The sequence below is a fragment of the Amblyomma mixtum genome, chromosome 6 (genome assembly GCF_055824585.1).
Source record: "Amblyomma mixtum isolate Tamu chromosome 6, ASM5582458v1, whole genome shotgun sequence".
Taxonomy (NCBI): domain Eukaryota; kingdom Metazoa; phylum Arthropoda; class Arachnida; order Ixodida; family Ixodidae; genus Amblyomma; species Amblyomma mixtum.
This window is the reverse complement of record NC_143017.1, coordinates 43,378,169-43,449,434: the sequence shown is the minus strand read 5'-3', so window position 1 is coordinate 43,449,434 and position 71,266 is coordinate 43,378,169. Positions and strand designations below refer to the sequence as shown.

The 71,266-nt window shown below is 46.6% G+C and overlaps 1 protein-coding gene, 2 long non-coding RNA genes and 1 pseudogene across 5 annotated transcripts; 1 reads left to right on the top strand and 3 right to left on the bottom strand.

Moving 5' to 3' along the window:
• Positions 1-11,980: 11,980 nt before the first annotated feature.
• LOC149338846 (uncharacterized) lies at positions 11,981-13,278 on the bottom strand. 2 transcript variants are annotated; one of them, XR_016283767.1, is made up of 4 exons: positions 13,198-13,278; positions 12,935-13,085; positions 12,653-12,818; positions 11,981-12,282 (listed from the first exon to the last, which is right to left on the bottom strand). It is a non-coding gene; the product is annotated as an uncharacterized LOC149338846 (long non-coding RNA). The 2 variants fall into 2 exon arrangements; XR_016283766.1 differs by having other exon boundaries at positions 12,935-13,249.
• A 9,369-nt stretch (positions 13,279-22,647) lies between these two features.
• On the top strand, positions 22,648-26,757 carry LOC149338845 (uncharacterized). The gene is made up of 3 exons (XR_016283460.1): positions 22,648-23,051; positions 26,410-26,459; positions 26,552-26,757. It is a non-coding gene; the product is annotated as an uncharacterized LOC149338845 (long non-coding RNA).
• Positions 25,859-32,809, bottom strand: LOC149338844 (uncharacterized). 2 transcript variants are annotated; one of them, XM_089547800.1, is made up of 12 exons: positions 31,262-32,043; positions 31,090-31,179; positions 30,831-31,007; positions 30,499-30,658; positions 29,965-30,334; positions 29,721-29,885; positions 29,085-29,271; positions 28,740-28,982; positions 27,485-27,656; positions 26,759-26,907; positions 26,481-26,679; positions 25,859-25,987 (listed from the first exon to the last, which is right to left on the bottom strand). In XM_089547800.1, exons 1-11 carry the CDS (start codon positions 31,422-31,424, stop codon positions 26,513-26,515), a joined length of 2,043 nt encoding a protein of 680 aa, XP_089403926.1. In that variant the 5' UTR covers positions 31,425-32,043; the 3' UTR covers positions 25,859-25,987; positions 26,481-26,512. The 2 variants fall into 2 exon arrangements, with proteins under 2 accessions (XP_089403926.1, XP_089403927.1); XM_089547801.1 differs by lacking the exon at positions 25,859-25,987 and adding an exon at positions 32,164-32,809 and having other exon boundaries at positions 26,237-26,679; positions 29,965-30,330; positions 30,495-30,658; positions 31,262-31,343.
• On the bottom strand, positions 32,638-44,933 carry LOC149338843 (uncharacterized; annotated as a pseudogene).
• Between the last annotated feature and the right edge of the window lie 26,333 nt (positions 44,934-71,266).

Here is a 71,266-nt window from a genome sequence, read left to right as displayed (position 1 = left end):
AAGAAGCCGTGAAGCATCTAAAGAAAGTCCGCGGTACCCTTCGGGTTTCCCAGGCCATACATGCTGCTTGCAAATCTTACCCGGTGTCTATACTCATTCACTGGGCACAAGCTCGCACAGATGTCCACAGCATCGCACCTGACATGACATCTCGTGCCACTGACATTCCACAAACTCCACCTGCCTCTTTGCCACCAGATCCACTTCTGACACATCTAACATCTTCAGCCTCCCTCAGGCAGCGTACACGTGCTCTTATTCCCCCGTGTACCTACCCCCTTCCCCCCAACCTATCACGGGTGGAGGAGGTCTCTCTGAGGCGGCTGCGTGTCGGAGTGGCCCTTACGCCTGCAGTTCGCAACCAGTGGCAAAGTGCCAAGATTCCTGCGCCGCAAAAATGCCCTCACTGCGAAGCACCCGCTTCCGACACCAATGTCCACCACCTTCTGTGGACATGTCCAGGAACTTCACTGGTGCGCGCTCGAGTTCTTCACGAGGCACGCCTGTCTGCCAACAATGACTCTAATTTGCACGTGTGGATAACGAAAAACATTTACGCCCGAAGCTTATGTGACTTTTTACACGCAACCGGGCTCCATCCGTTTTTGTAACATATTCTACCGTTAGTCACTAACACCACGTTTTATGCCGCGCGGCACACTCAGCGCCACAAATAAATAAATAAATAAGTCACTAGTGATCCTGGTCGCGTGGCCATGTTCGACATTAAGACTTTCTCTCTCTCTCTCTGTGCCCAGGCAGGTTGCTTATCAAACGAGTTTGTTTTAGAAGCTCTGTTCGGATGCCACTTCGGTAAACTCACACGACCATGTCACGAGCCGACGCTCGAGCATAGCCCACTCATTTTACACTCACCCACCGCCGCCCTCGAGCCACTTCCGCCCACCTTCATTCTGCGGATAAAGTCCTTTTGAGTGTTTGAAGCTTTGACTGAGGGTAAAAATATTCTTCAGAGTAAAACCACCAAACTAATCATTTTTAACTGTTTTCGCCTAATTATGACCTCAGATCCCAGCTCAGTTTACATAGATTGCGGAAGCGGAGCTCGGATCCGGTCTTAGAACCAAGCGGCTGCGACATCAATTACAGCTGTGGAGTTGGACCGAATATATTGACTGGACAAACATAAACCAGAAAAAACAATTGGTTACATATTTGTTATTTAGAATCATTTAAAAAGTCTTTCAAATTACTGGTTTTAAAGAGTGTTTTAGCGCAGCGTATTTGGGTGAAAGCACAGCGCCTCTTTTATCAGAAAATTATTCTCGTTCATGTTATTTTATAGTAGCGTGCAGCAGCTCTTATTCCATGCAATTTGAGTGAGGCCGATTCGTATTTTTGCCGCCAGCTGCCGGCCTTGGATGGCCTGTGTAGTTCTGGTGATCTCGAGACTTGGTTGCATGCAGCTGTTCGCCTTTTTTAAGCGCGAAAGTTAGGTGCTTCGTACCTTTTTGTCGTCCTGCTGCGATCTCGACGGCTACGTGTGAGCGCTCGTTTTTCGCTATATCGGGCACAATTGCAGTCGTAGGTTCTGCCGCTGCTGCCTTCAAAAAGTAGGTGCGCTCAGCACGCAAAGAGCTGATGTTCCGTTGGAAACTGTCAAAGCGCAACCTGCTCCGCTGGCCTAAGACTGCGACGGTAGGGTATTACTATCACTTTGGTATGCCGCTGTCATCGGGTGCATGTAAAAACCAGAACGATGTATTTTACCGCCTGCGTGGGAGGTTTCAGATGCGACTTTCATTTCATTTGATTTGAGGGAAATGGATCTTAATACAGGAATGTCTCGCCGTAGTATTTCATGTCAATTTCGACCGTATATATTTGGGATTCCATTTACTGTTGTCACCGACCAGGCCAGTCTGACATGGCTGATGACATCCAAAAATTCAAGCGGCCGCCTCACGCGAAGGAGCTTGCTTCTCCAGGAGTTCGTCAGCCTCAAACATTGGCCAGGTATCAAGAACTCGTACGCAGACGCTCTCTATTGCCTCCTACATGATGCAAATGATACCACCTCTTGCTGCGAAGATATGCGGCTTTTCATTGCGGACGAACAGAAGGAAAGGAAGATTTAAGACGAGGACCACTTCTTAAAGCCAATTATCGACCATCTTAGAAACCCGGAAGAGCCGGTTCAGAGAACAATCCATCGGACAGCCAGAGCCTTGAGCCCACAAGAAGGGGTACTATTCAGAAGAGCCAAAGGTTTCAAGGAAGACAGACTTGCCCTAGCAGTTCCAAAAACACTGCTCCAAGAAATTCTGGCATCCTGTCACTACAACATAACGGCAGGGCACGTAGACATGAAGATAACTCTGTAGAAAATCAGCCAGCGCTACTTTAGGCCAAAAATGTTCGCCGACATAACGGCATACGTCCTGCCCTGCCCAGACTGCCAAACACGTAAGACCCCGGCCATCGACTAAACCATCCGGCCTGTTGGAGCCCATACCGCCTGCTCGGCGCCCTTTTCAGTGGCTTGGGATGGATTTCTTGGGCCCCCCTAACGCAGTCCTCAGGATGACACCGACATGTGATTGTAGTGATTGACTAACACACTAAGTGGGTGGAAACTGTCGCCGTCCCGGCAGCAACAGGTGCGAATTCCGCGAAGGCAATCCTGGAAACAGTGGTTCTACAGCACGGAGCGCCGGAGCAAGTAATCACAGATCGAGGACAACATTTTGCGGCTGATATTATGGAACGGCTGTTCCGTCTCACTCACGCGAACCACCCTTACACTGCGACGTATCAGCCTTAAACAAACGGCCTTCGCGAGCACTTTAACCGGACACTCGCCGAGATGATCAGTCAATACATCTTGTCCGTTCACCACGTCTGGGATCAGTTCCTCCCCTTCGTGACGTTCGCGTACGACTCATCCATTTAAGAGACGATCGACTGGTTATTCTCCCCCTTCTTTTTTTCCTGTATGGTCATGAGCCAACATTGCCGACTGATGCAGCCCTAGGGGTTGTCCCTGAGGATACGACGGGTCCGACAAACGAGGAGACAGCGCGCCGATGGAATAACGCGAGAGACCTGGTGCTAGAGCAAGAACGAAGGGTACAAGAGGCAAATAAGCAGCGGTACGATCAAACACACTGCACGCAGCCACTGACAGCTGGTCATCTCGTCTATGTACGTATGCCTACATCAAAGCGAGGCCGCACGTCTAAATTCCTGCACCCCTACCATGGTCCCTTCCGCCTCGTGAGACAAACCGCGGAAAATGATAAGGGGAAGTACAGAATTGCCGCGGACGACGCGACGCCGTCACATTAATCGGATCAAGCCCCACGTTGAACGCGACGACAGCCCAGCCAACTCCGAAGAGCGCGCCACCGCTGGTACAGAGGATTCAACGGAGCCTATCCAGAAGCAAGCACAGATGAGCTCCCATCCAATGACAGTGACGATGACAAATTCTTCGATGCAACGGACATGGTCCCATGCGACAACGCTAAAACTGCCAGTGAAAGGACCTCTCGCCTTATAGTGCCTCCGCGACGTGACGACTTTGTCTACTATTAAGCGACGTGCGTGTGTGTGCAAATTTGTGTGTGAAGTGACATACGTTCGTGTGTGAAGTGCCTTACGTGCGTGTGTGAGTGCGTGAAAAATTCGCGAGAAAGCAAACCGCGGGAGCAGGAACCACAACAACATTTCGTGACATCATGTTAACTGGAACCATCACATTGTGTGCGCGTTCGTGCTCCACGAAGGAAGAGTCGACTTCGGCCTCACCCTGAAGCGCACAGCATAGAGGAAGAAAAAGTTTTTTTTCTCCTCCATGGCCCACAGCGAACTTGCGCGCGCAGCGGCTGATCGCGAGTGAGACTGCGCCACTGCACGCTGTGGAACTTAGCAAAGAAAATGAAAGAATTGCAAAGACTACTGCCATATGTAGAGTATACAGGGTGTTTCACGTAACTTGAACCAATGATTTTAAAAAGCGGTAAACCGCGGCTCGCTGAAACCAACGATACATTGTTCGCCATCATGTGGCGCTCCTCAGAATATTTTTTTAATTGCGCTAATTAGTTAATTAACTAAGATGAATTATGCACATTTTCAAATATTTATTTTAGTGCCAAGAGCGTTACGTTACGTTGTAAAGCCGGTTTATAAACAACCGATGCACTTTATTGCAGCATCGTATCTCCTACGGGGTCCTTTTTCCCGGCACCTAAAGAAAGCCCGCGAAATATGAAAAAATGCCACGTGACTACGCTCGTGCCCTACCATATTGCAGCTCTGTCAACGGCGCTTCGAGCAAACGGGAGCGTGCGCACTGACCGTGGCGAAGTGAACGGCCGCCGCGCCGCAGCGGAAAGTGCTGACGCACTACAAGCCGCTGCTAAGAGCGGCGGCCGTTCACTTCGCCACGGTCCGCCGGCATGCTCGGTTTGCTCGAAACGCCGTTGACAGAGCTGCAATATGGTAGCGCACGATTGATTGTAAAACATTTTATTCGCCGGAAAGAGCTTGGTAAGTGGTCACGTTAAGTGGTCGAGAGTACGCAGCCCTCGACGACTTTGTCAGCCCACTCCACCGCCAAAACTTGCGTTCTGGGGTTAGAGCTAGCCAGCACGGTCTCCCACCGCTCGAGAGAAGGAGCAGTAACTAGATCACCCGGAGGTGGCTCTATTTTGCAGTGCCACAGGATGTGATCGTAGGTGGCTCGTTGGCCACAGTGTTTACAATTTGGGTTGTAAAGATCTGGATAAATGTGCGCGAGGAGTGATGGGGTGCGTATCGATCTCGTCTGTAGACGACGCCACGTAACCTCTTGTTCTTTAGTCAGGCTTTTGTCCGGTGGGGGGGAAATTCTCCTCTCTAGTTTAAAATGATTGGTGAGATCATGATATGTGATCATGGAGTCCTTCGTGAAATTCATTGAGCCAGACTCATGCACTGCCCGGTCGACGAAACCTCGGGCTTTATTGTGGACTGCCTCGTTCCCCGGATTCCCCGAATGGGCTGGGACCCATATCAATTCGGAATAATTTGGTGAGAATTTGGTTGCGTTAAGGATTCTAAGGGAGGTGTTTGTAATTCGCCCTTTTGCGAAATTATTGATACCCATTTTGGAATCGCTGAGGATGATGCTCTCTTGGGTATGCGCTAGGGCGAGGGCTATAGCCGCCTTTTCTGCCGTTTCAGAGGATTTCGTTTTGATTGTTGCCGAGACGATGTGGTCACCATTCTCGTTCACCGCCACAATTGCAAAGGTATTGGTATGTTTGTATTCTGCCGCTTCTACATAAAGTGTTCCAGCGCACTGTCTGTATTTATTATGTAAGACTTTGACTCGTGCTTGTCTTCTACCCTCATGGTTTAAGGGGTGCATGTTTTTGGGGAGTGGTTTGATTAGTAGGGCCGTCCTATAGTCGCGGGGTAAGTCTACTTGAGCATCTTTATTCGTAGGTTGAAAGTTAATTCCGAGCCTGGTAAGAATACTCCTGACAGTTCTGGAATTGGCTAATCTCGCTGTTTGAGCACGAGCGTAGTCACGTGGTATTTTTTCATATTCCACAAGCTTTCTTTAGGTGCCGGAAAAAAGGACCCCGTAGGAGATACGATGCTGCAATAAACTGCATCGGTTGTTTATAAACCGGCTTTACAACGTAACGTAACGCTCTTGGCACTAAAATAAATATTTCAAAATATGCATAATTCATCTTAGTTAATTAACTAATTAGCGCAATTTAAAAAAATGTTCTGAGGAGCGCCACATGATCGCGAACAATGTATCGTTGGTTTCAGCGAGCTGCGGTTTACTGCTTTTTTAAAATCCTTGGTTCAAGTTACGTGAAACACCCTGTATTGCAGCGTTGTGTATTACCTTATCCCTGCAATTAGCGTTATTTTTGTGTCAAGAACCTGTGAGTATGAGGACAGTCAGAAATTAATTGTACCGGGGAGAGAATGTAGTGCAGTAGCCCCACCTTTACTCTTGATGTCACTTTTTCATAAACTTTATCATCATCCATCACTTCATAACGACTTTTTTTCTTTGCCTACTTCGATTTTTGACCGCCGCGATCATCCCTTTAAAGTTAGACGTTTCACGTGCAGAACATTTATCTATGCGCATTCATTCTTACCACGCACAATATCTGACTGGAACACTCTGCCTTCACATATCGCAACCACCACTGATCCTGATAAATATTTTAAACTTATATCTTCAATAACTACTGCTTAACTTTTCGCATACATTGTTATTTTATTTGTTCATGGCTTCCTTTTTTGCAGGGTTTGTGACTAAAAAGATTCATTGTATTAGTGTTCTGTTTGTATAATTTTAATAATGCAGTAATCTTCGTTCTTTGCCGCGCTGCCATTCTTTTGATTCTTTTGCTTACTTATATGTCATGCAAAGTGTCTTATTTGTGCTTTTGATTGATTCTTTTGCTTACTTATTTCATCCAGTGTGTCTTATTTGTGCTTTTGTTGTTTGTTTTATATTTGTGGTTTTTCTTTTATTCTGTTCAATTGCCTGTGCCCCCCCCCCCCTATGTAATACCCTCTCGAGGGCCTTTAGGGGTATTCTGTATAAATATAAATAAATAAATAAAATAAAGAACGCGAACAGTCTGCGATGAGCATGGCGCTGAGGTCCAACAGGGAAGCTACGGCCGGTCACCTTTCACTCCCGTGGTGCAATCTGGCGGGTATAAAAGGGCAGTTGAAAGCGATAGGAGGCAGTAGTGTAGGCTGTGTAGCAGTAGTCCCCCGAGCAATAACAAGAAAGTGTCAGCCCTGCCACTCTCTTCCCTAGCTCGCCGCGGGCTGTCGATGTCAGCGTTGCGGTACTGGTCACCACCGGAAGCCCTCACTGATCCGATGGTTCCCAGCCGAGGCAGTGTAGTTACCCCACGCTCGGACCCGAGGACTTAGCGTTGCGGCACTGATTGCATACCAGAGCCCTAGCTCGTTACTTCCACCACTTCCGATCACTCCCTCTAATTGTTCGCGGCAGCGTCCCGCTGCACCAGTTGTTCGTCCCTCCTCTGTCGGACCCTCAAGCAGTAGTTCGTCTCTTAACAAGAGAAACCCCTGGTCTATTCCCTGGTCTGCATAAGCAACCCGACGCAGTCAAGGATGCTCAAGTTACTCGCGACAGTAGTGTAGCTTTCGCTACAAAAAAAAAAACGTTCGAGGGCAGTGGGGTTTGGAGTAATGCGAAAGCATTGACGCCTCTTCGCCGCCTCTACTTGGGCCTCTTTGCCTCTAGTTGCTCCTCTTTGCCTCTGTGTCGATTGTGGCGTCGCGTCTGACAATCGAATCACATAATTCACCTTAAAACACAGTTAATGCACCTTACTCTATAGTTAATTTGCATTTAATTCACAACTTAATTCACCTAAATCACACTTTTGACCGAATTAATCCATTCATTTCACACTTAATTTAATTCGAATTGGTTCATTTAGTTCACACTTAATTCACAATTAATTGACCTCAATTCACTTTAATGCACCTTAATTCATCTTCATTTACTGCTGCTGTTTCTATAATTTGTAATTATTGATTAGATTTCGGTTAAATCCAAGGTGCCCACCGTTTCACCTCGGTTTTCGTTTCGAACATTCAAATTTCGCGCCGCGAGTTGGCTCTGGCTCTGCCCACTTTTCCCCGCACGTAAGCCAATCACGCGGTACATCACATGGTGTGTCACGTGGCACCGCACTTGCGGCGATTCAAATTTTTGCGCCACTCCTGGCCCGACCACGCCCACTTTTGGACACTTTTTTTTAGGGGTGTGCGAATATTCGAAATTTTCGAATATATTTCGAATATTTTATTTTTAGTATTCGAATTCGATTCGAAATCCAAGTATTCGTGTTGTTTCGAATATTCGACCCGACGCGAATAATCGTATCTAGCCGAATATTAAGGCGAAAGCCTTTAATGCCTCATCGTTGTAAGCAGCAGTTGTCGACAGAAAATGTCACGCTTTTCAATTGGTCGAAACGACCGTGACGTCACAGTGCGCGAATTTCAAACGGGGCCAATTGTACTTTGCCTAGTAACCATGCAACCAATTGAAGGGATCGTATAGTGATGCTCCAAGTAAGTGGGACTGAGCTTAGTTAATTGCTTAATTACCCATTTAGCCTAATTAACTTTTCTAGTCAGGCCATATAAATAAAAAAACGGACTAGGAAATTGGTCGAGCTCGGGAATCGAACCCCGGTCTTCGGAGTGCGAGACGAGCATGCTATCCACTCCGCCATGCCAGTTCGATGGTTTGGAATGAACAAAGGCGCGTCTAGTGAATACGGTGTCTTCGCTCACTCCCATCCTCCTCCCTTCCCTTCCGGAGAGGTTTAGGTGTTCACCGAGATATGAGAGACAGATACATTTCCTTTCCTCAAAAACCAATTTACCCGACGAGCGAGGCGTAGAACCGAATGGGCAATGGCGTTCTATGGACTCCCTGACAGCGTTGCAAGATGCTGTCGCGTTCCATGCACTGTTAGAGGCGAAGCTTAACATCTCAACCACACATCAGTGACCACAATTTAGGTAAAACAAGTGCCCCCTGAATTTTGACGGGTGTTCAACGAGATATGTGAGACAGTTACTGCGTAATTTCCTTTCCTCAAATACAATTTTCATTTCCTTCATTACGGGCCCTATTTGTCTTCTTTCACTCCCACTTCCTCCCTTCCTCTACGGTGCGGTTCAGGTGTCCACCGAGATGACAGAAAATTACAGGGCTATTTCCTTTCCTCAAAAAGCGTAGCGTTCAAAGGGCAAGGCATCGCGCCGAAAGGGTGGTGGCGTTACGTGGACTCCCTGGTAGCGCTACAACACGCTGTCGCGTTCCACGCCTAAAGGCGAAGCTTAAGCGTCATTAATTAGCAGTTAATTAGTATTCAGACATTAATCAGTAATTAACCATTAAGTAGTGATTTGTCATCAATTAGTAATTAGTACTCAATTATATGTGACGCCACCAGTGCCACAGAAGCAGCGAAAGTGGTTCGGAAAACGCTTTCACCTCTACGCACTTTAGACAGTCAAAGTGCCCCCGGAATTTTCATTGTGAGCACTGGCGTTCATTTCGATCCGCGAGCCCTATCGACAGATACATAACAACATGGCGCGACACGCAAGGAAAATTCTTTCTTCCTCCAAGGGCCATGCTGTAGCTGACTGCGCTGGTGAGCTTTTTTGTGGCTATACCTGCGAAGCTGGTATAGTCAGAGCTGTGCACGAAGTACCTCGCAATACGTGCCATGTCAGGGCCAAGTGAGAGGGCATTTTCTGTGGCTGGAGGAGTCGTTTCAGTTAGAAGGGAACTACTTCTGCCTGACCATGTGGTACAGCTGGTTTTCCTTCACGACAACCTTTTACTTCATCCCAGCAACGCGCTTTTGTGCTGATGGCAAGCTAGCCTTAATCAATGCTGTGTACTAGCCATCTTCTCTGATATTTCCACTCTTCTAAGAATAATGTTCGAGACTTTGAAACTTTTTGTGCAGCCACACACACCTTTTGTAATCATTTAATCATCGATAGTTGAACTGTGATGTTCTTGGGTGCCCAAATAAATGTTTTGTGGTGATTAAATGCGTCTGTCCTTGATTATTCGATATTCGATTCGATATTCGGAACTAAGTATTCGTATTCGATTCGTATTCGAAAAATTTGATATTCGCACACCTCTACTTTTTTTAGCTCTAATTAATTAGCTAATGATCCGATCGTCACCAAAATGTTTGCGCCGCATCCTCATATCGTCCTCCTTCGATTGTAACCACCTTTGAGACGATATTTCTGCATAGTTTCCCACAATCGCTGCGGACACGGTTTATATGACAGAAAGCCACCGACATAGCCTAGTAATGCTTTCGCATTAAAAAGAAGGCTAATTTCCATGGAGGAAAAAAATCTAGGAGAGAGGGCGCTCAGCCTCTGCAAGCCATCCTCCTCTGACGCCGCTGCCGAGGGCCCTTTTGCGCACTGACTCTTGGGAAATAGGCCTTCCACAGTTACCAGACTGCCAACCAGGGGTGATTTTTAGTGAACGTCCGTGCTCCGACGCATACAGCTAATAGAGCTGCGATGTAGCGCAGAAGCGCAGCGTTGCAGCTTTGGCGGAAAGCGTACCGAGCTCGAGGTTGTCTCAAGGCTCCGCGCCTCAACACTTGTGTTCTTGAGTTTTTGGGTGCACTGTAGAAAACTGCAGGTAAACTTTTCATCAAAGGGTTCGGCCGCGACTTCGTTACTGTTCAACTGTGGTTCATAAAGAGAATGGAGAGGAATTGTTTTCGTCGTTATACACACATACGGAGCGTTTATTTCAGCGCGTGCTATAAGCGGAGAACTCGAGAGTAGGCGAAGAAAACGAGCCTCTAAAAAAGGGCGCAGTGGCTACCAGAGCGCTCAAGGAGGACGGACGTGTTTAACGAGCGCTCCGGCGCGCTGCGCAAGATTCTATTTCTCGGACAGGCGCACTTCGGACCGCCCATGGGCCCGCCATTCTCTGCTATTCTCGAGGCACAAGTCGCGCCGAATACGCTCGCGCACATGCGTTGTTCCGACGTGAAAGGCAGCAGTGAAGTATTTCTCTCGCTGTCGAGAGAGAGTGCAGGCGGCTTTACGTCTGTCCCTGCGCGAGGTCTCCCGGCCACTGCGCACAATCACTTACAAAAAGAAGTATATGTACTACATAACCCCGCGCACGTAGCGTCCTGTCTCGGACTATTCGCGAGCGCGGCACACTGCAGCACTAGCGGCCGGGGTAGCCACCATAGCCGGGATGGGGCGCCGGCCGCGTATACCGTCCGAGGTAGCACCCTCGGAGCGTTCGTGTCACGCGTGCACTGCATGGCGAAGAGCAAGCGGGAAGTCATGTCCGCCTGCTCGATGAACGCACATCGAGGCTCACCATTGTTCTGTCACGGATGCGCGCACTGCCGCGCTGCCCCAGGAGCGCTTCGAGACTGTCCGGGATGATTCCCAGCGCCCTGTAGGCAGCGAGCATCTCGCGACGCGGCACTGCAGAACCGGCACAGCGAAGGAGCATGTGCTCCAATATCTCCACAGCGCCGCAGTCAGCGCACGTGTCGCTCGGGGATGGTGGCCGCTGCGGCGAGCGAGCAGTTTGTGCTTACCACGGAGCCGTCAGTGAACACAAGCAGATGATCTCAAAAGAAAACATTCGTCAGAAGTCTGTCTGGTTGGGAAATTTAATGTTTGGAGAAGGTAAGTGACGCCAACCAAGTAAAATACAGGGGAAAAAAAGACGACGTTTCGGGACCGGCTCGGCCCCTTCTTCACGGTGTGACTACGGGCGAGCGCAGCTTGGCGCCCCTGTGTGGAGGACCTGCGGGTCAGTGGCCGCAGCCCATGGACGTAGGATGAGGGGAGAGTCCCCAGGGAACGATTAACATTCTCTCGGGTTTGCTGAATGCGCGACAGAGCGAAACCGAAATCCGGCTAAGTGCTACCGCTGCCTTCCCACGAAACACAAGAAGCGCTAATAGACGTCTAAAAAAAAGTCTCGAAAAAAAAGCTTGACATCTAGAAGAAGTTTCATCTAAGCAGTTTTTTAGACTTAGACGTTTACTAGCCCTCTATTAGCTCTGCTAACGCTACGCTTGTATACGGCTAGAAAACTTCTGAGGTAGAACTTTTCTAGAATTTTTTTAGACGTTCCTTTTTTTTCCGAAATGGGTGCCTGTAATATCTTACGCATTTCAAGAATGATTTTTAGTGCTGCCTTTAAACCCTCTAAAGCTTTAAAAATGTTATAGTTCATTTTCCTGGTATACACCACTCAAAAATGAACTCAAAGCTGATTTGCAATGGCCCGAACAATGAGCCCACATTACAAGGGATGTATGGCTGTAGTAATGAGCCATAAATGCATGTGCTAGCACACTTTTCAGTCACTGTGTTACTCTTCATTGAATCCAGGGCATACACCCACACAAAAAAAGAAAGGGACCAGGAAATTAATGTTAGAAGCCACGGAGGAGGTAGCTTCACTGGTTTGGCTGACATTACAACGGTAAGCACTTGGATGGTGGGAAAGTGTCGAACAGCAACCAATTGTTAAATCAAAAATTCATTCGGCCCCAGGCCTTGTTCACAACGGATGCGTTGATGATCAAGTTGCTGTGATGTGGACGCCAGTGAAGAGCTCGCTAGGTGTTCCAAGCATCGCTTTTCTTGCAAGGAGGATGCCAACTAGACGGTAACAAGGGGAAGTCAAATCCAGCTCTGTTCAGCAGCCTGCAGAAGTGAAAAATATTAGAGTAACCAAAAGCACAGTCAGTCAGGTGCATGTAGAATGGCCAATGAGGAGTCGGAAACAAATTAGACCAGGAAATGGCAAGGAATGACAGCACAGGCAATAAAATAAGCTAACCAAAAACATATATGCATATGATGTTATTGCAAGCGGCATTTCAGCAGAGTGCTACGGCTCACCATAAACTCCAGAAGTCAATCACTGGGGAGGCCTTTAACAGAAGCAAAATTCAAACAGCGTGCATGGACACTGAAAGCCAAGCAGTCAATAGCAAGTGCACTGCCTTACTGTAATGCACACTGTAATCACAGAACCTTCTAAGCTGCATCTTGCAAACAGGCTTTCTCTTACCTACAAGATTAGGCTGAATCAAAAGTGGTTGATGGTTGACATCTTGCACCGTCGCACGAAAACATAGCAGAGATGCTGCTGTCCTGGTAATACCTGTATCACTTCAGTATACACCAGAGATGGGTTAAATCTTGGACCTTTCCTTGACAGCCACACAGGGGCACATCTGAAAGATAAGACAAATAAAAGTGCGTGTGTATAAGGTTCCTAACACTGCATTGCCAAACAAGCCCTCTCTAATCTGTACGATGAAGCTCAAACAGCGGGCAAGAGATCACTTACACCACTGCACAAGAAGCATTTGTCCAGATTCCCACCTCAGAACTGAAACAATCTCCAGGCCAAGTCTTCTGAACAACCAAGTACAAGGTGCTGCGATTAATTTGCGTGAAACTAGACCAGGTCCTTGCTTCTCCTGCCAACAGTTGGGGTTCTAAAGGACAAACAAATAATGGGGCTTGTGGAATGAACATTAGCAAACAGCCTAGACCTATACAAGAAATCATGAAGTGAAAGAAAAGGTGACAGCTGCAAAGCGTGCTTACCAAAACTTGAGAAGTTGAGCAGGCAAGGAGGTCCTCTGAAAACCACTGCTGAACAGCCTGTACCCAAAACTAAATGCACACACTGAAGCAAGGACAACGCTGCAGCTGTGCACGGCGCAATGGTTTTCCAAAAAATAAAAGCTGCCATGCCTGCAAAGAGCCGTAGTACTTCACTGCACTGTCAAACAGCCTGCACACATACAGAGCAGCACCACTGAGTAAACTACCTTTGCGCCGGGGCTCTCAATCGTAATTAAATAAAAGCTTGACGCAGTTAAGATAACCAAAAACTGAAGGCACAGCGCACGAAGGACAGGACAGGTCCTTCGTGCGCTCTGCCTTCAGTTTTAACAACGTACCGACTAGCCCAAACAAATACCTTAGTGAAGATAACCAAAGCCTTTTTAACGCGAGTTTCACTGACGGCAATCACAGCAAGGAGAATTGGAGCACACAGGTGGCGAGATGAGAGTCCTTGGCAAGAATAAAACCCTGCCAGAATGCAACAGAGCACAGACTTTATTCAATGTCTAGGAAAAAATTGGCGCCTTATCAACGTAGTACGCTTAAACAAAGCTGGTTGGTTTGAAGCTTTGTCACGTTCACCTTGTCACCGCCTTGGTAAAGAAAGCAACTCGCATGCGAGAGCAGCCTAGCTGTATCCACTTAACAAAAGCTCAAATAGCACTTTGGTATGTAAAGCACTGGCTGATACTGTTTTCTAATTTGTAAACCAAAGGAGTGACACACTAGCCGACCGTTCAATCAGGCGCGTTAGAGGCTTAGCTAAAGCAAGGCCGACACTTTCACCACAGAAAAGAAATGGAAGGTTACTTACTTTTGCGGAAAACAAGGCTCACATCTCAGAGCAACACTGGTAGTAAACGATACCGCAGAAAAAAGGGGAAACTGCGAACTGCAGCGGCGTGAAGTGCGAACCAGCGCGGAAAAAAGTGCGCAGCGAAACGTACAAGGTACGCAGCATCCACTTCGCGCGCGTATATCGCTAGCGCTAGCCTCTGCAACGCTAAATGGCCAAATGAAGTACTAAATTTCTAAACGTAAAAATAAACAAATCATCAAAGAACCAAAAACAAATTGAATCTAATACTTTCATGTAAAACTAAACACTTGCAGCTTGCACTAAGATTTCTTTCTGCATGAAACGGTTAAAACCACTTTGGCAAACTAGCCTGCATCGCCAGCATCGCCACGTGCGGAGCGACACCAAGCAGCAAGCTGCGGCGTGACTCAAGAAAGATTGCCTCCACGAAAAGATAGCGTGCGGGTGATCTGCGCGATAAACCGCGCGAGCGAGTTCGGCGAAGGCGGCGGGAAGGCGGCGAAGGCAGCGTGCGCTGCGCCTGTCAATCCGCATGCTGCCGCCAGCTAGCCGAGGCGTAACAGAGGCGTTCGCAACATGAAGCAAATTTTTTCACTCCCGTAACTACCGTCGGCTTTCAGGGCCATTGTTACCTAAATCCAGCCTTACGAGTGGCGGGTTAGCTGCACTCGATGTGGAACGTGATTCGGGCTTCGTAGGAGAAAACGCGCTTTCTGTGTTCGAATACAAAGAGCGGTCTTTGCACCGGCGCGCCTGCTCTTCGAAACGTCAAGCAGGAGAGCCATCTAATTTATGTGCCGTGATTTACAGCATGTTTAATCCACGGTGGCAACTCTCTGCTGATTGCTGGCGCATCTCCTTGACGTGGTCTCAAGTTCCACGTTAGAAACAAGTCTAGAAAACATCTGACTACAGATGTTTCACAGAAGTTTCACAGCAAACGTCTGACTGCTGACTGCCAGAGACGTCGCAGAGGAAACTTCTTCTTGTCGACATCTATGAGACGTTTGAACGCAGCGCAAGACGTTTGTAGTCATTTGAAGCTGTTCCGAGACGTTCGTAAGACGTTTTGTGTTTCGTGGGTTGTCACGTGAGGGCGTTTTTCCCTTGATGCTTTCCACTACATTTTTTATGACAAGGCTTCAAGGTTGTGACGTCATGCTCCCTCCTTGTTTTTTTCTTCCTCCATGCTAATTTCTCACCGGAGAAACGAGAGGTTCAGAGATGGCGCCACGGGCACTATTGCTGCGAAGTCTTTCGGTTCACCGTCGCCGCAGACGATGGTCATTTCTGAACATTTCTGACCGAATCACTACGCCACCTAAATGTAGTATAAAACAAAAGTGACTATCAAATGGAACCTTTGTGCGAAATTTGAGCCCGAACCCTTCTTACACCGTGGCCCGAACAAACTTGCGGTTAGGCCGAGGGAATTTTTTTTTCTATTTTCTCTGATTGACGCAACAGTCAGTAAGAGTATAAAAAACAATTGTTATCGGGTGCCGTTTCAAAATCTGCACACATGTATTTACTGATGCACGCATCAATACACAAATACACTTCACGAAGTCAATAGACCACAACGCATTCCATTTTTGTCCATTTCGAACCAACGAGCCTTCGTAGCATGTTCTGCGCATGCTCGCCTCGCAATCTAAAAGACCTTCGTTAGACTCCCCGTTTCTCCACAAGTTTTGTGTTTGGAGGTTCTCGTACGACATACTACACCAACACCAGCTTTTCTGCGACACGATGCCCCATAACACCGTCGCGTTAATAGATCTATGACTTGGGATCAGAGCGCGCGGGTACAGTGAAGCGCGGGTACGTGCACCACAAGAAAAAGCACAACGTTGGCGACGCTAGCGCAACGAGCGCAACGGGGCTGCACTTAGTACTTGTTGTGTTTAGCAATGTCCTGTCGTCTGCTACAGTGTCGTTCCATTAAGATGCAAATGACTCTTCTGTTTGAAACTTATTTCCCGAAGACTCCCCATGCAGTTGACAGCAACGTTACTAGAACCAAGGGGCCAGCATTGTCGTGGAAAGAGGCCAGAGAACGACGAAAACACGAAATGCCAAGCAAAAGGCAGAAACCGAAACTGAAAAACCGTGCAAGTGTTTGATTTCATGCACTGCCAAACACTGGCTTCAAGGACAAGCCCGCTTACTTTTGGTGTAAAAACATTTCTTTTGTATGCTTCTAGCATCGCTCCTGGTAACTGGTGGCTTCAATTCCGAGCGCTCGACGCGCCGCCCATCCCTCTAGCGGAGATCAGTGCTATCAAGTTCCAAAGCCGAAGCCATCCGTAGCCGCGCCATTTTTTGACACAAGTTTTGACTGGAGTTGCAGCACGTGCTTGGCCCGCTGTTGCGTTTGTTTGAACCACGATCTAGGTCGTGGTTTGAACGCCTTTGCCAGCTCTCCATTTCCTGTTGCGCAGTGGAGGCGTTGACATGGCATGCCAATTCGCTGTAGAAATTTCGCGGGTGCTTCTTTGATTTCGTCAAGGACGTGGGGACCATGTGCGCCATGGAGGACTCAGCATGCACGGATGTCAACAGAGCATTTGCCGACAACGCCGTGGAATGGGACGGTAAGTAGGTGTTGATGCGTTCTATGCACTACGTAGTCGAGTTCATGACCCTATTGACGGTAGCTTTAAAGCCGGGGAATTCCACTCGGAGGAACCGGCAAGTGGCGTAGTTATTTCCTGGCGGAAGAGTAACCGCCACTTGTTATGATAGTAGGATACAGAATATGCTGCAGCCGAGTTAATTCACTGCGCTGTCATAGCGACCTGTGCGGCAGTGCGTTTTTTTGGATGTGGTTTGGTGTGCCGGAGGGCGTTTTGGCTCTGTGTATAAGTATATAGGAGGTATTCACTGAGGCCACGCTACCAGGCGGCGCGAGCGTCTTCGCGGCAAGCGCGCCATGTTTGCGGTCGTTTCAGGCCAGCTCGCGCAGTGTCACGGTGCGCCGTGAGGTACCCGGTCTGAACTGTTAGTGATCCGGAACATATTTGTACGTTGTTGAATACGTCAGCGACCACTTATCTTTGTGGAGCGCGTATTGTGCACGAAGTTTGCAGCAGAATTCTTCTGCACCGTGATATAACCGAGGTGCCTCAACTCAGCAGCAAAACTGGCTGGCTGCGCTGCACGCAAGAATGTACACCCTACCACTTTTTTAACCTGAACGCGCGAGCGTCGACTGCCCGGCGCTGCGGCGCCGGAAGAAGGAGGAGAGGAGGAAGTGAGCGAGGGCAGCGGCACGCCCACAATTCGTGCTGCTGGACTAAAGGTCGTCTGCTAGGCTATTCTGATTAGTGCGAAGCAACCCCCTGCCCATCATCGGCATCGGCACCCCAAGAAACGGAGAGCAATTGTTTTTAACCGCTGCCTATAGCGTGGGTGATTCTGAAAAGAGCATACGTTTGGAGAAAGCCTAGCATTCCCAAGAAACCAGTTGCAATCGTTACATACAAAAAACTGACTGAAGGGGATCCTCGCTAGAGCCGCGTTAATTTCGCTAAAGCAAACGCTCTCGAGGCGCTACCGGCAAATGCAGCCAGGGCCTGGAGTCTAGCATGGAACGCTACACGCTTCCACCAGCCCGGAGCCACAAACACACATCAGATAGCACACGAAACAAAATCGCAGAACTGTGCCACAAAACTTGCTTCGCAGGGGTTGCTTCGCACGAAGCAGAACAGCCAAGCAGACGAGCTAGCTACAGCGGCATGATCAGCGCGCATGCTCGTTCCCTCTCCCTATTTCCGCTATGCTTCGCCTCGGCACCGCTGCACTGGGCAGTCGACGCTCGCGCGTTCAGGTTAAAAAAGTGGGAGGGTGTACACGACTTGCAGCTTTTAATATCAGTTGATAACTGTCAGCTAGTCATGCAGGGCACATGGTGGATAAACAGCACGATTAATTGCCGAAATTCCAAAACTGCCGCCGCAGAAATTGTTAATTCTAGCGCCTGTAGTCCGCGAACTGCTGACGCTTCTCAGACGGTCTTTCAGCAGAAAGGCAAAGCGTCATAGCTGCCTTATTCACACGACAGAAGGGTAAAACAAATACTGCCATGCGCTCGCAGCACGAACGGCAGACACAGCGAGAATGTTTTGCAGTTTTGATTGTAGCTAAGTGGCGCTGCTTCGTATGCACAATAAGTCCAGCGCTTTCGCAGCAACGCAGCGTGCAGCCATTCAGCTAGATTCAGTAGTAACATGCCACTTTCAGCAGATAGAGATGACAAGTTAAGCTACAGCTAAGTGAGCAGACCCTTCGAATTACTCACCTCTTCAAAAACGGCACCTCGGCTGTCGGCATCGCGTACGTCGGCACCCTCAGCACGGCTCTTGGACTCACCCGCTTGTCAAGTAATTGCACCCTCTCATAGGTTTATATCCTTTAATTCCTTGGCCTGCCAGCAAACTTAAGCCGTGCACAAGGTGGGCCTTGATGCCGGTGAATTCAACGCGCGGCAGCAGTCCTGTATGTCTCACACTGCGCCGGCGCCTCCGCTTTCTTACGGGCCGACCTTTTCACAAAGTGGAACGTTTTGAGCGTGGCCGCTCTTTTCTGCTTCGCGCAGTTCCCGGAACACCCCCTTAGTAACGCGGTGTTACGGGCCGGACAGTAATTATCTACGGCGAGACGCGAAATACTCACATTTCACACATCACCGGCTATTTAACGCTGCGGCTGGCTGCGGCGGCCGCGCGCGCGACCACCAACATGGCGAATGCCGCGCTAGGGAGCCTGCATGTACCGGTTTTGTAGGGTGGTGACATCTCTGAATATATTGCTGCAGGCCGGCCCCAAATCTGGTGCAAAAACCGCCGTGAGACTACGGTGGCCAACATATTGAGACGTATCGGCCGCTAAATTTGGCGGGCAGCCATTTTGATTCTCTGCGGGTGTTCAGGAGCCATGTCAGGAGCGCTTGTACCGCTTGCATGTGCATGCATTTCCACACTCGAAACCGTTCAGAGCTGTTACCGCAGTTCAATATGCCGCACGTGGCTACAATTTAACTTCAAAACGCCGACGACGGAAGGTAGGAAGGCTGCATTCTTGGCGAAATCTGGTCCCAGCTCATTCGTTCGTATGGGTATTCGATGGGATCGGCACTGTCAATTTAGCGCTGTGTTTGTATCGCCTCTTCTCGTCCGTCGTTTTTTCCTGCTGTGAGTATGTCCTGTGATCTAGCCTCTTCAGCTCTTCTTGCGTGCTCTATTGCACCTGATTGCCGGCAGCCGCCGCGGTGGCTAAGTGGTTATGGCGCTCTACTGCTCATCCGAAGTTTTTTTGCAGCCATTCATGAAACGTGTGCAATGATAAGTAAGGTGCATGACCTCGCCACTATTGAAACACGAAGCCACATATAAAGACCATCACTACAGTATAATCTGCAATTTTGCACTGCCTGTTGCTACTGTTCTGCACTCGGAACGCATGGGGTGGAACATCTGGTAGAGAGAATCAGAATTTTGTTATCATTGTCCGTATTAATGGGACAAAAATGCATGGGTCCCAGTGGGCTCCGTGCATATTCACGCTGTCGACAGTCCGGACAGCGAGTTTCCATATTAATGAGGGGTAAATGCATTGAAAAGTTGGTCCTCAGAAAAGGTGTCCATAATTTGAGTCGTCCATATCAACAGGGGTCCTATCAATGGGGCACAACTGTACACCATTAACACAAAATATAAGAGATTAGAAAGGAGAGTTAGGATTGTACTGTAAAGCAGCATGATGTGGAGACGCTTACATACAGTGAATAACGGTGGCCCATGCACAAATACAGCAGGTAGGTGTGCAGTGCGTTGCTCATTGAAGTCTTCTAACAGGAAGTTTACTTATGAAGTAACATATTTGACCTACTATCTGGCTGATGGCTTTACACATCAGGCAAAACTTGCTTATGCGGCACAGTGGTCAAGTGCCTACTTTAAAATGTTTTTTATTAATAACTACTGCCATGCAAAGTAAAAAAAGGAAAGAAATCAATATGTTGCATCCAGCAGACAACCCAGAAACAGTCTTTATTCACACTATGCCACTTGGTTCAGAATTAGAAAGAGCAGCCTACAAAAACCTTTCCCGATTCTTTTCCTTGACCTATGATAGGTTTACTCCAGCACACGTCTTGCTGGAATGTGCCTCAACACATCGAGCCATTTGTTGGCGAAGATGCATTCGCAAGCGTGAGCGAACATACTTCTCCAAAAGCAACCTTTCAACTTTTTCTTTGTGACAACTACACACTCCTTCGAGATTAACCTCCACGTTTTCAGCCAGGAACCTTGATATGGTTCTGAATGGAGCCTTCATGTCCAAGATGGTATCAGCTGTGACAAAGGCCTTGAAATGTTCCTCAAAGTGAACCAGAACACCCATCACAGCATTGCTTGGCCTGATTAGGTTGTGAGCCCCCTTTACGTACTCTTTTAAGTTGATAAGGGCGTTGTAGTTTTCCTTTTCTCCAACTAATACGGCTCTGCATGGCTCGCAATTCCCAACTGCTTTCAATACAGCCTTGAGAAGAAATCCTCCAAAGTAAGCGAGAATGTCACATTCAGTTGAAGAAACTTCCTCAATAATAAGGTCCTCTAGCTGCTCCTCATCATCCTTAAACTCCACAAGCTGCTTTCGAAGAGTTGGTCCAAGAAGGTCGGCGAGGTGCAGGCTGTTGTCAGTGTCATAGCTAGATGATTTCGGTGTATGCAGAAACTGCCCTACACAAACTAGCTTCAAAGCACATTTCACGTCGTATGCACTTGGGGTAGGCTTTTTCATCCGCACGATTGAGAAATTGTTTTCCAGGCAGTCCTGGCTCAATCGACTGGTCAGGATGTATGTGTACCCACGGTGGTACAGAAGTTCTTCTGCAAGGCTAAGTACAACAGATGTGGAGATCAGAAGGCCTGCCTGAGACGGCTTCCAGTGTGCCATTCCCATCTTCACATGTCGCAACGTATGTTGGGCAAGGTGAAGCGTTGCTATCACCTCTTCATACTTGGCAACATCTATCTTGCTCAGAGCAAGCACAGGATGACGGGACGACATTAAACTATACCATCTCCAAAGTAGCTCGAAAAACCAAGCCGTTGCCTCTGCTTCTGCTGGAAGCTTTCCTTTCTGGATTAGGTAGCGAATACCAGCAGGGGCTTCTCGAAAGAGCTGTACAGCAATGCTTACTTTCATTTTGGTAAAATGTCCAGTGCTCACATGGACAGCAGACAAGCCATTTGCTATCTTAAGGTCGTTATCAGAGTCATGCTGGAGTACTTCCTCTACATCCTTAATGTCGACTTTGTTGCCAGGAAGACCCTGCTGGTTCACTGTGTCAGTGCTCAAGTAGAAACAGCTTACCCGCAGAAGCTGAGCCCGAAGGTTTTTTATAACATGTGCTGGGTCTGCCATAAAATGCAGCAGCCTGCCTTCAAGGTTAGGGTGAGGTATACTGCTAACTGTTTCAGAGCTTCGGTGGCTAGAAAGTCCTAGCAACCGCCACACTGCGCGATTAGCTGATCCCATATCACTGGTTACAGCAAGAACTCGTAGTGATATGCTGTGGAGCCTTTCTATAAGGTTGAAAACGAAGTCTTTCAGCAGCTGTCCATCAGTAGATCTGCCTGTGAAGTGGTATGCAACCACTTGCTTATAGCGTTTATTTAGGCCACCTACCATAAACACTTAACGCGTGATTTGCAACATTGTCTGGCATGTCGGGCAGGGTTGTGCTGCCAAAAAGGTAGTCTAAAGCATGGTCATGCTCGTACCCTTGAGCAGTTTCCATTTCATCCATGAAAAGTACACAGTCCTTTTCAATATCTTCCATGGCCTCCACTTTCCGTTTTAATACATCGAACACTTCATCGAGGATGCCTGGAAGGAAGTGAATGTTTTGTAACCTCCTGATCAGGGTTCTGTTTGAAGGCAGGGGATACGATAATGATCGCAGAAGTTCATAACCAGCTATACCACATGCATGCTTGATTTGCAGCGATGTTCTGATTGTTTTCTCAGACCAAACGCATCCTCTGTTTGTTTTTCTGCCATTACCTTCTTTTGGTCTTCATTTAGGAATGTCATCTTGGACATGGAGTCATGTTTTTGGCGCTCAGACTTAACTTGTCGTTTGAGGCTTCGAATAGAGGCCTTTGCCTGGTTGTGCAGCATTTCTAGCCTCTTGTACTTCCGTGTTAAGTCGCTGTACCTTTTCTTCAGCTCTGCAGTGACATTGCGTGCAGATTCTAGTTTTTTGCTGGTGTCGTTTCCAGAGAAAGCGAACAAGACGGGACTGGAAGTTTCGGGGTTGGCACAGGACTCTGCCATTTCGTCTGGTGGCAGTTCTGGCACCACTATGACATTGCAGTCTGAATTAATGTCGTTCAGCTGTAGTGAAGGGAGCATGTTCTGAGAAGTGCTACAACTGAGGTTACCCAAAGTGTGGCTAGAGGGCTCAGTGGATACATGGGGGAGGGATGAGGAGCTGCACTTATTTCCATAATCTAGACTGCTGGCAACAGAAATTTCCGGAGTGGTGGTAGTGGCCAGCATAAATGCTGCTTAAAGGGAGACTGAAGCACTTTTTGAAAAAATCGGGCTTGCGACGGCACCTTATAGTTTTTGATGCTGCAAACTCGAATTTCGAACTGAAATTGGGTTTAAAACAAGCACTAATTGTCATTTTTAGCAGAAATATGCAGCCGGCGCCTCGGGGCTCGTCGCGGGTCGCGCCGCCGCCTGTGATTGGCCAATGTGACGTGACGTAATTTTGAGGACTGGCCGCGCTGCGTAGGCTGCGTTGCGTGCAGATTGCACCTCTTCGCGGTGTTGTAAAAGCGATTGTAAAACACTTTTGACACTCACGTGAACATCGAGGTTTCGCTGTATGTGTTCGTACTTGTTGCGCCCAAGAACGACGCAGTATCTCCATTGCGGAGAGCGAAGACCAGCCGGGAACGTCTACCGCCGTTGGAAACTTGCTCTGGTACGTAGTACGGCATTTTTTGGGGTTGCATGTCGTTATTGGCAGAAACTAGACGATTGTCCGAGAACTTTACCGTGATAAGCCACTTTCACGGAGTCTTTAAGTCTCCGAGGAAGATTCGGAAGGTCATGACGGTGCGCCTACTTCGCAGAAACGACGAAACCCGAATGTGTTTGCTTTCGCTTGCCCTGCGGTGTGTTGTCGATCTTGTCATGGCATGGCGTGAGAAAAAACCCGCGACCGTATATTCCAGCCGTATATTTCTCGCCTGGCCATAGCAGCTCTTACATGTGCATGATCAAAGTGCGTTCGTCTGCTGTGATGTGATTCGCAATATTGCTTGGTAGCGCTGGAGAGCGGAAATTATAGCCGAAGCTTGATGCAACGAAAAGGCGAGTTCGCTAGCTCACATGTACTAAGCCAAGGCTCGTAGCCGTCGGCAGAGGCCTCCCTTTCGAAAGGAGCTGCCCACAGTGCACTCGTTGTGCATGCGCCGGCCGGTGCCATTCCCGAAAAAGCTTTCCGGTGAGTGTCCGATGCCGGTATGCGATTTTTTCGCATGTAGGGTGGCACCCAGTCGGTGATAACCGTGTTTTCGTTGTGGCTGTAATATTACTCTTTCATAGCAGGTGTTTGTATGCATGCACAGCATAGAAGATGAATACTTCTACTGCACTTATCTATTGTCAGAAATCGCTAGGAGATACCTGCTATGTGCGGCTAGTGCACTGAAGTTTCCACTGCACAATAAAAAAATGCTCCAATAATGAGTGAGAAATTTGAGTCAACCTTGGGGGAAGTTTTAACACTTTTCATTCACAGGCTACAGTGACATGCAGCATACCTGGTGTTTAGGTCATCTGAAAACAAATGAGAAACAGTCAGCTGTTTCTACCAAGTTGTGTCCTTGACACAGTCTGAAAGAAGGTGGTTTCTGTAGAGGAGTGTGTTGGCCTCAGTGCTTGAGGTTTTTGCAAAGTGAGAGCAAGAAAAAGTGCTGTTTGCAGTGCAGACTATTTCATCAGGGTCTGCCGAGTTTCTGGCAGGTTTTCTTGCAATCACTGTGCACGAACCTGGCACTAACGTGAGTGGCATGGAGAAACCATACAGCAAAAAAAGTTTTATTCTACTTTGCTGTCAGGAATAAGTATTCTTATTTCTCTTTTTTTGTTTTTCATTTGTGATGATTAGCACAACGTCCCTTACCATTCAGCGACGTCACACAGGATAATTGTGTCCCAATACCAACCTGCAAGATAAGACAGCAGGGATTACACGGGTTGTAGCTTCTGTCAGTCCCCACTGCCGATGAGCAGTCATGTACAAGCTGGCTGAGCTTTGTTCTGCTACAGGCAGTCGGTGACGACCTCCTGGCATCCAACGTTTCAGTGAACTGCTTGTGACGATTCACTATGCCAGCTGCAGCAAAGCAGCTTGGTACATGTTGAAATAAGAGCAAGTTGCATTTTTCTACACTGATTACTGACATTGTGGCATTTATTGCCACCACTGTCAAGGAAGTATGTCCGAGTTGGTGAAACTTCATTCCTTTACACGGAGTTGATGATGCCGCCCTAAAATCCTGGATCACATGAGGCTTTCCAGCATGACATAAAAAAAAATCAAAACAGTTAGGCATAAATGAACCAGCACCGCCTTGCAAGATGCAGCTGCAGGGATTAAAAAAGTCGTAGCTTCTACAGCTGAGTGAGTTCACAGATTCACTTCAAATAAAATTTTATCTTAGCTAAAATTTTCTTTCAAAGTCGTGCGCATAAATACAAGCATGAAGACTCTGCGCAGTAATTATACGCTAGTAGCATATGTATGCACAGTAGACAATTGTTCACAGAATTGAAATAAGAGAGAAGGTCTCTTTGGCTTATCAAACACTTACAAGAGCAAGCTAAAGCAGCAAAACTCTAATCATGTCAGAATTGCTGCTGCAAATTATACAATAAATTAAATACTGTCACAGCAAGAAAGGAAAAAGCCAGTTAGAAGTCTGTCGGCAGTGCAAAAGCCACTTGTGTCACGAACAAAAAAGCACATTCTGAAGATCTGTAATAAGTGAAACTTTCCTTTTTAGTCTGCCCTGGCATCTAGCTGTCTTCCTAGCATGGCTTTGGATTGAGCTAGTTGGTCTGTTTGCAGTTCATGCCTGGTTAAATGGTTGGACGTAGGCATCCAAGGAACACTGAACACAATGACGGATACATTATCATTCAAATAAATTTTGTGAAAAATTGAGCTATGTCCACAGTCTGGTGGAAAGTGCTCTAGTCAAGGGCCAACATACTGAACTACTAGCTGTGAAAGTGCCCTGCGCCACTTCCTTCACCATCATTGCCCTTCCAGTCACTCAGGTCCAAAAAATTGCAACTACATGTTTACCGCACAAATGCAGAGCAGAAAGGTGCCAAGAAAAATTTTTTGCCTGCTTTGACAAACAAAATGACCATTCCATGAAGCACACTAGGCAAAATGGTTGAAGTTCTCTTTTGTGCTAACCTGCAAACTGTCAAGAAATGCAGAAGCATAAAGATTTTAAGATCATGCACATGAGATACTGTCATTTAGCTTATGATGTATCATTTAGCTTATGGTCACTGGTAATATTTTCTGGAAGACAGCATTGGCTGCTAAATAAGTAGCCATTAGTGCGCTGGTTCATCTTTTATAGTGGCAGATAAGAAGTACGGCAGACGGAAATCTTGAAAAATTAAAATGAAGGAAGAGCCTCAGTCCAGCGACGGACGTTCCAACAAGAGGACTTGTCTTTGTCGGGCGAAGTGTGGTCATCATTGGCAGGGGTTGTATAGGCCCTTCACTCTAAAGAGGGGGGACTAGGATTATGATGGGGTGTGGAGTGAGGAGGGTGGGAAGGTGGGCTCTTGGGCTTCAAAGGCCTCTTGTCTGGCCATGGGGCCTGTGACCTACAGGTAGGAGAGAAGCAGGTTAATGGCTATACTAACATGAAAAGATTGCAAAAACTGACCCCTCCCCCCCTTTCCAAACAAAGCGCAACAGAATCAGATATGAACAGTGGCAATAAAACAGTAAAATGAAAAAAAAAAGCTAAAGAAACAACAAATGCCATTGAGAAAATAGAGGCACTAAAGCGGTTATCACGGTTGCATTCTTTTCCCGTATAATCTACGCAATCCCCAGCATATTATGCACAGTGGTCTGCATCCTTTCTAGTGGCTGCATGATTCTACTCTGCCTTCTTGTGTTTAGTGATATCTGCTTTTCATTTTGTTTTTGATGAACCAAACATTTTAGTAACTGGTTCCCCTTATGAAAGTATACAGTGCATGTCATCATATCCTTTGCTATATATTTTTACCTGTCACAGTGTCTCAAGCGCTTTGGCTGCTCAACTCACATTCAGATTTTGGACATCAGGTAAACCCCCATACTACTTACCAGTACTTTCTCTGCATGTCATGTGAAACTGCTCATTGTCTGTTGAACCTTGACTTTCTTTCCTCAACCAGCTTCTCCTTTGGGACCTTTGGAAAGCTGCTGCTGAGTGGCGGTCGAGATTCTGGAGCAGTTTTCCTCTCCTGAGGCTCCATGCTCTCAGCCATAGCCACAATCATGTCGAGGAGGCGTGTGACGTAGCCTGTGTGAGCATTTTATCTCATAGGTTGTGCAATATTCACTTTCTTCGTGATCAAATAAACTAGGTGGTGCAAGCTTACCATGAGTGGGTGGCTCCTTTATCGGACAAGCTATTGGGTCACCACCTGCTGCCTTTGGGTAACGCACACACCATCGAAGTGTGCCATCCTTTGTGCGTGCCTGACCACGTCCACTGTTTTCATTGTAGTGAAGTGCAGCGAGTTGGGTCCTGAAAAAGTTAAACAAACAGGACCATGTGAAAAGGGTATCCGCAAACGTTCACCCTCAGGACTTGTAACCTATGTAAACAGTCTAACTATAAAGATTATGCGACAATAGGAGGTCACTGGTGGATGTTAAGCATAACGCCATGCCAGCAATTAGTGCTTGAAAGTACCATGAGCACGCATGATGAAAACACTGTGACAAAGCATAGTGCTACTTGTGAAGATCTGTGCAAACAAAGCGTCACCTCAGTTGCCAGGCGGATTGAAAATGAAAATGCAGTGCTTGCATGGTGAACACAGCAGGCACTCTGCATGCTCACAAAGTGTTGGCATGTAGAATCCCTTCTGATTCGGTCAAATGTGTTTTTAAATCTGTTGAGAAGATGTAAGAAAAGATGCAGCTATTGAAAATTTCAGTAAATCTAATTTAAAGTGGGCACCTTTTCACATAGTTGTGGCACACACCTACATGCCTTTCACTTTTTCTACAGATGCATGTTTAACATTTGCGCCAACGTTGATAATTATTTTGTAATATTGGTGTTTTCTCAATGTAAAAGCAGACAGAAGACAGCTTACCTAGCCCTCATTCCAGGATATGAATAGTGGTAGGTCTTCGGTGCAAAATGCACTAGAAGGCTATGAAAAGCCTCTAATCCATAAGTTTGGTATCCTGTTGACAGCCGTGGCATGTCTTGCAGAAGGGCTTTAGACATTGCAACGTCTCGAAGCTTCTGGAAAGCCTTTGATTCTAGAAAGAAACAGTCATTGTCATCTTTTTGTAAAGCTCTAAACGTGTGGCTTGCTGTATGCTCGTGAATCAACCAGCATTTCAGCGCACCTGTAAATAAACTCGTATTCAGTAATGAGCATCTTATAAGTTTTTATACTTATAATAAACACACTGGAATTTGAGGTGCACTGTAATAAGTTGTATGTAAGAAATTTAAACAAATGTTATTTATTTAGTTCATGAAGCTTATCATGTAAACCCTGAAATCCTGCTGCACTGCGCAGGTTGCTAAAATCTTGGAATCCAGTCTATTACCCTGAACGACTATTAGTTGTGCAGCCTCTCCACTGCATGCCCTGCCATTTGCTCTTGGTTTCTACTAGGATGTCGCTAACTCGAATTTGTTTACCGACCCACTCTGCTCTCTTCATATCATAATGTTACTCTTCTCGCTTTCTGCTGCTTGCAGCATTGTACTCAGTTTAAGTTCAACCCTTTTCGTTAATTTTTTTTCTCCGCCATGAGTACTGGTAAGACACGGCTGTTGTACAATTTCCTCTTGAGGGATACCGGTAAATTACCATTCATGGTATAAGCATACCTGCCAAATGCACTGCGCCCTATTCTTATTATCCAATATCTTTCACTCTCATGGTATGGATCTGCAGTAATTACCTACACTAATTAGATCTCTTCCCTTCCCACTTTTAAGGCTTCGGTGCCTATCGTATAGCCACTGTTCCCTTCAGAGGCTGTTGAATCTTGCTTAAGTTCTGTGCATAAAGCTTTCAGACCCACTGTTCTTGTTTGCCTGTCAAGGTCATCGATCATGCTTTGCAGTTTGTTGAGAGTTCTTTAGCAAGGCAGTGTCGTCAGCAAATTGCAAAGGTGTTCCCATTAACTCTTATCGTCCGTTAGATCTCATTCGAGGTTTGTAAATACTTTCCGTAAACACGCATTGAATAGTACTCTAGAGATTGTGCCTTCCTTCCTGACACCCTCTCTTACTGGAATTTTGTAATTTTATATATCGTAGTTAGATGTTACTAATTATGCTTCAGTGGGGCCTTTGCCGTATTTTCAATGCAAAATGCAATATACCTTCTCTGAGCCACTGCTTGGGTGCTAAGTCGCCGTGCAAACACGTGGGGAATGATGCCTGGTCGTGTGTGTGGATGTCCCTTATGTGATTAAGAAGGGACAGCCATTTGGGCACAATGAGTTGTGCTTGGCCTTTGCTGGATGCTGCCGCCCAATACATATGGTTGCACACAGACTTAATCCAAGGTGCAAGTTCGTTGCAGCTCTTTTGTTTCGCAGCGGTATGCAGCTTCTTGGTGACACCTAAAAGGCATATTAGATATAAATTGAACATGATATATTCCATAAATGCGCTGAAAATAACATTTTATCAGCAGCCACCGTAAAACTGCAGCTGCCGGATACCTTTTGCCATGTGCCACACATCGAACTCGTGGGTGATTGAAGATTTGTTGTTGCGAAGAAAGCTCTTGATTTGTGTGTGACGGTCGGTCACCAGCACTGTAACGTTGATGTTCTCACTCTCCAGAAAAGCAAGGCCTTGTTTCAGGCCCTCTAACTCCATGCGACAGCTGCCGCCAGCATCATTAGACTGTGGAATGATAACGGCAAAGGATATTGAGTTTGATGCGCTGAATGTCTACCAATTCAAAAAAAAAAAAAAACTGCATGTATTGAGGCCTCTGCTTCCCAGCTGTTATGTACTATTTTTTACGAAAATGACTGTTTGTATTGCTAACAATGGCAGTCCTGTGCTTATGCTTCAGGCGTATGTACTGTGCAATGTCAATGCACAACCTCGGGTGGTCAAAATTTCTGGAGCCCTTCACTACGGCATCCCTCATAGCCTGAGTTGCTTTGGGACATTAAACCCCCATAAACCGTTCATCTACCAGCATGGGGATTCAAAGCTAAACCCACAATAATGCGTGTGCCGTTGAAAGAATTCATGATATTTAAGTGTTGTGTTACAATTCATTTGTCAGCGTTAGTGAACTATAGAAATTTACAGAATCTTGTTGTAGCAAAGTGGAAACGCACCTGCACGACTTCAGAATGCAAGACTTTGTGGCGTTCAACGTCCAAGAGAGTATACGTGCCATATTTAGCACTATATCCTGGTGAATCAGCCCGTCCATCTCCAGCAAGTTTTACTTGTTGGCCTTGCAGCTCTTGCAGCAGACTTCTCTGCTCTTCTTTCCAAACCTGAAAAAAAAAAAAATAGTGCGCATTGAACCTTGGCCATGCAAAAAAAGCTGGTAACTTCTTCACGATGACTGCTTACCCTGTCAATTGCAGGCCACAGATATGAGCGCTGGATTGCAAAAAATGTCCTGTTGCTCACAACCGGTACACCAACTGAAGCCAGCATTCTAAGCACAGCTGTTGGGTTGCTTCCGGAAAAGAGAACTGCTGCGCAAAGCTTCAGGTTGAGCATCGGCTGCTGTTTTGTGATGTCTTGATTGCACCAGTAAATGAAATGACCAGATGCACACTGCCCATAAACCTTTAAAAGTGTGCCTTCACACTCGAATGAGACTGTACGAGGTGCGAGGCACTCTGTGCACAACTCGAAAAGTTTTCGCAGGTACTTCTCCTGCACCAAAAAAATTCTTTTGCCAGGTTCATCTGTGCAGCTTCCAGCACATCCCTGCCTGAAAAAGAATAGGCAAATTTTCAATCGGACTGGACAGTGTAAACATGCAATCTTGTATGAAAAAATTTGGAGTGAATGTTTATGGCACCACATTAAAAGTAGGGCAAACAGCATTTTAAGCGTACTGTTAGCTTTTCGTCATACTGCTAATAAATAACATACCTCTCTTCAAATTCTTCACATGGGCTGTAGTCCTCATCATCGTAGTTCTGATCGGCTCCTTCGTCTACTGTGCTGTCATCGTCGCTTTCACTGGCCTCTCTTTGGGTCGGCATGCTCTTTTGAGTGGCTGCATCTACCATGGGGCTACCAACCTGAATGCCTAAAAGTCGTGCGATATGTGCAGCTGCATTTATTATTTATTACCACTGGACGCAACATGGAATATGCAGAATTTTTAGAACTGACAATCTTTATAGTGCTTTGCCCCCTCCCCCATCATTACTGCACAAATGCATGCATCAAAAATGTACGCTGAATGTAGAGGCACATACCAATAGATACAGTTTGCAGTTTTGTCTGAGTGCGGCGTGATGCCATGCTTTTTTTCACACATGCCTGTACAGCTGTGCTTTGTGTCGCTGGCCGCACCATTGCTTGGACACACTTGTGTCTTCTGTCACAGGACTCAGTCAGAGTGACCTCCAGTGGCCCATCATATTGTGCTGCATCTGCAATAATGAGCAGGTTATCATGTAATGTGTAAGGGATCAATGCCTTGCATTACTGTGCTTGCTGAACATTGGTCATTACCTGTGAGAGCGAGGGTACTTGGCGAGTTTTCCTCACCAAAGTTTTCATGAGACATTGCACACAAATCTGCTTCAGCTTCTGTTGTGACGTCTGCAACACAGACTGAGATATGATTTGATGCACGGGATAGCCATGTATAACTAAATGTTCAGACTGAATGTAGAATCATTACCTGTTTGGTTACCAGAGGGACTGTCCAATTCTGGATCAAGTGTTTCCATAGTTGATCCTTCTTGAAGCAGTTCTGCAAGAACCTGAAAGGATAAAATGCGTACTGAATTTGTGGAATTGCTCTTTACTCTCAAAATTTTCCCATGAAGGCGAGAAAACCGCATATGTGATGTCGTTCTCGGCTGTCAGGTGATCATCGAATCGCATTTGCGTGAACACGTCGTAATTGGACAGTTTTAGAATAGGATGATCCTATCGGTTGAGGCGCCAGTGCACATGTGCTGAACCATTGCCTGAGGGGCGTTGTTGTCTTGCGCGTGCGCTGTACCTCCCCGCTATTCCCCTATGACGGACTAGGTTTCGTAACGTCGTATTTCATTTCATTTTTCACTTGAAATGCACCCGCAACCAGACAGACTTCTATTGAGTATTTTCGTTTCAGATCGCGTAACTAATGATCTACGACGAAGCAGCAACGGGCAAGAAATCACGACGCCGCATGTGAACAGCTTCGATACTTCTTTGCTTCGACGCGTCGAACCGAAACTCGCTCAGCGCGCCCTCAGACCTGGCCAACCTGGCCGCGCCAGTGTTCCGCAGGGGCTCCGCGATCATGTCAGGCACAGCAGTGGGCTTTTCTCAGTAGCCCGTCTCGTGCGCACGCGAATAATCATCATCGGTGTTTCGTTGATGAGTTACGTGATTTTTAGCGCAACGCCGGGTTTTTATAGCATATCCCCTTGCGCGAGAAAAGTAAACCCGCTAGTATAGAGCCGCGCGGCGCAGCTCTGTCCCATCGCGGGGTCGCCTCCGCGTGTGGTAATCACGGTTAACGCTTCATGCAAAGCTTCACACACAGATGAGACCTGAATTTCCGCAAAGTAGTGAAGTAGAAGCACTCACCTCATGTTTCCTTCTTTTCGCAAATGCGCTTCTTGGCGGTGGTGACGCGCTTCTTTTGTGCAAAAATATCGAAGGAACCGCGTCATGTTTCAGCCGTGCCCCTTTAACAGAAACCCCTAGCGATCGCATTAGGGACAAGCTCAGCTCGTAATCGCTGTCACGAAAGTGCTTCGAGCAGAGTGCGCTTGCTTTGGTCGGCTTGAAATTGTCCCTCTTCACAGCAACGACCCACTGCGCTGCGAGCTTTTGATCTTTCGGGAAAGCGTGGAAGACGACATCATCGCGGCCGTAGGTGCTCGTACACCCGAATGCAGAGCAGTACCGCATGTTAGATCGCCTGCACGTGGTCGGGTGCTCAAAACTTGGCTGACACGAGGAACAACGCGCGCTGAAAGCGCGCGCGGGTGACGGGACGTTCTCCGACTCCTCAAAATGACGTCACGTTGGCCGACATGGGCGAGGTTTCTCTCTCCGCTATCCTCCTCCACCTGCGGTCGCGCGGGACGCGGGAGATTTAAACATCCCGCTTACAATTGGTGATTGCGCCACTGTTTTAGCCAAAATCGAAAAAATAACTTTACAGGCGTGATCAGCAACGACACTACTTCAAAACCCTAGAAGATTAGCTGATTCGAAAACCGCTTCAGTCTCCCTTTAACTTACTACACGCGGCAGTAGTAGTCCTCTGTGAAGGCTCCTCGTCCTCATCACTGTCAACACTGCAGCTGACAACTACACACCTTGGCAGGCGAGTGTTTTCCTCTAATGGTATCGAAGTTGGTGAACGCATGCAGGGCTGCAAAGTTGGTGAGCATGCAGAGCTACTTGTTCTACAGCTGCCTGGCGTATGACACACATTCGAGTTGTCATGCTGGTGCGGTGAGTGGACCTCATGACTGTCGCAATTCTCAGAAAGCTGATCTTCCACATGTTCAGCTGCCATCTCATCAGGGCACAGGTTTGGTACGCCACCACACTGGCTTGTAGATCCATTGTTAGCAGCCAGTTCAGTTGCCTCCGCGTTGGCCGAGGCTGCTTCTTGGAAGAGACGCTTTGGTGGCTTGCGGCGTTTTGGCACAGCTGCAAAAAATTGTTAACAAGTAAGAATTTGGTTTCAGGTGCTTATGCATAAGTTGGTCGCTCGTGTCAAGAAACTCCCTCACTATATTCATTTATTTTGCCAGGGCTTTCACCACGACATGGGTCGCCCAGTCTGTGCGCTATATGTTTAGACCAACTGACCCATCTGCTTTGGGGCCGAAAAAAAGTGGCAGCACTGCATTTCTCATCCGCAAATCCGAGTACACTTGTATTATTCAATTTGTTTGCATCAAGTGTAGAAAACAGCCAACGCTGCAGCCAGCGCTCAAAACGTCCACTAAGGGCCAGCAACCTATATTTGGTACAGCATTGCATGAACCTCGGAGACACACAGAAAAATGAGCATATTTAGGGGGTGATAAATAACCCTCCTGTGCCGAACAGATAAAGTTAGAGTAATGCCAGGGCAATCAACGAGCAAAATGACCAGAATTTGGAACGGGTCATGATTTTTCTCAGAGTGAATGCAGAACTGTTAACGCTGTTCAGTGACTCTGCCCTACTCTTCCACATTGGTATGATAACATCTCACTCCATGTTAATGACTTGAGTGCATGCCGATCTCAGGAAGGTACAGCCGACCTGCCTGTGAGTTAGCTACAACTTGTCTTATGCCATTGGTGTCATGATATGTGAAGCAGATTGCACACTATAAGCTCTGTAATAAAATGGAATGAAGCAGCAACATATTTGCAGTTTCCCCTAGCACAGCACAAGAGCCAGCCATCAACACAACATGCTGAATGTGCATATACTATAATAAGTGCAGAAAATACTGCCCTTTGGTGAATTAAAAAGGCGGTTGTTCTGCATGAGATTGTCAGCAAACTGCTACCAACCCTCGATTCTAGTGACGTGTTTTGCAGTTCTTGACACACCCAATAACAGCAGCTTTATATTGCGTTTGTTGGTAACTCGGAAATCAAGTGGCAGTTTCTATGTTGAGGACTTAAAGGAATAGAAACCAACTGCTTGGCCATTCAGCAGTGGGATGGGCTAAATTACGGCATTCCAAGGAATTGTAAAGAATGCAATTGTGGCAATTTCTAATACCCCGAAATGGAATGGGCAACACTAGAATAAGATCATGACGCTGGTCCTCATTCTAGTGCAGAATGGTATGTCCATGAGGAGCAAATCGCACTCCTCATGACCGTGAACGGTGCGATTAAGTGCACTCAGAACACATTAGCTGGCTTTCTGCAAAGTAATACGAAGAATCATGTTTTTTTTTTACCTACTGCAGCAAATGAAAATATCACGGAAGACATAAGGTTTTACATATGTAATGGTGCCATGAAGACAACACACACCCTTATGTTATTTGGACTGGCTTTTGAGAGAACTTTCCCTTAGACCTTCAATCAAAAGGTGAGAGTATTTTAAGTTTCCAGAAACTCTAAGTAATATCAGCAATTACGTCATTGGTGCAGCAACAAAAACATAACAATCTGTACATTAACTTGATGTAATCATCCAACGTACGAGCCGACAAGAATTGAAGGCACACTATTTTACAATCTGCCTTTCAGCAGTCACTTTAGTCGCCAGCAGCCCATCACACAAATTAGTCCATCACAATGTCCCAGGTGCAAAGTGGGAAAGCGGCTGGCAAGTCATTACCTATTTTCGCATGTCAATCTTTCAAAGGAACCAGAGCTGTAAGTTGTCTCGGCGGCACATATAATGCACACTGATGCATGGTTACTTAATTTTAGCCTGGTAAAAAATCTGCAGCTCTTTTTTGGTCGCCAAGAGAGGCCTAAAGCTTGGAATTGCTGCTACGTGAAGAAGTCGTGGCCAAATTTTGAACTGTACATTGTGGCAACCAGCATGTATTTTTTATGCATTAGTCATCCTCACCACCTGTACAAGAGTTGTGGTTTGGGCTTGGTTGGGTTGCATTGCTAGAGGAAGCAGTGCGAAAAGACGAGGACGAACACACAAGTTGACAGGACAGGTTTCAAACTGCCAATGATTTACTGAGAGCAACAAGCAGCTTTTTAAATACCAGCCAAGGCCCACGTGACACCAGAAAAAAAGAGTAAACAAACAAAGCACAGATATCTGCATATCAAAACACCATCCACTGATAAGGGTCTTGATGGATCATGTTTTGATTTCAGTATATTTTTTTGCTTTGTTTGCTTTTACTGTTTTTGCGATGTTAGGTAGGTACTGGCTGGCATTTAAAAAGGCGCTCGTTGCTCTCAATAAACTGTTGATAGCTCAGCGCCTGTCCTGTCAGCTTCTGTGTTCGTCGTGTTTTCGTGCTGCTTTTTCCAGCCATGCTTCCTCACCATTGTTTTGGGGGCGATCTGCAGAGCGCAGCAAAACCGTCATGTTCCATGGGGTGCTGCCATCTCTGTTATCTTCATTTAATTGTTTTTTATTCCTCATTTCACTTTTTCACATCTGCGTAAGTGGCCTCATTACCACAAGGTACTGCCTGACAGTATGCGTAAGCATATTTAGGCTGCAATGAGCTTGAATTAAAATTAAATATGGTGCAGACTTATATTTATTTGCCTAAAGTGATCGTCATTGCCACGTGCCCGATATGTTCACTTCTGTGGTGCACATTCATTGTACACCACTCTCTCTCCCACCAATGCACATAGACACACATGCACGCAAAACACACGCACACACCTCCCGAATACCCGTTATGCCTCGGGTTAAATTCTACATAGATCCTTTCTTCCAATTGTGGAGGCCTGCTAAAGCTGTGATAAGCACCAACAAGCATGAATTTTCAAAAGAATTGAAAACCCACAATCCTACATCGATATTGCCATAAATACTCACGACGAAAAGCAAACAAACTGGGGATGGCATTTCTTGTTAGCTTCTTCCAGTTATCCTTCCTTTTCTGTTCAAAGCTGCAGTCCTCAAAGTGGGCCTGCAACACAGAAATTTAGTAAATATCACCAGTGTATCACTAATGCTTCGATTCTCATAGCACGTTGTGCCAAGCAGCTACAAGTGTAAGCGTGTAGAGTCTGAAAATATATTGTTACGTAGAAGACAACGAAGAAGCAGGCAGTGGCGCGGGACGGAGCGCTCGCGCTAGGCCTGCAGCCATTAAAATAATCTTTCACCTACCATCAAGTCGCCTGTATTCATCGGCTTGCCGCCACGTATCAATATCACCACTTATGCATCATGAAGGGTAAAGCTGTTTTTCATAGGCATCCTATCTATGCAGGAATGATAGCAGTGTGTACGACAGCCCTCCACTAGAGCACATAACATGTCAAATAGTAACCCCAAAATAAATTAATCAGAGTTACTCGTAACTACGCTGGCATTAGCAAGGAAGTCGAACTGGTTAAAAAGCCCTGGAAATACACCCGCTGTAAATAAATGCACTGCTCAATATCTACAGCCTGCTGCAGCCGCTGCCTATTCCTTTTCACACGGCCTCTTCCAAGATTTTGTATCGACAGATTTCTTGCTCTGGCCATGGGAGCACGACCATTTTCAGAATAACAGCAATCAAGCTATATCACTATGAAAATAATGTCATAATATCACACTATATTATTCCTAAAGCAGCCAACATCGACCCGGCCGAAGGTTTCGTTTTTTATTTATTCTGCGTCTGCGCGCGGTTTCCAGATTTACTTTTCCTCCTCTTTTGAACTTGATTATTGTGCTTGAATAAGTGCATGAGAACGTTTGCGCAGACATGGAATGCCAGCGAGATATATTTCAGGTTAGTGCCGTCGCCGCAACGTTCAAGGTACAAACAGCAACAATTCCAAACCTTACTGTGCAGGGCTCGTGCAGTTAAAATCGTTTTCATCTTTATGTGCTGCTTCCGCTGCTGCAGGCGATTATTGAGGCTAGGCAGTGCTGTTTGCGAGGGCATTACGTACGCAAAATTCAGTGAGCTGTAGCACGAATCCCGACACACATTCGCTCGTTAGGCCGCCGCGGTGGCTGAATGGTGAAATGCTCGGCTGCTGGCCCGAAATACGCGGGTCTGATCCCGGCCGCGGCGGTCGACTTTCGATGAAGACGATATGCTAGAGGCCGGTTTACTTGTGCAATGCCTGTGCAGGCTACAGAACTACAGGTGGCCGAAATTATACAAAGCGCTACATTATGTCATCCCTCATAGCCCGAGTCCCTTTGGGACGTTAAACCCTCATACACCAAACCAAACACTGACTCGTCAGTCGACTGCTGATATTCTTGATGTAAGCATGCAGCAAGACTTTATACTGTATGCCAAAAATCACTCTGGACCCGCATAAGGATTGGAGCAATACTCACACTGCATACGTATGCCGAGGCGGTCGGTGTCCATCGGTCTCGCTTGATTTGTGCAAGCCAGCGTTTTCTTCTGGTAGGGCTGGCCGGAAAACGGAACATTCGCACGCCGTAGCGGCTGTTGTTCGAGCACTGCGGTACGCAGCAGCCGGTCATGATTCTCGTCGTCGTGGTCGGGACGAGAAGGGGTACCGCCCGCGGCCGTGCGGGCGCTACAGTTGCGGGAGCATCCCACGGTTTTCACACAACACAGAATTCAATTCTTTGCGAAACACGAAAGCAGACTGGCTGCCGGCTTCTTCACGTCGCTGTAGCGCCGACCGAACCACACAAAATAGGGAACGTCAGGCTTGGCAATGCGAGGAGCACCAAACGCACTCGCTGCGTCGCGTTGGACTGGCGGGTGGCAGTGGCCTATCTGAGAATCAAAATGGCGGCAGGGGGAGCTGGCCATGGAGCTGGCAATAGTGCCGACCGCGACATTCAGCGGAATTCTGGCGACCGGCGGCATGAATGCCTACAAAGGCTGGCACCACCCTAAAAACCGGTACATGCAGGCTCCCTAGCCGCGCCGGCCGCTAGCGCCCCTTGCGGATGACGTCATGTGAATACCTCCTATATGAAAGGTGGCGGTGCGGTGCATTGTAGGCTAAGTAGCGACACTCTCCTCCTTCGCGGCGCATTCCTCCTCGTTTCTCCTCGCCCGCCGGCCGCCCGCGCTGCACACGGCACTCATTTGCACCCTAGCGCCCGCCGGCCAGCCGCGCCTTTGGATGCTGGCTTGCGTTTTTAGCTTCGGTAGTGAAAAGAATTCTGATAAAGGTTACCCAAGCGATGAGAATGTCGAGAAAAAAAATTGTAGTTTTTTTTAAGGCACCTCATTTGTATATATTTGTGAAAGGAGATGTGATGTTTTACGACGCGTAATCAACTAAGTACAGGCATATGTTAATGCGTGTTAAGCTTATCAGTGCAAGATATCTAATGGTTTGCTAGTGTTTATGGCTGTGTACAATAAATTAGTTGTAAGTGCAGTGCAAGGCGATGTGTTTAGTTTCCTGATGCGAACGTATGTGCATGCAGTGAGATGCGTGGTGCAGAAGTGATGTACTTACAAAAGCTTACAAAAGTGATACATCAAAACAGAACACAAAAAGCAAGCACAAGTGTACAAAAGCAATATTACGCCATGCATGGATAAATCAGTTTTAGTGTGCCTCAAAGGTCTCAAGCATTAGCTGCTTATGATTTCCAAATGGAGACTGATGTAATGAAGCTGGTGCTACATGATGGAAGGGTTAGCACATTATTTGGAGCCCAAATTCTGCTTTAAAAGGAAGTTCAACGCACGAAGCGCAGTTTTCTTTAACGTGTATTCTCTCTCCCTCACCCCATATAAACGCGCTGAAGCTTTTTTTTTCTTGTTGCACTTGCCCATTGAGCCCCCTCAGTTTTATGTTACAGCAAATTGAAAGCGGGTTCAAATAAAAAAAGTCGTTGCTGTTGTAAACGAAATTTGTTTCGCCATGAAAAGCAAAATCCTCACGTTAGATATTAAGCTCACAGTGACTGTAAAATTTTACAATCTATCCCAGACAGTGGCTTGCTGCTTATGAAGGATATCTGTTTTAAAAGTGTCACATAAAGGTCATTTGCTTTGTAAGCAATGAAACGTCAACATCTCATTTAATGTTGTAAACAGCAACGCGCATGCCAGTGCTTTTACTGGCACATTTGGAACTCTCATTACATCTTTTAGCCGCTTCACTTTTTACTAAAATTTCCATGCGCACTTTTACCGAATATTTTAACAATGTCTTCAAGTAAGTTATGGCAAGGAGGAAAGCATGTCTGTGAAGTTAAGCTTTGGGTAATGGTTTTTTGCAGCTCCGACTCATGTACAGAATTACGGATTAGCTTTTCCTTATTAGTGCGGAAGTAGTTTCCAGCTATTTTTATCACTTCAATCACCCCTTGCGATGGAGTGGTCAAAGACTGGTGGTGCTTTGAAAAATTTTTGAGCTCTATCAGCGTCGTAGAGCTGTCTCGTTCAGTTAGAGAATTATACCAATTTTCGCTCTGTACTCGCTTCACAAGTTTTGAAGCAACGTAGCCTGCTAGATACGTTAATGACTGCTCAATTTCAGGGCTGAGGTCAAGAAGATCGTCGGGCGCTTGAATAGCATCTGTGTCGCTTCTTGCTTTATTTGTGTCGTGTAAATGTAATAAAAATAACCTTCCTCCTCGGAGTAGCTTCCAGATTTGCTAGGCTTCAAAAACTGACCGAGTGTTGCGTTCCTTAAGCTACACCTAAACTCATATAGGAGGTATGCACATGACGTCATCCGCAAGGGGCGCTAGCAGCCGGCGCGGCATTCGCCATGTTGGCGGTCGCGCGCACGGCCGCCGCAGCCAGCTGCAGCGTTAAATAGCCGGTGTTGTGTGAAATTTGGGTGTATTTCGCGTCTCGCCGCAGATAATTACTGTGTGGCCCGTAACACCGCGTTACTGAGAGGGTGTTCCGGGAACTGCGCGAAGCAGAAAAGAGCGGCCACGCTCAAAAGGTTCCACTTTGTGAAAAGGTCGACCCGTAAGAAAACGGAGGCGCCGGCGCAGTGTGGGACGTACAGGACTGCTGCCACACGTTGAATTCAGCGGTATCGAGGCCCACCTTGTGCACGGCTTAAGTTTGCTGGCAGGCCAAGGAATTAAAGGATATAAACCTATGAGTGGGTGCAATTACTTGACAAGCGGTCACGTGAGTCCAAGAGCTGTGCTGAGGGTGCCGACGGCCGAAGTGCCGTTTTTGAAGAGGTGAGTAATTCGAAGGGTCTGTTCACTTAGCTGTAGCTTAACTTGTCATCTCTACCTGCTGAAAGTGACGTGTTACAACTGAATCTAGCGGAATGGCTGCACGCTGCGTTGCTGCGAAAGCGCTAGACGTCTTGTGCATATGAAGCGCTACGTAGCCACAATCAAAACTGCAAAACATTCTCTCTCTGTCTGCCGTTCGTGCTGCGAGCGTATGGCAGTATTTGTTTGACCGTTCTGTTGTGGAAATAAGGCAGCTATGACGCTTTGCCTTTCTGCTCAAAGACTGTCTGAGAAGCGTCAGCAGTTCGCACACTACAGGCGCTTGAATTATCAATTTCTGCTGTGGCAGTTTTGGAATTTTGGTAACTAATCGTGCTGTTTATCCACGATGTGCCCGGCATGACTAGCTGACAGTTATCAACTGATATTAAAAGCTGCAAGTCGTGTACGTTCTTGCGTGCAGCGCAGCCAGCCAGTTTTGCTGCCGAGTTGAGGCAGCTCAGATATATCACGGCGCACCATGATATATCCTGCTGCAAACTTCTGCTGCAAACTTCATGCACAATACGCATTTCACAAAGATAAGTGGTCGCTGACGCATTCAACAACATACAAATATGTTACGGATCCCTAACAGTTCAGGCCGGGTACCTCACGGCGCACTGTGACACTGCGCGAGCTGGCCTGAAGCGACCGCAAACGTGGCGCGCTTGCCACGACGACACTCGCGCCGTCTGGTAGCGCGGCCTCAGTGAGTACCTCCTATAGTCTCGGGATGGGGTTTTTGGCACGTAATGTAGAGAAAAGGTTTTCAATCCCATCCTGGCCTAACCTGCTCAGGAACACATGCTGAAAGTTGTACGTTGTGAGGACATCTTGTACGTCTATTGCTGTTATTGTCACTAGTATAATTCCTGATTGTACAGGCTTCCAGACAGCATTTTTTTCACGTCCAATTTGAATTTTAGAGAAGAGCTCGATTATCATTTGCAAAAATGCTACACTGGAGTCACAGTCCTCTTGAACTGCGTGGCTAAAAGCTAGCTTTGTTGTCCGTGACGTCATCAGGCAAAACCACCTGAACACGGTTTCGATAAACCATGCAGTACTAAGAGCGTTTCTCGGAATTTTTCCTCTGCCTTGAATCAAACGCAAGCCTGAAGCAGTGTCATTATGGAAAATGGGAAAAGCTGGGCCTACCTTCATTTTATCGTAGCGGCTTGGATCAAGACAGGAAACATTTAGGTGCGGGCCAAGTTTTATGTCATCCTCAGGACGAACTGACGGGCTTGTTGGTTGCACATCTCAAAATTCCGAGCGCACGAGAACGAAACGAAGACTGACTGAAAGGACACACACCACAACTTCAACTGATTTATTTGAATGCGATGCACCCACTTTTATACAATCACTGGCACTCGCAGAAAAAGTACAAATATCATGACAAACATTGTGGTGATACACCTGGCTACTCCTTGATAGCCGTGACGGCTGTCGTGTGAACAATCAGGCCACATCATAAACAAAAAAACAAACAGTATCCAGAGTGAGTAAACACGTGTAAGGACAACCTTTGCAACAGCTGTTACTAGGGCATTATGTGTAAGAATTCATGCTCCTTTCTACTTAACTAATGCTGACACAATTTTCTTTGAATTTATAGATTTTACTAGGTTCAATAATCTTCCTTGTGGTTTTTTCCCCACACCTGCGCAGAACTGTGGTCTGCTCAAAGATAGGCCCGGGTTTCTTGCACAGTTCGCAATCACGGCAGTGTATGCCCTGGTGTTGGGAGGCATTCTTGACGTTATTGTGCTCTCTGAGCCTCTCATTCAGGCACCTCCCAGTCTGGCCGTTGTAGGTTCGACCGCAACGCAAGGGTATGGAGTACACCATGTTTCCAGTGCATGAAACAAACTTCCGGTGGTGTCTAGCGGTGCAGCTCCCACCCTGACAGCCGGTAGAGTTGACCTTCTTGCACCGTTTGGACAGCTTATTCGGTGCCAAAAATACCACTTCCACAAGCCAGAGTGGGAGTGGTATTTTCTTATTTATTTTCTTTTTCTGACTTTATTTTCTTAAGTGGCTAAAAATGAACGCACTTCATGATCTACATCAACAACAGGGAAGGGATGGCACAATTATGGTGAAAATGTATTAACACAAGCCAAACATTTCTACTCAGGAAACTGTATTGGTTATTGAAAGATTTCCAGAACCTGTGCAAGAAAATAGGACTTCACATGACAGATGAATATGAGAGAAAATATCTTGCACATTTAGCAGCTTATTTAAATGTTCTTACTTATTTTTCGATGCTTGGCTGCTCCTCTCGGGCTTCGCCTCTCTGAATTATTGCCCTTTGCAAAAAAATGCAGCCGCGTAGTCATGTAGAAGCTAACAATCTTATTCCTAACATCATCTGCATGCTCACTGCAACCAATGGTACTGGTGCATCTTGCCCTTACTAGGCTGACAATGTCCAAGATACTGTCAGCATGCAGTTTCTGCTTGCTGAAACAACACTCTGTGAACAATTTCTCAAGCATCTCCACAAATTTGAAGAGCACACTATGGGGATAAAGAAGGCCCCCTCTATCCTTTTGCCGTGTATATATGGCAACATCCGAGGCTTTCTGCAGGGGATGCCAAAGTCAAGGCTTGCATACATGCTTCACAATTTGTTTTCATCGAGCACTTCCGTGCAGCATAGCCAGCTACATAGTATATCAGGCGTGAGTCGCTCCTCTCTACATGTTGGTCATGATCGTGAGACGATGACCAAGCTGTCTCTGCTGCAGGCAAACCTCCTGCATCGATGAGCCTGTCAACCTGATCACAAATGTCACTCTTCACCTGGTAAGCGCGGCTGCTTCCATCAGTGTCCAGCAATGCACTCACGGCACGTGGATCTGCATTTCCATGTCTTACAGTCTTCACTAAACTGCAGTTCATAGTGATAAGGAATTGAGTGGGCATATTTATTTATTGGTAGTTGCAGTCGGAAGATTGTCGCACTATGCCGAATAAATTTTCAAGAGGGTCCTGACTCAGGTGCGAAGTCCTTAGATATTTGTACCCTGCTTTGGTCAAGTATGACGAGCTCAAGTGTACTGGCCAAAGTGACACGCAAACCCATGGCGGTTGGCTCGCTAATGAAGCCTCCGGCTCCACCTGCACGGTGCTCTCAAGCAGTCAGGTATTTCAAAAAGTGTTGTAGTAGCACTCGAAGATGAGTCTGGTCGCAGGGCTTTGGCTGGGTACCGCGATGTCATCAGAGAGATAAGACGGTCCATCTTCCTGCAAGAAAGATATGAGCTGTGTCAATTTAGTCATGGCATGCACCTTACAGTACTCACAATTCAACCCTTACCACATTACCTAAAAAATTCTTGTGTTAGGGACACTTCCAGTTTTTGCTTCAATTTCCGTCTTGTACAGCAGTAGGCCTTGCAGTACCTTGTCACCGAAGAGCTGAAATGCGTAGCCGACTCTCATCTTTTCGAAAGCATTCAGTTGCGAGTGGCAATTTGTAATGCTTGGCATGGCCTTAAGTGTCACAATGCTGCAGTTCATCTTGAAGGCTGCTGTGACGTGCTGCATTCAGACCTGGGAGAATACAAAGTACTTTACTGTAAAAAAGCATGAAATAGCAGGTGAAAATGGTTCCGTATTAGTAAATTATTCAGCGTGCTCCATGACTAAGAGTTTTAAACAGGCTACCATTAATATGCAAAAACAACACGCACTTACATGACCATCCGGTGTATTGAAGGGACGCTTGAGCAGACTTTCTGAAACACTTGATTAAGTGGAGGAAATCAGATACGAAGTATAGGTAACGGTCACCGTCCACAGGATGCTTCACTTTGCATCTGACGTCACTTGCTGAACCACGCACACCCAACAGCTTCCATGTTTGACGGTTCCAAGCCGCACCATCGCACGTAATAAAATCTACAAAAAGGCCACTCTTCTCGGCGAGGATTGTTGCCTCTTATAATGACCTCGGCTAACAAGTCTCCTTTCATGTTGCCTCTTGTGGCTAATGTGCCAATCACCTGGCTACATTTGCTAACAAATGGCACAAACAAGATTACCATCTCATGGTCTGTTGGCACACCCTTGTCTGCTACTGAAGAAAAGTCCCCTAAATCAACGAAACCCTCAATATGGCCAGATGTATTTACAGAAAGGTGCTGTGAGAGTTTCAGCTCATCTATTAGCAGGCCACCACGTTTCTTGAAGGGGTTCATATCTTTTGTCTTCTGGCTGAGCTGCTCCAAGACCTTTTTGCTGAAGCCAAATGCTGTGCGGTAAACACGCATGTAGCGCTTGAGCGCCGACTTGCTTGGCAGAGCAAATATTTTATTGTCTCGAATGTGGTTGTAAAGGCGGGAGCTCTTCATTTTCATTATTATACATTCTAAACTCCACATCTTGCTATAACGGACACCTTTCTTCTTTAGTTTCGCTGCTGCAAAACATTGTGCAACGCTTTCTTGCTGTTTTTGTGGCAGCTCTGAAATGCGCTCATCAACTATGTCTTCTGTTAGCGATGCATTTAATGCTTGCATTTTATCGATCTCTCTCGGTATGATTACGATCCGTGAACCGAGGCGCCTGTTCTTTTGTGCTACACTTTCCAGCTTTTGAGCAACAGTTTGGAATGCCCTAGCAGGTGCTCGCTGAGTTCTTGAGCACCTATTTAGGAGCACTTTACCCAGATACTTGCAGCAGATACACTGCTGCTCAGAAAAGAAAAAAAAATGGTAGCTTGCTGCTGCTGATGCTCTTGTAGAGATGATGATCGTTGCTGCTGATGCCATCTTGTAGAGAAGGTAGATTCGTCTGTGAAAGCTACCGTATTTTTCGGTGTATAAGACGCGGCTTTTTTTCATAAATCTTGCTGGTGCGTCTTATACGCAAATTTTTCGGGGTTTTTTTGGCGAGGTTAGAAATTACTCAAGTTCATGCTCAAGCTTTCTTCACCGAAAAAATATCGCTGCCAATAACGCGGTTGTAACACGGTTAATACTTCAATACGGGGACCGCCGTGTGCCACTTTTTCAGGTGACCTTTATCAAGAAACGGTGGGGATAACGACTTCCGGAATCACAAACCGGTGGCTGTTTCGTAGGCCCCAAGCAAAAGTAATGTGAAATGTGAAAAGATGGCGACAATCGTGCTTCTTGCCGTTATCAAGACAAGCCGGCAACTGTGTTTCCTCTGCGTACGTTGTGCGAAGAGAATGTTTCAGCCACATCGCCTCCAGAAATGGGCAAACTTTTTTATAGCGCATCTAAAGATGAAGGCTTTGAAGGTTTTAAGTAGAAATGAAATATTGTTGTGGACTTATGGGAGAGCTCTTTCGTTTTTCTTTCTTTTTTGCTGAAACCTGGGTGGGTGGGTGTGGCGTGAGCGTTGCCTGTTTCGATCACTTAGCGTTGCTTAAGAATTTCTCACAGGTACGGTGCATTCGTGATGGTCGCGCAAGTGTGTTTAATTAAGCCTCACTAGCCTAACTGGGTAAACTGGGGTGTGTCTTATCCGCGGGTGCGTCTTATATACCAACTTTTTCAATGACAGCCTGCATATATGGCGGGTGCGTCTTATACACCGGAAAATACGGTACTTGTCTGCAATTTCCGATAGCCGTGTCGTTCTTTGTGATTCAGTGAGTAGGGGTTTCTGGGCAGCGATGTGGTTTTGCAGTCCAGCTTGTTGAAGCCTCCTCTGAATGGTTTTGCATGAAACATTCAGTGAGAGCACTTCTCTGATGTCTCTTGCAGAAAGAAAAGGGTTCGCCACAGCAGCTGCGACTATCAGCTGGTCTTCTTCTTTCGTTATTCTTTGTTGTCCTGTACGGTGTGCATCCCCGAATCTGGCTTCGTGTTGGTATGCTTCAGTAATGCGACTTACTGCGGTTCTTATTCTTCCTGTACGCCTACAGATTTCCTGCTGGCTTACACCTTCGATGTAAAGTCACACGAAACTTCGTTCCTCGAGAGGCACTCGAGCCGGTATCTTGACAAAAGACAACACGAGTCAGCTGCTACCTCCTAATATAGCTTGCGCTGAACACTGATGGCCAATGAGAAAAAGAACATTAATCTTGCTTCGTCATCAGACTGGAATGTCAGGTCAAGCTGAAATTTGCTGTTCTCGTTTTTTGTTTTTCGCAGGCCAGCAGGCAGCCTGCGATGGGGTGCACGCGTTATGTGAAAAGTATCTTATCTTGTCTGAAAGAAGTGCGGCCCTGAACGATGGTCGTTCCGTCTGCCGGCGAAAGCCAAGTGAGTAGTCTGCATCGCTGCCATCACGGTTATTTCCTTATAAAGATGCGACAAATTTGTATGCGCCGTCTCCGCTGTCGGCCACCGGTCACGATGAAGCGACCGGATTCGAGCACCAGGCCTGTGGCGTGCGGGCCTGCCAGCATTTTTTTGTTTACTGTCCTCACCAGTTCTTTCACCTTGTTTGTCTGTACACTGACAGTGGTAGTGCCGGTGAAACCAGGGCGACAGTCCTCAGCGCGAGAGCAGAACGTGGAACATGATCAGGGGCAGCAAGCCATTGCGACAGTGCGTCAGTAGCGGCAGCTACAGCAGCGTCATCTCGCTATAGTCGCTACGATTACAGAGCACACAAAGCGAAGGTAAATGATTTGGAGAGGCTGTGCATGGTCACGCATACGTCTTGAAACCAGGCAGCGTTTCCACTAGATGGCGTTGACCCACTTATTTTAACCAGAGCCGTGGTCCATTTTATTCTGTCCGCGACTGTACATAGTTGTTTCACTCGTGGCACTAATGTGCTGCCAGTTGTGAGTGTATTTTATGCATGATGCACTCGCCCTGACTACACGGCAGTTGAAAGGTTATGACAAACTGCTGCGCTTTCAAGTCACCGGCTGCACTGAAAAGGGACAGCGGCTATTTGGTCTTCCTTGATAGTGATAACATCGACTATATCAGGGCCGCTGAACTCCATAGAATTATGCTGCTTTTGTTGTTTTGAACGTAAGGACTGTTCACAGGACCTCAAGTTTCTTGGGAATGCAAGCACCGCGTAGGATGACTTGTGAAATGTAATATTTTTGTTTAGTTGGCACGCACTCTTCCAACATTCTCTGATGTCCCTTTTTATCTTATTACTGCACCATATGTGAGAAATTTTGTTGGCAAATTTTTCTGCTAAGCGGTCCGTTGCCTCATTGCTCTGGATTGAAAAGCTGAATACCAAATGGTCATATTTTCTGAACTGCTTCCCTTAGTGGCTTGTACCGCAACAAAATACTGCAGATGGTTGCGTTCCCCTCTTGATGGTGTTGACTACACGTAGATTGGTGATGCGATGCAACGTCTTCCTAATTTGTTGTGGTAGAGTAGATTTAATTATTCGAGGACAAATTTAGCCAAGTAATTTATTTTTGTTTCTTTTGAAACATGAAAAAGAATCATTAAAGGCGACTGGTTCACAAAGAGACCTCACCAAATCAGCCCCTGTTCCTGCCAGACTCAAATCGGCCCATTGTTCCTGCCAGACTCAACTAACAAAAAGGAGCTGGAGCAACACAGGCCGCCTTACCCACTTACAGGAAAGTGTCTGGTCCAGTTGCCAAGAGACGCTGTCTTGCTACCTCACTCGATTGTCGTAGGGCAGGGCAATAAATAGAGAGTTTTAGAATTGGGGACCTAAGACTGGGCCCCCAAGCCGTGTTCCGTTGTTGCTCTTGGGTTTAGAGGAGCAGCAGAGTTTAAGAATTGCGTCAAGCGCAGACAGCGTTGGGTCGAGCGCTCGTTACGCCGCAGTGGGGAAAATAAAAAGGTGCTTGAAAGCAACAAAAAGAAAAACTTTTTTTGTAAGTGAAAACAAACAGAATGCATTTTTGAGCAAGAAGAGTGAGCAATATAATCTCAAAAATGTAATCATTTTGCTAGTACTACGAATTAAGTAAACTATTAAAGTCAAGCAGAGCCAGTCGCAGCCAAATGCTCTTAAATGGTGTTTTTTTTGGAGATTCACTTCAAAACTGCGAGTTCACTTGTGTAAAATGGCAAAAATCAGTCGAAGGACAGCAAGTTTGCTCTGCGAACATCTGCTATACACTGATTTCAGTTGGACTGACGTCTAAGATCTCTTTCTGCCCTTGCCAGAAGTGATTTACCGAAGTCATGGCTAGCGGCAGTATACGTCTTGCAAAGGATGGCTCGACGTCGGAAGCATTAAAGGCGACGTCTTTCGGAGAAAGTTACATTTTGAGAAGCAAAACATTTTGAAACTTGGGAAAAAACCCACCTAGGCGCAAATGATCTCACGACACAAAAAGAGACGAGGAGACAACGGACAGGCGCCTGTCCGTTGTCTCCTCGTCTCTTTTTGTGTCGTGAAATCATTTGCGCCTAGGTGGGTTTTTTCCCAAGTTTCAAGATGAATAACCAACTAGCCCGTCAACATGCCTTACTAAGCAAAACATTGATGAATTGTCATCTGCTCTCTTATTTCCCGATACGATTCAGAGCATTCAGGGAGTGCAAGTACCTGGCAAAGAAGCTCTCCTGATTGCCCTCCGGTGACTTGCATATCCTAATAAGTGGTGCGACTTAGAAGGCGGTTTCGTACGATATTCCTCCGTGATGTCCAGCATAGTCGCCTCTGTCTTCAGCCACATTGAGACGACCTTCGGTCACCTACTGTCGATGACAAATCATCGTTGGTTGAACCTTGCGAACATTGCTATGCTTTCTCAGGTATGTACACGCTGTTTAAAGTTGAAACACATACGTTATTGCAATAGGGGATATTCAAAATTCCGCAAGTGCGCTTTCCCGCATAGCAATGTTGCCCCAAACAAGATGGCCGACTTCGCTATAAAGGAACTACGTGGGCTTCAGGACAGGCGCTAAAGGTGTGGATAGAATGTAAGAAACATATTTTGGAAGAATGAAACAAAAAACCAGTCTTTCTTGCTTTGTTTCAGCTGGAAACGCATGGTCAGCCATCTTGTTTGGGGCAACATTGTTATGCGGGAAAGTGCACTTGCGGAATTTTGAATATCCCCTATTAGGTAAGCGACTGTTGCCTTTGCAGGATATCTGTAAAGATAAAGTTTGTAACCTTAGGCTTTTTTAATTTTCTGTAAAAGCTTTACTGATGTTGGCATAAAAGCTGTAAAACGCAGGGTGCCATCAAAACGGAAGTGTACAGATCGGGTTTTACCTCGTTTTCTCTGACACGTACGCCATGTGAGATAGCAAAGGCACCTATGATGCATGTACTTTCCTGTTATGCATTTTCCAGTACTAGCAAGTGTGACTTGCCTCTGGCCATAGTTGTTGAAATCTTCGTTGCGCGATATTGCAATGAATACTGCTGCAATAATATCCTACATTTTGAAATGCAAGCTGTACATGATCAAGGTGCGCCTTTGACGAACTGCTGGGGTTTCTTGGATGGAACTGCCCGACCCATCTGCTGACCAATGTACCACCAGCGAACGTACTTCTCTGGACATCAACGGGAGCACGTTGTGAAATATCTGGCCGTTACGTGTGCCAACGGCATCGTCTGCGACCTTGACGGCCCATATTTAGGCCACAGGCATGATGCAGAGGCCCCTCATTTCTGCCGTCACAAGCCGCATGTTGCCACAGTTATGATCTGATTGGCCAAAAAGGTAAATAAACATGTATGTGCAGTTTCTGCGAAGCACATTTTAAGCATAATTGTTCTTGACATGCGACTTCTTAAATAACAAATGCTTGAACTGTCACATTAAAGGGACTATGCAGTAAATTAATTGCGATTATGTAAAGCAGACGAGAGATAGGCATTCCATCACTCGTCACCCCAGCGCAAGAAATTTTGAGCTAGCTTCAATAATAACAAAGGTATAGACAATCAAAAATCACGCTCCTCCTCTCCCCCCTCAACTCGTACGGGTGGAGCACCAAGAAAAAATAAAGAAAACAGCGCTGGGTCTGGGCACCGCCAATGAATACGTCAGTCGCTGACGTTCGGTTTGCGACTTCCGGTTGTTGCACCCAGCACCTCTGCAGCAGCGTCTCTCCGGTCTCTCTTCGCCTTCCTGGATCACGGTGCACGTTGGATTTCTTTGCTTGTCGCTGCGACAAAGGCACTGGGAGTGGTTCCCGAACTCCCAACAGAAAAAGGTGGCAGAGGTAAATTGAAAACATATGCATGAAGGCAATGCCCTGGCTCACGCTTGCCCGAGGGGGTCAAGCACACGATTTTCACGGCTACCGGAAGCGTACCCGTGACGTCGTGGCTGCCGTGGCTTCAGCGAATGACGTGTAGTGGCCTGTCGACGTCACGGGGCAAGTGACGCCTATTTTCCCGATTTTAGTTCCAAAGTCGGTGACTATGAAGACACTAGCCGGCCCGCGAATTTAAAAAAACGTGGTTTTTAAAAATTCATAATAAATTGCCGGCTCAGTTTTGAAGACTCATACTTGGTGTGAATGCTTCTTAGCATCACTTCTAAGTGTTGAAAACATTTACAAGTGACTTTTAATTCATTGCATAGTCCCTTTAAGGGTAACAGATTGGATTCCAAGGGAAGGCAAGCGTAGCAGGGGGCGGGAGAAAGGTAGATGGGCCGATGAGATTAAGGAGTTTGCGGGGGATACGGTGGCTGCAGCTGACAAAGGACAAGGTTAATTGGGGAGACACGAGAGAGGCCTTTGCCCTGCAGTGGTCAGCCAGGCTGATGATGGCGATGATCATGGAGTTTAGGCAGAGTACCTTAGGAATTGCGCTTTTGCGGAAAAGGGGAGATAGCTGAGGTACCCACAACTGACCTCGTACATCTTTAGGGGACATTTTAAGCTTAAATTCATGGCCTGCAGGCTCGCCCCACCAGCTGTCCATGTCTGTGATGTTGGTCTTGGCCATGGCAGCGCGAAAGCGTTGTTTCGCGTAGGCCGGACTGCAGTTCATCTGGCCTTCCTTGCTTCCCTGCCACGCCTGGAAACAAGATGGTACAAGTGACGCCACAATGAAGACATGCGCTATTAACAACACTTCCATTGCATGAACCTCATTACACCTTACACTGTGAAAATATGGTTGCAGTTCGGCAAGGTACGATTCCTCAATCATTTGAATTGCACTTTGGCGGAAAAGGGGAGATAGCTGAGGTACCCACAACTGAGCTCGTACATCTTTAGGGAACATTTTAAGCTTAAATCCGTGGCCTGCAGGCTCGCCCCTCCAGCTGTCCATGTCTGTGATGTCGGTATTGGCCATGGCAGCGCGAAAGCGTTGTTTCGCGTAGGCCGGACTGCAGTTCTTCATCTGGCCTTCTTTGCTTCCCTGCCACGCCTGGAAACAAGATGGGTGCAAGTGACGCCACAACGAAGACATGCGCTATTTACAACACTTCCATTGCATGAACCTTATTACACCTTACACTGATGTGAAAATATGGTTGCAGTTCGGCGAGGTACGATTCCTGAATCATTTGAATTGCACTTTGGCGGAAAAGGGGAGATAGCTGAGGTACCCACAACTGAGCTCGTACATCTTTAGGGGACATTTTAAGCTTAAATCCATGGCCTGCAGGCTCGCCCCTCCAGCTGTCCATGTCTGTGATGTCGGTATTGGCCATGGCAGTGCGAAAGCGTTGTTTCGCGTAGGCCGGACTGCAGTTCTTCATCTGGCCTTCTTTGCTTCCCTGCCACGCCTGGGAACAAGATGGGTACCACTGACGCCACAACGAAGACATGCGCTATTTACAACACTTCCATTGCATGAACCTCATTACACCTTACACTGATGTGAAAATATGGTTGCAGTTCGGCAAGGTACGATTCCTCAATCATTTGAATTGCACTTTGGCGGAAAAGGGGAGATAGCTGAGGTACCCACAACTGACCTCGTACATCTTTAGGGGACATTTTAAGCTTAAATCCATGGCCTGCAGGCTCGCCCCTCCAGCTGTCCATGTCTGTGATGTCGGTATTGGCCATGGCAGTGCGAAAGCGTTGTTTCACGTAGGCCGGACTGCAGTTCTTCATCTGGCCTTCTTTGCTTCCCTGCCACGCCTGGGAACAAGATGGGTACAAGTGACGCCACAACGAAGACATGCGCTATTTACAACACTTCCATTGCATGAACCTCATTACACCTTACACTGATGTGAAAATATGGTTGCAGTTCGGCAAGGTACAATTCCTCAATCATTTGAATTGCACTTTGGCGGAAAAGGGGAGATAGCTGAGGTACCCACAACTGAGCTCGTACATCTTTAGGGAACATTTTAAGCTTAAATCCGTGGCCTGCAGGCTCGCCCCTCCAGCTGTCCATGTCTGTGATGTCGGTATTGGCCATGGCAGTGCGAAAGCGTTGTTTCACGTAGGCCGGACTGCAGTTCTTCATCTGGCCTTCTTTGCTTCCCTGCCACGCCTGGAAACAAGATGGGTACAAGTGACGCCACAACGAAGACATGCGCTGTATACAACACTTCCATTGCATGAACCTTATTATACCTTACACTGATGTGAAAATATGGTTGCAGTTCGGCAAGGTACGATTCCTCAATCGTTTTAATTGCACTTTGGCTGAAAAGGGGAGATAGCTGAGGTACCCACAACTGACCTCGTACATCTTTAGGGAACATTTTAAGCTTAAATCCATGGCCTGCAGGCTCGCCCCTCCAGCTGTCCATGTCTGTGATGTCGGTATTGGCCATGGCAGCGCGAAAGCGTTGTTTCGCGTAGGTCGGACTGCAGTTCTTCATCTGGCCTTCTTTGCTTCCCTGCCACGCCTGGGAAAAAGATGGGTACAAGTGACGCCACAACAAAGACATGCGCTATTTACAACACTTCCATTGCATGAACCTTATTACACCTTACACTGATGTGAAAATATGGTTGCAGTTCGGCAAGGTACGATTCCTCAATCGTTTTAATTGCACTTTGGCTGAAAAGGGGAGATAGCTGAGGTACCCACAACTGACCTCGTACATCTTTAGGGAACATTTTAAGCTTAAATTCATGGCCTGCAGGCTCGCCCTTCCAGCTGTCCATGTCTGTGATGTCGGTATTGGCCATGGCAGCGCGAAAGCGTTGTTTCACGTAGGCCGGACTGCAGTTCTTCATCTGGCCTTCTTTGCTTCCCTGCCACGCCTGGAAACAAGATGGGTACAAGTGACGCCACAACGAAGACATGCGCTGTATACAACACTTCCATTGCATGAACCTCATTACACCTTACACTGATGTGAATATATGGTTGCAGTTCGGTAAGGTACGATTCCTCAATCGTTTGAATTGCACTTTGGCTGAAAAGGGGAGATAGCTGAGGTACCCACAACTGACCTCGTACATCTTTAGGGGACATTTTAAGCTTAAATCCATGGCCTGCAGGCTCGCCCCTCCAGCTGTCCATGTCTGTGATGTCGGTATTGGCCATGGCAGCGCGAAAGCGTTGTTTCACGTAGGCCGGACTGCAGTTCTTCATCTGGCCTTCTTTGCTTCCCTGCCACGCCTGGAAACAAGATGGGTACAAGTGACGCCACAACGAAGACATGCGCTGTATACAACACTTCCATTGCATGAACCTCATTACACCTTACACTGATGTGAATATATGGTTGCAGTTCGGTAAGGCACGATTCCTCAATCGTTTGAATTGCACTTTGGCTGAAAAGGGGAGATAGCTGAGGTACCCACAACTGACCTCGTACATCTTTAGGGGACATTTTAAGCTTAAATCCATGGCCTGCAGGCTCGCCCCTCCAGCTGTCCATGTCTGTGATGTCGGTATTGGCCATGGCAGCGCGAAAGCGTTGTTTCACGTAGGCCGGACTGCAGTTCTTCATCTGGCCTTCTTTGCTTCCCTGCCACGCCTGGAAACAAGATGGGTACAAGTGACGCCACAACGAAGACATGCGCTGTATACAACACTTCCATTGCATGAACCTTATTACACCTTACACTGATGTGAAAATATGGTTGCAGTTCGGCAAGGTACGATTCCTCAATCGTTTTAATTGCACTTTGGCTGAAAAGGGGAGATAGCTGAGGTACCCACAACTGACCTCGTACATCTTTAGGGAACATTTTAAGCTTAAATCCATGGCCTGCAGGCTCGCCCCTCCAGCTGTCCATGTCTGTGATGTTGGTATTGGCCATGGCAGCGCGAAAGCGTTGTTTCGCGTAGGCCGGACTGCAGTTCTTCATCCGGCCTTCCATGCTTCCATGCCACGCCTGGGAACAAGATGGGTGCAAGTGACGCCACAACGAAGACATGCGCTATTTACAACACTGCCATTGCATGAACCTCATTACACCTTACACTGATGTGAAAATATGGTTGCAGTTTGGCAAGGTACTTGTCCTCAGTCGTTTGTTCAGTTAATACTTGCTTAGCCTTCTTTATTTTACGATTACTCCCTCAGGAGTTTCATCTGCATTCGAATCTGCTAAAAAACAACTGCTTGGACAAGCCTCTCTGCGGGTGGAAGCGAAGCCTTGCATACAGGGTGTTCCAGCTAAAAATAAATGAAGTTTATTTTATTTCATTTATTTATTTTCTCCTTAATGGCCCGAGGGCATTACATAAGGGGGAGGCTAATTAACATGATGTACAAAATTTTGAATGTGGAAAAATGTGAAGAGCAAAATATAAAATACAATGAAGACAAGCAAGAACAAAAGCAAGGGAAAAAATACAGTAAAAAATGCAGACATACATCTAAGTCAAATAACAGCAAACAAGCAAGCGCAAGAGAAACAAAATTACGCCAAGGCGCAGAAATGCAACTAAACTAAGTAACAAAAGAGTACAAAGGGGACAGTCTATTCAGGATGGCTGAAGTTTTAGCTTATTACGGAATTGTTTTGTCTGTGCATTTGGCTATGTTTTCGGGTAAGGAATTCCTTAAGACTATTGCATGAGGGAAAAAGGAGCTACTCATTGCAAGGGTGCGGGTGGAAATTCGTGCTAGAGACTGGCTGTGGCTTAAACGGGAAGATCTTCTTAGTGGTGTTGTTAGTAGCTCATGTCTGGACCGTGGGTGATAATAGAATGTGTGAAGAAGGCACAAAAGAGATTTGTGATTTGTGATTTTGTGGGTTTAACGTCCCAAAGCGACTAAGGCTATGAGAGACGCCGTAGTGAAGGGCTCCGGAAATTTCGACCACCTGGGGTTCTTTAACGTGCACTGACATCGCACAGTACACGGGCCTCTAGAATTTCTCCTCCAAAGAAATTCTAGCCGCCGCGGCCGGGATCGAACCCGCGTCTTTCGGGTCAGCAGCCGAGCACCATAGCCACTGAGCCACCGCGGCGGCGCACAAAAGAGATATGATGCGGCGTGATGCGAGGGACGGCAAGTCGAGGTCTCTTTTTCATTGAGGTGACGCTGGAATTTCTTGAATAGTTCGAGGTGATAAATCGTGCTGCGCGGTTTTGAATGGCTTCGAGGTTAGCGGCGAGGTATGGCTGTGATGGGTTCCAGATGGCTGATGCATATTCAAGCTTTGGTCTGACGAATGTGAGATATGCTAGTTTTTTAATGTCTGAGGATGAATCGCAGAGACGATGCCGCATGTAGCCGAGAACGTGTGAGTCTTCGGAGCAAATGGTTTCAATATGTGTAATCCATGATAGCGATGGTGTCATGTGCAGGCCAAGATATTTGTACGATGATGTGTAGCCAACGGGTGCAGAGTTGAGGTAGTAGGTGGTCTTAATCTGGTTGCGAAGGCGGGAAAATGTCATGACTTTACATTTGGTCGTGTTTAAAGGCATGAGCCATGTTTCACACCAAAGTGAGATAGCGTTTAGGTCTTGTTGGAGGGTGCACGTGTCGTCTTGGTTAGTTATGGCGCGGTATACGATGCAATCATCGGCGAACAATCTCAGTTTAGATTTGATGTTGGAGGGCAGATCATTGATGTAAATTAGGAACAGTAATGGGGACAACACGGCACCCTGAGGAACACCGGATGTCACGCTTGAGAGAGATGTGTAATTGTTAGCGCATGTGCACTGAACACGTCCTTTCAAGTAGTGCTCTAACCATGATAACAGTTTTTGTGTTAAACCAAGGCCGGACAACTTTAGCAACAAGTGATTATGAGGGACATGATCAAACGCCTTCGAAAAATCTAAAAAGATGGAATCGATCTGGTAATGGTCGTCCATGTACTGCAATAGATCATGAGTAAATTCGGCTAGTTGCGTTTCACATGAATATAGTTTCCTGAAATCGTGCTGTTGAGGATAGAAGAAGTTAATTGATTCAAGGTGTGCCATAAGGTTATATGCTATAATATGTTCAAAGAGTTTTGAAGGAATACTAGTCAGGGATATTGGGTGATAGTTAAATGGGCTTGAACGGGCACCTGATTTAAAAACCGGTATTATTCGGGCTTTTTTCCAGTCGTCAGGTATGTTCCCAGTGTCCAGTGATTGAGAAAAGATTAGGCAGAGTATGCGGCTCGACAATGATGCAGTGTTTTTTAACAATTTGCTGTTGATTTCGTCGCAGCCACCTGATACTGACAGCGGAAGTGAGCTAATGAGGTTTGATATGCCCTGTGCATTAATTTCTATTTCTGTCATGGGGTGTGAACGAATGATAGGTGTGTGATTGACGGGGGTGATGTTAGCGGGCGTGAAAACAGAAACGAAGTAGTCGTTTAGTGCGGTTGCGCATTTCTCAGGGACAATAGTGTCGCCACCGGGATCTGCGAGTTCGATTTGGCTAGGACGGGATTTGTTCGATAGAAGACGCCAGAATTTGTTCGGGTTGGATCTCAGAATTAAAAGCAAGTCAGATGTTTGGAATTTCTTTTTAGCCTCAGCTAGCTCCTTTAGGTACTGTTTTACGCATAAGTGGTACCGGTTCCATTTTTCAGGATTGTTACTCACCTTTGCAGTCCTGTAAAGTCGTTTTTTTTCGATTTAGTAGTGACAAAGAGCATTCTACGTGAATACATCCAACTGAGTGCTGTTGGTAGTCGCTGCTAGATGTCCACATTGTTTTTTTTCAGTCAGCATATCTCATTATTAAGTGTGATTAGATAAAGTTTTAACTACTGGCTTCAGGAACAAAGTGTCAGTATGAAAGTTGTTAGGCAACCTTGAAAAACAAACAGCTGGAATGTTTGCAGCAAGGTATGCTTTGCGTTAATTTTTTTTGTGTCCTGTAAGAAACCGCCTGCGAAATAGAAAAACACACCACGGGACAGCATCGCTCCCATGCGTACTCTCAAAGAAGTAGATCATCTATATTAGGAGCGCTGTCCACGACGGGCGTTGGAGTTCAAGGTGGCCGCGGGAAATGCGGCAGCAACTGCTGACGCGCAGTGTTTAGAAAGTGAACCCGCGTAATGCGTTGCTGTCAGACCGCAGCGGAAGCGGCGGTCATAAATGTGCATCGTGCATCTACGGGAGGTGGAACAAAAATCTCCTTCCCCTAAAGAAGCTCTTCAGTCTTCCAAGAGATGAAAAGCTAGCTATTCAGTATTAACTAGGCTGGCTGGAAATATACTGGGCAGGCTAGGCCAAGCGACTGACTCCCTACGGTGCTGTCAGTTTTGCTCGTGCTGAACTCCTCGTCTTTTTTAAAGCCTTGATTTCCTTCAGCTGGGACCCCGTGTAACGAGCAAATGGGCCGGTATAAGCCGTGTACGTGTTCAACGCATGTTATGAGTTAACGTTATCTCTATTTCAGTGATCGTTAGTGTCACAGTCATCATTATTTTTCTACCTTTCCACACATAGCACTACACGCGCACGAAGAGAAAGCTGCACCATGAACATGGCACAGTCTTGTTCCCTGGAGGATGTCCGAGCTTTGCCGTGCCTCCACAGTAGCCGGAAGATGCCCGCTGTCCGGTCCAGCCACCACAGCCGCTCCCCGAATGTACCGTTTTCAAGATGTTGGAACAAGAACTGGTAGCGGGCCGGTGGAGCTGCTAGTTAACGTTATCTCTATTTCAGTGATCGTTAGTGTCACAGTCATCATTATTTTTCTACCTTTCCACACATAGCACTACACGCGCACGAAGAGAAAGCTGCACCATGAACATGGCACAGTCTTGTTCCCTGGAGGATGTCCGAGCTTTGCCGTGCCTCCACAGTAGCCGGAAGATGCCCGCTGTCCGGTCCAGCCACCGCAGCCGCTCCCCGAATGTACCGTTTTCAAGATGTTGGAACAAGAACTGGTAGCGGGCCGGTGGAGCTGCTAGTTAACGTTATCTCTATTTCAGTGATCGTTAGTGTCACAGTCATCATTATTTTTCTACCTTTCCACACATAGCACTACACGCGCACGAAGAGAAAGCTGCACCATGAACATGGCACAGTCTTGTTCCCTGGAGGATGTCCGAGCTTTGCCGTGCCTCCACAGTAGCCGGAAGATGCCCGCTGTCCGGTCCAGCCACCGCAGCCGCTCCCCGAATGTACCGTTTTCAAGATGTTGGAACAAGAACTGGTAGCGGGCCGGTGGAGCTGCTAGTTAACGTTATCTCTATTTCAGTGATCGTTAGTGTCACAGTCATCATTATTTTTCTACCTTTCCACACATAGCACTACACGCGCACGAAGAGAAAGCTGCACCATGAACATGGCACAGTCTTGTTCCCTGGAGGATGTCCGAGCTTTGCCGTGCCTCCACAGTAGCCGGAAGATGCCCGCTGTCCGGTCCAGCCACCGCAGCCGCTCCCCGAATGTACCGTTTTCAAGATGTTGGAACAAGAACTGGTAGCGGGCCGGTGGAGCTGCTAGGCATCTTCTGCACTATACCAGAGAAAGAGAAAAAGAGACCTCAGTCACCAAAGAGGGAGGGGAAGCTATTTTCCAATGCCGATTCGATGCTTATGTGCGTATTTCGTGACTGTAAAGCAGCGGCACAAATCCGTGACTGCGTGGCGCAATATAGCTCCTGTCATTCGCCCTTTGCGCGAGAGGAAGGTCATCACGCTATGTTTAAATAGATCACAAGACGCTGTGGGCTGCACGGGTACAAACTTGCAGACGGATAAACAAGGACCACACTCTGCGATGGCGCACAGATTACTTCGTGTTTGTGTATGTGTGCGTGCGTGCATGTGTACGTGCGTTTTCCTGTACCAGTTATAACACTTATCAGAACTGTATGGTGAAATTCGAGGAAACCGTTAGTAGCTCGTCTAACCGTTTAGCCACTCAGCCACTGCGGCAGGCTGAATTGAATTGAACATTATAGCGGCGCATTCAATTACTTCAAGCGGCACGAGTTGATTAGTCTCTATGCTACATCAAACAACATTTATTAAGGCGTTAAAACTTAATTCTGCACGACGCTCAGGAAAAAAAGTAAGACGTGCGCTCTTATGACTGTGCTTTTAGAAAAGATCATGCAGTGGGTGGCTGGTCGGCATTTTAGATTTACCTAGTAATTCTGTATGTCATTACATGATGACTGGAAAGAGGGGATCAGCAATTATTTTTGTTCATAAAAATTATTTAGAAGCACCAAAAATTCATCACGAAAAGGTCGGCGCCTGCGCCTACTAGCACTACTGCATTTTTTTTTTCAACTTTGGCTACTAACAACTTGATGTGTATTGTGGGGAGGTGCCTGAATTTTTTACAGGAATTTTACGCTTGTAGCGAGTTCGTACGAAGTGAATTCTGGAAGCATGACTCATGGAAAGTTTTTCCGCAAACTTTGGGGGTCTTTATATTAAAGAAGAAATGGCTTATAACAACAAACATTCAACGCTGCATTCTACACAAACTAACCCACTAACCGATACAACCTTCCCATACATGTCTTTTATGGATAAGGAAATATTATTGTGCAAACTTCAAGAAGCCACAGAACAAAGGTATCGGATGATTAAAATTCGCTGGGTTGGTTTAAGAGGTTTAACGTTCCGAAGTAACATGGGCTATTAGGGTGGAGGACTCCAGATTAATTTCGACCACCTGGGGCTCTTTAAGGTGCACTAACATCGCACAGAACGCAGGGCGTCTTGTCTTTCGCCTCCATCGAAACGCAGCTGGCGCAGCTGAGATGAAACCCATGAGTTCGGGACAGCAGTCGAGCGCTACTGCCTCTGAGTCAACGCGACAGGAAACAATGGTTAAACTTGACGAGAATTTTTAGCGCTATTTTTTACATATTCTCTCCAGGCATTGTTTACTCGTATGTGCGAGGTAGTTCAGAATAGAGTTCAAAAAGGTGGCGAGCGCCATCTTCCCTCGCGAACGTTCACCTCGGGCGACAGGGTCGCCATCGGTGATCCGACCTGACAGTGGCTCACGTGTGGATGAGTGAACACGCGCCGGTGCTCTGTCACAACTGTGCGCACGTCTGACGGTTGTCAGACATGCCGTACGCACGTACGAAAAGTGCTGTACACCCGCTTGATTTTCTGCCTCCGTCATGGGCGGCTGCACGCGCTTGCTTAAAGGGACTATGCAGTAAATTAATTGAGGCTACGTAAAGCGGAAGAGAGATAGACAATCCATCACTCATCACCCCAGCGCAAGGATTTTTGAGCTAGAATCAATAAGAACGAAGTTATAGACAATTAAAAATCACCCTCCTCCTCTCCCCCCTCAACTCGTACGCGTGGGTCACCATAAAAAAATAAAGAAAACAGCTCCGGGACTGGGCTCCACCCATGAATACGTCATTTGCTGACGTTCGGTTTACGACTTCCGGTTGTCGCACTCCCGAGGAGCAGCGTGCGTCGACAGCGTCTCTCCGGTCTCTGCGCTTTCTTGGATTGCGGCGCGCGTCGGTCGAAGCTTCAGGTGCTTGACATTCATGCCTGACTGTTGAACGAGCGCTCGACCGCAAACGCGGAGTCTTCGGCGGGCGTGCGACGCTGGCAGTCCGATGCGCTCCATCCAGGCAGCTCGCTCATGCACGTCTCTAGGAATAACATGCCTGAGTTCAACACCTCGCCAGTCACTGGGTTTGCAACCGACGACACAGCAAGGCATATTCATCTTGGGCTGTCGAAAAAGGCATTGCGAGTGGCTCCCGAACTTGCGACAGAAAGAGGCGGCAGAGGTAAATTAAAACCATATGCGCGAAGGCAATGCCCTGGCTCGCGCTTGCCCGAGGGGGTCGCGCCGCGGCTCGAGCAGACGATTTTCACCGATTTTCACCGCTACCGAAAGCGTACCCGTGACGTCGTTGCTGCCGCGGCTCGAGCGAATGACAGCGTGTGGTGGCCTGCCGACGTCATGGGACTAGTGACGTCTGTTTTCTCGATTTTGGTTTCAAAATGGGTCCCTACAAAGACACCAAACGGCCCGTGAATTTTAAAAAACTTGATTTTTAAAAATTCATAATAAATTGCCGGCTCAGTTCCGAAGACTTATACTTGGTGTGAATGCTTCTGAGTAGGGGTGTGCGAATATCAAATTTTTCGAATACGAATCGAATTGAATATCGAATAATCAAGGACAAACACATTTAACCACTACAATACATTATTTGAGCACTCAAGAACATCAGAGTTCAACTATCAGTGATGAAATGAACACAAAAGGTGTATGTGGCTGCACAAAAAGTATCAAAGTCTCGAACATTATTCTTAGAAGAGTGGAAATATCAGAGAAGATGGCTAGTACACAGCATTGATTAAGGCTAGCTTGCCACAAGCACAAAAACGCGTTGCTGGGATGAACATAAAAGGTTGTCGTGAAGGAAAACCGGCTGCTCCACATGGTCAGGCAGAAGTAGTTCCCTTCTAGCTGAAACGAATTCTCCAGCCACAAAAAATGCCCTCTCACTTGGCACTGAACTGGCATGTATTGCGAGGTATTTCGTGCACAGCGCTGACTATACCAGCTTCGCAGGTATAGCCACAAAGAAGCTCACCAGTGCAGTCAGCTACTGCATGGCCTAACGTTACACATTGCTCTGGGCGCCGCCATGTTGTTACATCTCTGTCGATAGGACTTGCGGACCGAAATGAACTCCGGTGCTCGCAATAGAGCATTCGGCTAGATACGAATATTCGCGTCGGGTCGAATAATCGAAACGAATACTAAAAATATAATATTCGAATTACATTCTAAAATTGGAATATTCGCACACCGCTACTTCTGAGCATCACTTCTAACGTTTACAAGCGGCTTTTAATTCTTTGCATAGTCCCTTTAAGGCGGTGTTCCTGCAAGAACATTACTAATAAATGCGCTGCTCCTAAAACTAAGCTTCTACTTGGGCTCTCTATTCAGCAATGTGTTGCTGTAGTTTCTACTGCTCAAGTGCAAGTTTCTTTTCTTCGAGATCCAGGCACTGCTTTTCTAGTGCAGCATCTCTCTCCCTAGCAGACTTCAAACTACAGCCTTCGCTCAAAAAATGCAATGTTGGCTTCAGAAGGATTGGCAGCTTTAATTGAAAGCACACAACTATAACATATGACTCTTCGAATAGCTTGCAAAAAGTATAAGATGCCCTAAGATGTGTTAACGTAAGTAATCAAGTTCGCTTCAACGTTCATCCTTTGACATTAAAAATTTGTCTGCACATTCTTGTGGAGTGCAACATCCAGCAAAAGTCCGAAAAGCAGAACTGTGGGTTATAAGTGCACTCATAGACTACTTTTCAAAATTTGTATGGGTTAACTGTGGAGACATGCCAAAGTGACTTTTATAAGCCCTTGATGCAGCTGCAAATTAATTTCAAAAACCTCATAAATGTGACTTGTGAGGTAATAAATTATGAGGGAAAAATGTTAACACTGATTTGCACAAGGCAGCATAGAAATATTCAGTGCACAAAGTTCCACATGGAGGAGAAAAATATGAGTCACCTGCCTCTTCCCTTGCTGGGTGCTGCTTCTGGCGCGCGTACGATTGCTGGGCCAGGCATTGGATGGTGGAATCTGCAGCAAACTGCTGGCATCAGGATGGTTGGACTGTGGTCCAGGTGACTCACTGCCACTTGGGAGGCTCAAAGTCGGAGGTTGCGGCTGGCTGTCTTGGTGCACTGGAGAGGTGGCGTCCCTTTGTGGGCTGCTTGGGTTGGCATACATAATTGTCACTGTAGATGCTGTTCAGAAGTTGTGATGCTTCTGTAGGCTGGAAATCTTCCATGTCTTCAAAGGAAGCGAAAGTGTGATTAACATTTGGGATTGGTTTATTATTCATGTAGTCATAACTCCATAACCTATGAATCAGTTTTGATAAGTCGTACTGGATACATTAACTAAACAAACGCCTGTCATATGCAAACTGATAATTTGCAGGATGCATGCTGCTGCTTGACAGAACGCCAGAGTATGCGATTGTACACAAGAATATGACAGCATCAAATTTCTCGTTCCATCTTCGTTGTTTGATTGAAAAAACACGCAGTACGGTATTCTTTTGCATTATCTAGTTGAGCGTAATGAGCTGCTGCTGCTGTATCCCTTGTTTCAGATGCAGCCCATTGTTCCGAATTTGCAGCTCTGTGATCAGTTTGTGTCTCTCAGGCGTTCGATGTCAGGCGTTCGAGCAACTACCTTTTTCAAGGTGGCTCCTCTGATGACTTACCCAAATTCTCTTGCAATCGCTAAAATTTCTGTGAGAAGCTGCTCCTTTTCTGCATGCTGTTCCTTGGTTCCCGACCTGCAACAACAGATAACAATGAGCTTCCTATGTTTTCTGTTCGTCACATACTTTATTTAGACTTGGTGTTCTACTACTGCGTTAATTAACGCTTTAAGAGTGAATTACGTAATATGCTGCGCTGCGAACAAGTCTCAAATGGGCGATGCCGTCACTTATGGCATCATCTCTATGTCTCAAAAACGGTTCAGATTTTCAACTCTTTCCCAGCATGTACTAGTACCCTGCGAGGATGCAAGGCTTATTTTTCTCACGCCGTTGGCCTTGTGTTTCACTTCCACGATTTGTTTACGCCAGCACGTGCACTACCGCTCATGCACCCAGGCGTACGCGGGCACGCGGCAACTAGTTTCGGATTCGTCTCACAGCCGGTTTCCGTTTGTTGCGCTTGCAGAAACTGATACATGACTTGGTTTGTAACTGTCCAAATGGTGAACGCTTGACACTTGCTTGTTTATTGCCCACAGAGGCATGATTACAGCTGCTCAGAGGCAGGCGCTAGCACATAAAAGTTCCCTCACCGCGGGTATACAGCTACACACGGCAGGAGAAGCGGCTTTGCGTTCCTCTGGCAAGATAACGGATGCAGCACATTGAAGGCAAATAAACATTACATAAGCGTAAGCAAAGGACACAGCTAACCTGTGCCTACTGCAAGCGAAAGAAGTTGTGCGGTAAATATGTACTTGCTTTTTCAGGTTTGCCGTATCCTTGTGCAAGAACTGTGCCATCAGCAATTCGCAGTAGTTGCGTATTCATCGCAGCAAAAAGAGTTTTTATTCATACCCTCTACAAGATTTCTCGCAACTTGTGGCCACAGCTTCATGTTCTGAAAAGGGTTCGTTGCGAGCACTTCTTGCAATATACAGATGTCATCTTCTGCTGTGTAGTGGGAGCGCACGTATGTAGCTCTCGGAGCAGTCATGTTTACTGCCTGAGAGATGACGGCTGTGGCTCGTGCGGCTCTCCTGGCTATCTCGCGATTTCTCGTCACTCTCGAGGGTGAGCCAAGACGGCTTGGGGGCCCACGCTAGTAGAGAGTTTTAGAATTGGGGGCCCAAGACTCTGGGCCCCCAAGCCATGTTGCGTTGTTGCTCTTGGGTATAGAAGAGCAGCAGAGTTTGACAATTGGGTCAAGCACAGACAGCGTTGGGTCGAGCGCTCGTTACACCGCAGTGGGGAAAACAAAAAGGTGCTTGAAAGCGACAAAAAGGAAAAGCTTTTCTTACAAGTGAAAACGAACAGAATGCGTTTTTGAGCAAGAAGAGCGAGCAATAAAATCTCATAAACGCAATCGTTTTGTTAGTACTACTAATTAAGTAAACTATTTTAGGTCAAGCAAAGCCAATCGCAGCCAAGTGCTCTTAAATTGTGTTTTTTTTTGGTGATTCACTTCAAAACTGCGAGTTCACCTGTGTAAAATGGCAAAAATCAGTCGAAGGACAGCAAGTTTGCTGTGCGATCATCTGCCGTACACTGATTTCAGCTGGGCTGACATTGAATATCTATTTCTGCCGTTGCCAGAAGCGATTCACCGATGACATGGCCGGCGGCAGTATAGGTTTCGCAAAGGATGGCTCAACGTCGGAAGCGTTGAAGACGTCTTTTGGAGAAAGTTCCGTTTTAAGAAGGAAAACATTGATGAATTGTCATGAGCTCTCTTAATTCTCTCGCCTGGCTATCTCGCGATTTCTCGTCACTCGCGAGGGTGACCCAAGACGGCTTGGGGGCCCACGCTGGTTTTCGATTTTTTCGGTCTTGGGTTAACGCGAACGAAAGAGGCCAAGACTGGCTTGGGTTCTGCGCATGTGCACTTGCGGCCGGCAATTCTCTTGGGGCTCCAAGCCGCTTGGGGCCCCTAATTCTAAAACTCTCTAATATCTCATTAAGGTATGGGGCTGTGCTAGTTGGAAAACAACGTTTGAGGTAAAGCGCCCGCAGAAAGACGCAGACTAGTGTACACGACAGACATGCACTCATCCCCGCTGCTGTCATCAAAAGAGGCAAAAAAAAAAAGTAATCTCTAGGACATGGTTGCCCAGAAAAACACGTGATGAATTTTTCTGATGTGGCTGCGTAACGGCAATGAAAAGAGGCTTTTTCCCCCAGTTATGGTTTCTTTTAAAACAATACGAAAAGGAAGGAAAATTAACCATTACTGGGGGAAATGCGGGCTTTCGTTGGCGTCGCGTAGTCACGATTTCTTTGCTTACAGACGCACAGAAGATAGGTTTGGCGCCAGGGTATTCGTAGTGAGCCCGCGCAAAGTAGAAAGGGGAGGAGTTACAAAGCTCTCTCCGTCTAAACCTGCCGCGGTTGAGAAGGCTGCGCTCGTTGTTTTGATGGTGCCTTGTTTTCTGGTTCCATTTGATTCATTAAAGCATGTCATAAATAAAAAAAAAAATAAACAAAAAAGTGCAATAAACTTCACTGATTCATTAAAAAAAAAAGGCTCACTAAATGCACGCACACACACACAGACGTACACACGAGCACAAGTACAAAATGTACAACAAAAACAAAGCAATCGCAACAACACCAGAAAGAGGAAAACTAGAGATGGTTTCCAGTGTGCGTCCTGAAGAAGACGAGTGCAACAAAGAAGAGGCAACTGCAGAGCCAGTTTCAAGCTCTATAACTCAGCTGAGGTTGTAGGGTGCATTGTAAAGTTGAGAGACTGTCTCAGCAGCAAGCTATGCCAGAAGAAGTGTACAAAAACGTTGACTCTTTGGACAGTTTTGTTACTTCCTGTGCTTTAGAAGTAAAAATGCAGAAGATTACAGATTTTTTTTCAAAGTGAGAAAGGCAGCATTATAACTGTTATGCACCTTGTACATGTTGATATGTGTAAATTACATTTCACACTTTTGACAGTATGGATGCCATCTCTTATGCTCCATGAATTGCACTTCAAACTTTTGACTCTGTATGCCATGTCTTATGTTGGTTTAGTGAACTTTCAGATAAGTGAACTATTTCCTTCGGTCCCTTGAAGTTCACTCAAGTGCGAGTTCGCTGTATTTGATTCGACAATTCTCATTTATTCTGCTGTGTACTTTGCCAGTGCAGTGAGCACATCTATTGCAATCTGTGGCCACACAATTTTTGAGCACGCTCGGATTCTTTTCACTTTGAGTTGGCTAAAAACCGCAGGCTCACCTTCGTCTGTCTGCAGAATCCCTTCCAGCTTCTCTATTTCCATTTGGTTACGGCTTCTGTTCGCTCTTTTTTGTGAGCGTTGTGCGTTTTGCAGTGGGCTGCTATTTCCACCTGCGGTAGCGTTGAGGTTGCTGCTTTGAGCTGCAGCAACTGTTTTCTTGAGTATTGCATCCTCGGTGTCCTGAGGCGAAGTAGGGGAGTAGTCTGTAAAGTGCGACGAGAAGAAAAAGCAACCTGTAGTCTCTATCAAACAGTGGTGCACATGCTACGTGCTTCATTAGGCATTGCAGAGATAGTTTTGGCGCACTTTTAGAATTTAGTTGTTTACACAGCTCATTCTTTCTGATAGACGACTCGGAAGTCACTTAAAAGCTGCTGAGTGCACAGTCTATGCTATTGCACTAGTGGCCCCTCAAATGGAGCGACTTGCCAGTGTTCTCATTGTAGGCTGACAATAATAGCCCTTCAGTGGTTGCCTTGGCTTTGTCCCCAATTCCTCCAAAGTTATTTTTTATGCTAATTTCAGGCATGGAAAAACAGTATTGTTCAGCCAAACATCTGTTCACTGACTACAACACACATTCTCTATAATGCGCGGTCGCTTTTATCTACCAAACTGTAACATAAAAATTCACAATGTTTTTGTTCAGCTCTTTCATCACAAAAAGTTTGTTGATAAAACTACTACACCTGATAACAGGGGCAATCACCTATATATTGCCAGTGTTCTCTTATGCACATGTACAGATGTGTTGAAGAAAAAGGCGCAAACCTGACCACTTCCACCTGATCCTTTAAAAGAACATCAATGACCAAAAAGATGGTCATCTGATGTCCTGGCACTCACTGGCGCCAGAACCACTCGATGCCCCCACCTTTCTTTTCTTTGTACAGGTGTCCCTCAAGCTCTTAAACCTGGCCTGTGGATTTGAGCCGGAAATGAAGGAAAGCCAACAGCAATAAATAGACATATATGCCATGCATGTTACAACAGAGCCACCACTCATGCGTTAGCACCTGCTGCTGGATATCATATTGGTCTGAGTTTACAGGCCGAGTGGTCCAAATGTAAACGAAGACATATGCTGTGCTATAGAGAAAACTTGTTAGCATTTCTAATGCAAGCTCACATGCTCACACACCAGCTCAGATGCATCATATCACACACCGGCCGTTTCTCCAGCTCATCGCTTTGTCAACACTGTCAACACTGACGCTGTGTGTAGTTGACACTCAAAGATTTCGAACCCGCAGACACGCCGCGTTGGTTTTTCAACCTTTTTTGGGGCTGGAACTGGCTCGCATTCCCCACGGCTGCGACGTTGCTATCTCCTGCCCAGCTTTGCGGGGGAATGTGCACTTCGTCGAGACATCGTCCCCTCCTTCTGGAAAAGAAGGTGCCCACCGCCATCAATCGTTAAAAAGAAGGGTAGCATTAAGGGAACGAGAACAGTGACAATGATGCTCCTTTTAGCCTATATTTTTCTGTTTCAATTTACCAGTAAAGCGAAGTCCTTGCTACGCAGCATACTCGTTGCAGTACTTTACGCTACCTTGCAATCGCTTTTGCCGCTGCAGAGAGATACATCTATCCACTCCAAACGACGACGTTGCAACAAAACATGTCACCAGAACAGTGCTTATTGTGTTTTGCTTTTGAATGTGCCGAGCAACGATATAGTGTAGTTCACTGGGCACTGACAAACTTCGCACCGATGCAAACGTTGCGCATGCAGTCCTGGGCACTGCGAAGATGAAATGGTGTATCAGGTGGCGACGTGTTAGTTAGTTTAGGCATCCATCATTAATTGCGTCACTTTTTTTTTCGCTTCAAGCCATAACGAAAGACATCAGGGCAGCTTGACATACACGCCGCAGCCCCCATGAACTGCCCGTGCTGATATCAACAAACACATGCATGTCAGAGAAGGCGCTGTGGTGGTCGTCTACTTACCTTCAGGGTCCTCTCCAATCTCCGCTTCAATTTCCTGCCACATGGCGACCTTTTTTCTGCAGTCTTTGTATGTGGCATCTGAACAATCCCATCAAGCCAGTCTCATTTGCACAGCTGATATAAGCTCATCATTGTACATGATGCGCGCAGCTTCCGTCACTACGTTTAACTGGCTAGCCGAGTGAAACGTTGCAGGCGGAAGTCAGGCGTGGTCATGCCCTGATTGGTCCGTGCTGACAGCTCACGTTGGCCGCTTCTGGTAATGCCTTTGTAGCATTAAGTTAAAAAACGCTGCGACGAGAGCTTCACGTGCTCGCTTACCCGCAAGAACTCCTAAATTAATATGGCTGCAAAATTTTGATGTGGCCCGGCAGGCTTCAACACTCGCCTTTCAGCTTTCTTGGCCTGCATCATAGGCGCAAGTGCTTCTGGTCTGGTGAACAAAACATGTGACTTCTGATAGCGTGGTGCAGAAGGTGCATTGTGTAGTGAGGTGCCTCTAATCACGAGAATGAAGGCATCGGAGAACGCTTGAAACATGCAAAACCGAGCCACACCGCTTTGCTTGAAGTGAGCTTGTGTTGTGTGTGTGACGCGGCAGTCAGAGATAAAGGAATGAGGACTGTTGCGCTCCTGGGTGTTCTCCACACATTATAAAAGGGCACCGGCTGTTCCGCTTCGCTTGCGACAGCGTGCAGAAAAAAGCGCCAGTTGGAAGTCAAACGAGACGGCTAGACCAAAAGTAAACTTCTAAGTATTCAAAGTAAGGCATGTGAAACGCTTGGCTTTCAGAACAGTTTCCTGGGGACGGAGAATGGGTGGAGTTGATGGATGATGGGATCTTGCGCTAAAAGCTTGTCTGTTCAAAATTGCGGATTTGTTGCTATAAAGACGACACTACAGGTGGAAGAATTAGCATGTTCTGAGCCCAGTCGCTAATTGCAGAGAAGTTGCAGCGCGTGGATGCTTTGGAAATTCGTTCCGTTCTGGCCTCGCATGCAAAAGAACCTAAAAATGAAGCAGCAGACAATCCTCGGAGGATGCCTTCCAACCAACGGCGTCAACCATTTGTTATGATATCGTGGTTAATCCGCTAATGTGACATCGCATATGGCTGGTAGGTTTCTATGTGAAATAGGATTAAGTGCGCTGTCATGATAATTGGTTAGTGATTTGCCGAAGGGTCTCCTTCTGGTTTCTTTTTTGAGCTGTATCTGACTGTAGTAGATAAAATGCGCAAGTGATACTTAGAAAATAGCAATATATCTGCAGTGAATATTGGTAAGCTTGGCTTCACATACCATGCAAAAGGTTACCTTAACCAATATCAGTGGGTAGCCACTGTGGCGTTTGACTTTTACGTCCTCTCCTAAGGCTCAGGTTACGTACACAACCTTACAGAGGCAGTTGCACTCCATTTACGTCTTGCGCAACCTCTTACTGCCACCTCACTTGATGGTGGGCACTGCCGGCAGGCATGCCAATACTCTTGCTGGCGCATTTCGTACTTTCAGCAGCAGAAAATGGACGTTTTTCGACGCTTCGGTTTTGACAAGAATCTCCATACGCAGATTGCAGAATATCTGAATATTAGGAATCTTGCTGTGACAAGAAGGAAAGCATGTTTGCACGGAAATGTTTCGATTAACACTTTGCTGCACCTCGGCCACATTTACGGAATTATGTATCAGCGCTTCTTTATTGTTGCGGAAGAAGTTTTCAGCAACTTTAGTGACGTCAGTCACGCCTTGAGACACAGAGTAGTCAGAGATTGACGGTACTGAGAAAAATTTTTGAATTCTATTAACTTGGTAGGTGTTCCATTGTCAACCAGTGAATTGTGACAATCTTCACACTGTATCCACATTGTCAACCTAGAGACAGCGTAACCCATGAGGTATGCAATTGGTTCCTCTACTTCAGGACTTAAATCTACAAGGTCTTCTCGGATTTGAATGTTGCTTGTCATGATTTTTGCCTGAATTGTGTCCCGCAGATTTATCAACAAATAGCCCTCCTCTTCAGAATAGCTACCATGCTTGCTGGGCTTGAGGAATTGCGCTAGTGTTGCACTCTTCAGGCTGCATTTAAATTTGTAAAGTCGCGGGACAGGATTTTTCGCACGCAGGGTGGAAAACAAATTTTCGAGACCATCTTAGCTTAATCTGCTTAGGAAGACGTACTGAAAGTTGTAGT

What these genes read in the sequence shown, in the direction of transcription:
- LOC149338844 (XM_089547801.1), bottom strand. Translation starts at nt 32,490, where the DNA reads ATGCGGTACTGCTCTGCATTCGGGTGTACGAGCACCTACGGCCGCGAT. An exon ending in CGAAAAGAAGGAAACATGAG is followed by an intron (nt 31,344 to 32,163) that starts GTGAGTGCTTCT and finishes TTATCCTTTCAG; the next exon opens with GTTCTTGCAGAACTGCTTCA. An exon ending in TGCATTCTGAAGTCGTGCAG is followed by an intron (nt 29,272 to 29,720) that starts GTGCGTTTCCAC and finishes ATCATTCCACAG; the next exon opens with TCTAATGATGCTGGCGGCAG.